Source organism: Zingiber officinale, chromosome 8A (assembly GCF_018446385.1).
Source record: "Zingiber officinale cultivar Zhangliang chromosome 8A, Zo_v1.1, whole genome shotgun sequence".
NCBI classification, from domain to species: domain Eukaryota; kingdom Viridiplantae; phylum Streptophyta; class Magnoliopsida; order Zingiberales; family Zingiberaceae; genus Zingiber; species Zingiber officinale.
In genome coordinates this window covers 61,497,801-61,569,889 of record NC_056000.1, presented here as the reverse complement: position 1 = coordinate 61,569,889, position 72,089 = coordinate 61,497,801, and the positions used below count along the sequence as shown (strand labels likewise).

Genomic DNA, 72,089 nt, shown 5'->3' with positions numbered 1-72,089 from the left:
GGTAGCCTACTATACTTAACTGCAAGTCGACCAGATATCTTATTTGCAGTTAGTATGTGTGTTAGATACCAAACCTGTGCTAAAGAATCTCATTTGACTCAAGTCAAAAGAATCTTTAGATACCTTAAAGGAACAACAAATGTAGGTATTTGATATCCTAGGACTAATAATTTTAAATTAATAGGGTACTCTGACTCAGATTATGCTGGATGCAAATTAGACTGCAAAAGAACAAGTGGTGGATGTCAATTACTGGGTCCATCACTTGTCAGCTGGTTTAGTAGAAAGCAACACTGTGTTGCCCTATCCACAACTGAGTCAGAATATATAACTATAGGAGAGTGTGTTGCACAATTATTATGGATGATGCACACCCTAAAAGATTTAACTTGAACCTTACAAATGTAAAAGTCTAAATTGATAACATTATCTCAATTAACCTAACAAAAAATCTAGTGCATCATTCCAGTGTTAGGACCAAAAGTAGCTAGAGGGGGGGGGGGGTGAATAGCTCGTCGCGTTCGCTCGGTGCTTGGCGTTGCTTGTTTCTTCAAGGATGCGCAGCGGAAATACAAAGAAACAAATACAAACACGCTAACACGATTGGTTTACTTGGTATCCACCTCACAAGAGGTGACTAGTCCAAGGATCCACACCAACGCACACACCCTCCACTAATGAAACTCTCCTTTATGGTAACTACCAAGGGCGGAGAAGCCCTACAAGACTCAATCAAAGAAGAGAGGGAAAGGATACAAGAAATACAAGCTTACAATGAGTATAAACCCTAACCCTAGCTTCTCTTCTTGGCTTTGATCCGTCTCTTGACTTGGAAAACCTCCAAGATCCTTCAAGAACTGGCGATCTGAGCTTTGTGAGTGCTGTGGAGGAGCTGGCGAGAAATCTGGAGTGAATCGGTGAAGAGATACCGCAGCCATCGCACGCCTGCAGCTATAAACGATGCCAACGGTCGGATCCCGATCGATTCGAATATTCCCAATCGATCGAGGAGGCTTTGGATCGATCCACGGATCGATCCAGAGCGCCTCTGTGCTCTGGAAAAATGCCTGGATCGATCCACGGATCGATCCAGCGCTTATCGCGCGAAGTAGCCGCGTCCCAATCGATCCACTGATCGATTGGGACCTCTGGATCGATCCACGGATCGATCCAGAGGCTCTCTGTTCGCTGGGACAGTGCTGGATCGATCCACTGATCGATCCAGAGCCTGGATCGATCCACTGATCGACCCAGCACTTGATTTTTGTCCAAACCAAGTCCCAAACCTCTCAAACCAACATCCGGTCAACCTTGACCTGTTGGTATGTCATGCCTAGCATCTAGTCACTCCCTTGACCTGCTAGGACTCCCTTACCAAGTGTCCGGTCAATCCCTTTGACCCACTTGGACTTTTCTCTGTGCCAAGTATCCGGTCAATCCCTTTGACCTACTTGGACTTTTCTTTCATGCCAAGTATCCAGTCAATCCTTTGACCTACTTGGACTTCCCAGCACCAGATGTCCGATCATCCTTGATCCATCTGGATTTTCCCTTGCCTGGCTTCACTCACCAGGACTTTCACCTAGCTTCACTCACTAGGGTTTTCCATCTGCCTAGCTTCACTCACTAGGACTTTCACCTGGCTTCACTCACCAGGATTTCCATCTGCCTAGCTTCACTCACTAGGACTTTCACCTGGCTTCACTCACCAGGATTTCCATATGCCTAGCTTCACTCACTAGGACTTCCTTCTGCCTGGCTTCACTCACCAGGACTTCCTTCTGCCTGGCTTCACTCACCAGGACTTTCATACTGCCTAGCTTCACTCACTAGGTCTTTCATTTTGCCTAACATCCCAGTTAGGACTTCCCGGTCAAGTATCCGGTCAACCCCTGACCTACTTGACTCTTCTTCAATCAATATCTTATTGTCAAACATCTAAACCCAAACCAAGACTCAGCTTGGTTACCCAGGTCAACCTTGACCTGAAGGATATTGCACCAACAATCTCCCCCTTTTTGATTTTTGACAATACCACAATAACACTTACAATCCCATATGTAAGTTAGGCTAATCTCATAGCCTCCTTCTTCATGCCACTAGGTAATGAAAGCATAAATTAAGCTCTTCATTCTCCCCCTAAGAGGGCAAACTCCCTCTAGGTAATGAAAGCCTAACTTACTCCCTTTCATGAGTCCTTTCATTCTCCCCCTATGACCTTCCCATAGGTAATGAAGGACTAAGCTTAACCATACATTCTCCCCCTATTGGCACACATCAACCCATCGTTGGACACACATCAACCTATGCTCCAATTCTGGGCACACTTCAACAAATCCATTTGTTGAAGACTCTCCCCCTGAAGAGTTGCTCATCGTTGTTCACAACATCACTCGTTGTGATCAACACGATAATGAAGGTCTCATACCCTTCATTTATCCTTAACTTCTCCCTCAATGTAGACAAATATCCAACCTTGAGCATTTTCAACCACTTGAGTTTCCACTTGAAATAATGAGGATATCCACTCCCCATTTCTCCCCATTTCAAGTTTAAATGTTCAACCTTGAGCAAGTTCACAACAGAAGGTTAACCACCTTCCAAGGTTCATGAAAAATAATTTTCATGTCTTTAAAGAGTCCCTCCCCCTAAAGACATGGTGGTAACTTCTGTCATTGCACCAACAATGACTTGGAATCCCTAAAACATTAGGAAACCCAAATTTAGAAGTTTTGAGGTTCAAATATTCAAAATTTGAAACAACCTCAACCCAAACTTCTACTTAGTCTTCCTTAACCAATACATCCTTGTTTTCACATGAAAACACCCATTTTATGGATACAAATGTATTTTTAGGGGTTTGGAATGGTTACCTACACTCAAAGAGGTTCAAAGATGCTGAAATCAAACCTTCCCAGCCAAAATCAGCAACTTGGATCGATTGGAGTTGGGTTCCAATCGATTGAACCTTTCTGAATCGATCCACTGATCGATTCAGACTCCCTGGATCGATCGGTTGATCGATCCAGCGAGCTTCTGCTCGCGGGAATTGCCGTTTGAATCGATCCATGGATCGATTCAGGAACTCCAATCGATCCATGGATCGATCGGAGCTCTGATAGTTGCTGAAATTCCATTTCAGTCAACTTCAGAAACCCCTAGAAAATTCTACAAAAATCCAAAAATTATGAAATTTCGTGTAGACATTATTTAGGGCATTTACTATCAAGGAAAAATAGTTTTCTATGAAAATACTTCATATTTTCAACGATTGACACAAACTTGAAAACTTGCAAAAACTTTAGTGTTTTCTTCAAGTTTGTGTCTAACTATTCAATGGTGATTACTATCAAAAGATAGCCTTCACCAAGGTTTTTCCAAAATCATTTTGAAAACATTTTCAAAACCAATATCCCATCATGTTCCTTGGGCATAATGCACATGACTTGTACATTAGCTTTCCCAATGATGGGAAAACACATAACTATGTGTTTTGATGAATTTAAAAACTCAAAGGAATGCACTAAATCAACATCTTGAGTTTTGTTCATCATCCTAACATCTCACTTGTATCTAATGTGCACTAAAACACATACAAGTCACCTTATAGTTTTTGTGAGATGTAGATTTTGGTTTTGCCCTAATCTAGGGATCATGCATATCTATCTAGGCATTTTAGAGATATTAGACATCCACCTAGGATGTCACTTGTTAATAAGTGTTGTTAAATGCCATTTGTCCTTAATTACAAGGAATTAAACTAATGCATGATAATGTTATGGCATACATCAAAATAAAATAACTTTCAAAAGAAAGATTCCTATAACTACATGATGTATGAATGTCATGACATGGTATTTTTGAGTTTTTCATAGTAAAACATGAATGCAAAAATAGACATGATGTCATGGCATGTGATAGGCAAACAATCATGACAAAATTTAGCATAAATAAAATATACCTAGATTAACTATCTAAGTATCCTTAAAGTCTTAGCTAAACTTACAACTTAAACCTAGATTGCCCTAAAGTGCTTCAAGAGAATACCAAAACCTAAATTGGCAATTCTAATTTCCTTGATTTAATGTATGCCAATTGAAAATAAACATGTCCTCAAATGTTGGCATATTCCATTTTTCCTCAAAAGTGATTACATAAATCAAGGCCCGGATTGCCTTAAATTTCCAAGAGAATACCAATATCCCAACTTGGTATTTCTCAAGGTTTTCCAAATTTGTGTCTTTTAAGATAAAATCAACTTTTCACCATTAGGCACATTTTACTCTTTCAAGGAGTAAATAATAATTCCATTTCATTTTCAAAGGTTAACAAAAACCTTGAAAGTGCTCCTTGAGTGTCAATTTCCTCAAAGTTGGGTTAACTACCCTTCTAATAGGAGTTGACACTCTCTAACCCATCTATGGGGTAGAGAAGATGCTCCTAGGAACCCAACACCTATTGGTGCTCCTTGGATGCTCTAGGTACTCACTAGGGATAACTTCCCTAGATACCTTCCTAGTGACCTTGTTGGGCTTCTTAGAAGCCTTGGTCACATTTTCTAGGTCAACTCTAGGGATAGCCTCCCTTGTAACCTTGTTCGTGACTTTCTTAGACTTCTTAGAAGTCTTAGTCACTTTGGTTGCAAAGATACTTCTAGGGATATCTTCCCTTGTATCCTTGACTTGACCTCTAGACTTAGGGTTCGTTCCATAACTATATGGAACCCTATGATAACTAGGCACATCCTTCTTAGCTTTTGATTTGTATCCCAAACCTTTATGGCCATTGGATGGCTTTGATTTTCCTAAACCTAAGTTATGCTCACTTTGCCCTAATAGGATATTTTCCATCATTTTTAGGGTCTTCTCCATTTTATCAAGTCTTGACCTCAAGACTTGATTTTCTCTCACTAAGTCCTTAGTATTTGTTCCATGAGCATTTTTGTTTCTAGGCTTGCATCTTAAATCCTTAGAGTTATCGCCTAGGTTTTTACCTACATTCCTAGCCTTAGGGATAGTAGTTTTGGCATGTAGGGCCACATGCTTTTCCTTAAAGCCCTCATGCTTCCTATTCTTATGGTAAATCGCATTAAAATGATAAAAATTTGACCTAGCATGCTTTTTACCATTTTGCAAGGGAATAGGCTCAATGAAAGTTACCTTCCTTTTTACCTTGGAGGCTCCCCCTTGACTAGTGCCTCCTTGAGCCTTGACCATCTTCTTCCCCTTGGGGCATTGACTTCGGTAATGCCCTTTTTGTTGACACAAGAAGCACACAATGTGCTCCTTACTCTTCTTTGTCCCGGGGGTGGTCTCCTTGAGCTTCTCCTTGCCCTTTTGTGTCATTTGGCCCTTCTTCTTGGCCAATTTAGGGAACTTGCTCTTGTAGTGCCCATGTTCCCTACATTCAAAACATATAATATGATTTTTATTATTAATTGAAATATTTATACCTTTGCTTGTAGGGGTGGCATCTTTCCCTTTGGATCCGGAAGTAGAAGCTTCCTCTTGATCCGATCTTGATTCTCCTCCATTTGATTTTTCTTGACTTGTGGAGGTAGAAGCTTCTTCAATCTCTTCATCTCTTGACCCGGATGTAGAAGCTTCTCCTTCTTCTTGATTCGGCGTCACCAAGGATTGCTCCCCCTCAATCCTAGAGGTGGAGGCTTCATCATCTTGAATATGAAACAAGGAGTATGCTCCCTCCTTGTTCCCTTCGTTGCATTCCCTTGAGGATGAAGCTTCTTGGATTTCTTCTTCTTCAGAGGTTGAGCATCTCTCAACCTTGGAGTCCTCCTCTTGATCTTGCTCCAAAGAGTCACCCTCTCCGGATTCTTCATGATCTTGTACAGTGGAGGGGATCTCTTCATGAAGCTTAGCCAATTTGCTCCATAATTCCTTTGCATCTTCAAATTCTCCAATTTTGCAAAGGATGGTGCTTGGCAATAAATTGACCAAGAGCTTGGTCACTTTGTCATTTGCCTCGCACCTTTGGACTTGCTCTTGGCTCCACTTGCTCCTCTTGAGAACTTTACCCTTTGAATTTCTTGGAGCCTTGAAGCCTTCCATTAGAGCAAACCATTGCTCTATCTCCATCATAAGAAAATTTTCGATTCTTGATTTCCAAGAATCGAAACTCGTAGAAGTGTATGGTGGAGCCACCCTTGTGTCAAATCCAAGTCCATCTTGGAATTGCATCTCGAAGTTGAGCTTGATAAAGTCTTGAACTTGAAGAATTTGCTCCAACTTCTTCACCCTCTAGCTTTTCTTGTTATACTTGACCCTTCCGGCAATGATTCCGGTGAAGAGCGGCCTCGCTCTGATACCACTTGTTAGGACCAAAAGTAGCTAGAGGGGGGGTGAATAGCTCGTCGCGTTCGCTCGGTGCTTGGCGTTGCTTGTTTCTTCAAGGATGCGCAGCGGAAATACAAAGAAACAAATACAAACACGCTAACACGATTGGTTTACTTGGTATCCATCTCACAAGAGGTGACTAGTCCAAGGATCCACACCAACGCACACACCCTCCACTAATGAAACTCTCCTTTATGGTAACTACCAAGGGCGGAGAAGCCCTACAAGACTCAATCAAAGAAGAGAGGGAAAGGATACAAGAAATACAAGCTTACAATGAGTATAAACCCTAACCCTAGCTTCTCTTCTTGGCTTTGATCCGTCTCTTAACTTGGAAAACCTCCAAGATCCTTCAAGAACTGACGATCTGAGCTTTGTGAGTGCTGTGGAGGAGCTGGCGAGAAATCTGGAGTGAATCGGTGAAGAGATACCGCAGCCATCGCACGCCTGCAGCTATAAACGATGCCAACGGTCGGATCCCGATCGATTCGAATATTCCCAATCGATCGGGGAGGCTTTGGATCGATCCACGGATCGATCCAGAGCGCCTCTGTGCTCTGGAAAAATGCCTGGATCGATCCACGGATCGATCCAGCGCTTATCGCGCGAAGTAGCCGCGTCCCAATCGATCCACTGATCGATTGGGACCTCTGGATCGATCCACGGATCGATCCAGAGGCTCTCTGTTCGCTGGGATCGATCCACTGATCGATCCAGAGCCTGGATCGATCCACTGATCGATCCAGCACTTGATTTTTGTCCAAACCAAGTCCCAAACCTCTCAAACCAACATCCGGTCAACCTTGACCTGTTGGTATGTCATGCCTAGCATCTAGTCACTCCCTTGACCTGCTAGGACTCCCTTACCAAGTGTCCGGTCAATCCCTTTGACCCACTTGGACTTTTCTCTGTGCCAAGTATCCGGTCAATCCCTTTGACCTACTTGGACTTTTCTTTCATGCCAAGTATCCAATCAATCCTTTGACCTACTTGGACTTCCCAGCACCAGATGTCCGATCATCCTTGATCCATCTGGATTTTCCCTTGCCTGGCTTCACTCACCAGGACTTTCACCTAGCTTCACTCACTAGGGTTTTCCATCTGCCTAGCTTCACTCACTAGGACTTTCACCTGGCTTCACTCACCAGGATTTCCATCTGCCTAGCTTCACTCACTAGGACTTTCACCTGGCTTCACTCACCAGGATTTCCATCTGCCTAGCTTCACTCACTAGGACTTCCTTTTGCCTGGCTTCACTCACCAGGACTTCCTTCTGTCTGGCTTCACTCACCAGGACTTTCATACTGCCTAGCTTCACTCACTAGGTCTTTCATTTTGCCTAACATCCCAGTTAGGACTTCCCGGTCAAGTATCCGGTCAACCCCTGACCTACTTGACTCTTCTTCAATCAATATCTTATTGTCAAACATCTAAACCCAAACCAAGACTCAGCTTGGTTACCCAGGTCAACCTTGACCTGAGGGATATTGCACCAACATCCAGAACTAAACACATTGAAATTAGACATCACTTTATCAGGGATCATGTTACTAAAGGTGACATTGAACTCAAATACATTGAGTCCAAGTCCAATTTAGCTGACATATTCACAAAACTACTCCCTGAAAGTGAATTTAGCAATCTGCGTAGAAAATTAGGGATGTGTTTAATAGACTAGGATTTTCAAAATTCAAAACTGCTTCAAAATTGACTGCTTCAAATTCTAGGTTAAAATTGTTTTATTTTTTTCAAAACTTTCCTACTTTTAGAATTTCAAAACAATTTTAGCCATAGACTAGAAAAATCCCCTTAGAAATCATGTTCCCCTAGGACTAGCATTTGAGCATCTCACCAACACTCTAGGTTTACCTTGCTTGTGATTGACAAACATAGAAAGGGGTGAGATGTATAGGCTAATTGCCTGGACTTAAGATGCTTATGTCAGTGCATCAATATAAGTCTGGGCGTTAAATATCAAACATACAGTAATCAAGTTAAGTTATTCAGTTTAGTCATCCACTAACTGATTACAATGAACTTAACTTGACTAACTAAGTGAAAGCTGCTATCTTCTAATAGTCAGTAAGTACCTAATTAGTTAGACAGTTATTTTAGATGTCAGGTTTAGGGGGAGGATTAAATCAACACTTAGCACCAAAATTATTTTCTCCACCTTAAACAAAATACCTTTTCTAAAATTTTGATTCTCAATTTGAATTTTTTACAAACTCAATCAGTATTGAAAAGTAGATTTTCAAACTTAGTTTTGAAATCTTTAATCTTGAAAACTTATGTCTCAATTTTTTTTAAAAAAATCTATTTTTGAAAACTAGCTTTTATAAAACTAAATTCTTCAATTAGATTTTATAAATTAAGATTTTGAATCTGTTGCAAACTTAGTTTTAATCAGTTTTGAAAAGTAAATATTTTTTAAAACTCAGCTTTGAAATCTATGATTTTTCAGGTTTGAAAAGTATCTCAAAAATTAAAACTTATGTTTGGAAATCTTCTTGATAAATCTAGTTTTGAAAACTTAGCCTTAAAATTTTGATTTTGAAAACTTACGTTTGAAAAATATTTCAAAATTGAAACGTATTTTGAAAATTTAAAACTTGATCTTAAAATTTGAAATTTATACACTTATACTTGAAAATTAACTTTTCAAATTTCTGAATAGAAAATTCTCTTTGAGTTTGCAAATTCATTTCTGAAAATTAAATTAATTTTGTAAAAATTATCTTTAAAAATTACTCAAAATATACTAACTCATTACTAAGTTATCTTGCTACAATTAGCTACTTTTTCAAAACTTAGCTATTTTCTAAAAGCTAAAGTTAATGCTTTAAACAAGTCTTCAAAAGTTTAAACTCCCCCAAGTTAACTTGACATCATTTCTTACATTTTAACTTTGTCTGTATTCTGTATTTTTGAGTGTTTGACTTATGTCCTTGTTTGATGAATGCCAAAGGGGGAGGGATAGGTGGTTAAGTTAGAGAAACAAAATGTCAAATTTAAAAACTAACTTAAACCTTAAAAATCATGCTGGTTTTTTTTACTCGCATATTTTTCACTAACTTAACCAGGTTGTCATTCTATCAAAAAGGGGGGGGGGATTGTTGGTGCGGTTAGCACTAACGATCTAACTCAGGTTTTGATGAATGACAAATTAGGTTAAGTTAGGTTTGTCATGATCTAACACTCTGACCGAGTGTGTAGGCGAAGTCCAGACAAGTCGACGGGCTGACCGGATGTCTGGCACGAAGTCCAAGCTGGTCGACGAGCTGACCGGACGCTTCGTGAGAAGTCCAGCTAGGTCGACGGGCTGACCGGATAGCTGGCGAGAAGTCCAAGCGGGTCGACGGGCTGACCAGACGCTTGGCGAGAAGTCCAGACGGGTCGAAGGGCTGACCGGACGTCTAACATGTGAGTAAAGGTAAGTCACTGGAAGAGAGTGACTATGAGGACGCGCTCCCGGGAAGGGAACATTAGGCGTTGATCCAGCTTAGATCCATTTCGGATATCTAAGTCGAGATCGTGACTAGATTCCGGTCTCGGAAAGACGGAATCTAAATCATACTTTTTATATTGAACTTATAAACTATGCTAACACTTTGTTTTGCAGGATATACATTATCTATTTGCCTCGGACTAACCTTGTCTTGCAGGAAAGATGTTCCCTGGAGAAAGGTGGTCCGACCGCTTGGAGGGGATCCGGGCGCCCGGGAGGCAATTTTCATCCTATCGCGTCGTCGCCACGTGGAGCTCGTTGGTTGGACCTGCCACGTCTCACCAGAACGCCCGGAAGGGATCCGGGGCGCCCCGAGCCTCATATAAAAGGAGGGTCAGGGGTGGAGCTTAAAATAATAACAACTGATAAGAAGATCTTCTTCTGCTTGCTCTGCTGCTCTGCACTCCTGCGGCGCTAACGAAGTTCCGACAACACACTTCTCCTTTTCGGTTTATTTCTTTGTCGGTATTTCTTTTATTTTCATTAGCATTTTCTGTACTTAGTTTGTAATAAATTTCAAATTGCTAGTGATTGTCCACCGAAAGCACTCAAAGAGTGCGGGCCTTGGAGTAGGAGTCGACACAGGCTCTGAACCAAGTAAAATTGGTCTGTGTTAGCATTGCTTAATTTTTCTGCTGCGTTTAACTCTCTTATCGAAGAATTTTCGTAATCGATATTCACCCCCCTATCAAAACATCACGATCCAACAGTCTCATCATCTTATATTTTGATGTTAACTAAATTATTCAAAAGTAAGTCTCTTTGGTTACCTTTGAATCAGTTGTGCCCTTGGGTAGTTCAATTAGCTTGTCCCATAACTCTTTTACAATATCAAACGGTCAGACCCGATTTAACTCCTCCTTGGTCAGTCCACATTAGATGGTGTTCAAAGCCTTCATGTCAGTTTGTGCTTTCTTTTTCATTTCTGAGTCTCAATTTTCAGGAAGGATGATCATGTTGTTGTTCTTTGGAGTCATGTATCCTTGTCGAATGTATAACCACTGCTCGATGTCAGTTTTTAGATAAATCTCCATTCTCTTCTTCCAGTAGGGAAAATTATCTCTGTTGAATAGTGATGGGCGCACGGTGCTGTAAACTTCACTTTGGGTCATTTGGTTCTGAAATAAAAAAACTTACGAGAATTCCAAGACTATATCTTAGGGTAAGTAGTGTGGGAGGTGAAGAAAAGAAACAAAAATTTGAATGATTTTGGACCAATTTTGATAAATTTGTTAGAAAAGGTGATTGCATTAATTCTGACTAATGGTCAACAAATAAAAAATAAAAAATCAAACAAATCTCAAAAATAATATATATATTTTATTATTAAAAAACCCCCTACTCGATTGGTGGTTGCACCAATTTAAAGAAGTCTAGCTCTAATACCACTTGTAAGACCGATGCACATGAGACGGGGAGGGGGGTGAATAATGTAATTTTAAAATTTTTTGTTTTTTTTGTTTTGAAATTAAGTACACACCGAAAAATAGAAACAAAAAATAAACAACACAACTTAAGCAGTTACTTAGTTCTGTTGGAACCCCAAGGTGTTTTGATGTGATCAAACAAGCTAAGTTAGGTCCTGCGTTTGTTTAACCCTTGTGTCTAAGTGTGCAGGAGCTTAGGAACACAGGAAGTCAAGCGGAAGACGCGGCTAGCGAGAAGGACGGCACGGGGAGAGAGCCGACGGGCTCGGTGCGTCCGAGGGACGAGGTGACCGCGGAATAGTACACCGGTGGACGAGAAGAACGTGCGCGGCGTTCTAGGGACGAGAAACCGGGAAGGAAGGCTGCTCGAGGAGAAGGCCGGAATTTGGGTTCGGGTGAGCCCTATTCCGGATGGCTGAGATCACCCAAGCTAGCGGAGCCGGAGCGAACAAGACCCGGACCGAGACGAGCTGAGCCGGAGGGAAAAAGTCAACTATGTTGACTTCAGGGCTCAGGGTGCCCTGAGCAGTCCAGGGTGCCCTGAGCAGCCCGGGGCACCCGGAACCCTTCCGGGCGCCCGGAGATGACTTTTTGACCAGGATCGAGATTTGACTCGATCCGACCGTTGGGGAATAAAATTTATCCCCCCAGGGCGCCCGGAACCCCTTCGGGGCGCCCCGACCAGTGCTATAAATATAGCACTGGTCTGCACAGCTTAAACATCTCACTTGTAATCAATTCTTTCTATGCTTTCAATTCTGTTCTTTTCATTTGTGTTGTCAACGTTGTAAATGTTGGAACCCCAAGTTTGTTTTGGTGTGATCAACAAGTTAAGTTAGGTCCTGTGTGTTTCTAACCTTGTGTCTAAGTGTGCAGGAGCTTAGGAATACAGGTAGTTGAGCGGAAGACGCAGCTAGCGAGAAGGACGACAGTCCGAGGGACGAGGTGCTGCGGAAGAGTACACCGGCGGACGAGAAGGAAGTGCGCATGGTAGTTCTGAGGTACGAAAGCCGGAGCGGAAGATTGCTCGGGGAGCAAGAGACGCAGCTAGCGCGAAGGTCGACATGGGATGCGACCGAGGGACGAAGTCTGCGGATGAGTACGCTGGTGGACGAGAAGGGACACGCGGCAATTCCGAGGGACGAGAAGCCGGAGGGAAGCATGCTCGAGAAGACCGGAAGTTGGGTTCGGGTGAGCCCTTTTCCGGATGGCAGAGATCACCCAAGTGAGCGGATCCGGAGGAGAAGAACCGGACCAAGGCGGGACTGAACCAGAGAAGAGGTCCCGGACGAAAAAGTCAACGACTATTGACTTTGGGCTCCGGGGCGCCCGGAACACTCCAGGGCGCCCGGAGCAACCCGGGGTGCCCGGAACAGTCCGGGGCGCTCGGAGCAGCCCGGGGCGCCCGGAACCCTTCCGGGCGCCCGGACCCAGTATTTTCACCAGATCGAGTTAAAACTCGATCTGAACGTTGGGGGATAAAATTTATCCCCCCCCCAGGGCGCCCGGAACCCTTCCAGGCGCCCCGACCAAGGCTATAAATATAGCCTTGGTCCAGAAGCTTTTCATCAATTCAGAACTTACCATTTCTTTCAAACACTTGTACGCTTTCTGTAGTTAGCTTCTGTTGTGCGCTTCAACTTTGTAAGAGGCTTTTCCGCCTGAAGGAGAAATTCTAGTGCGATCATCTTTCTTGGATTAACAACCTCCCCGGTTGTAACCAAGTCAAAACTTAGTGCCTCGTTTTCTGTTCTGATCTTAGTTTATTGCTTTGATTATTTTACAAGTGTCAGTTTAAGAGTTCGAGAAGGGTTGGTTTGTGTTTTGATTTTTGCAGGGCTATTCAACCCCCCTTCTAGCCGGCCTAACGGTCCTACAGTAAAGAGGCTACTCCGCCCAGAGGAGAATCAGATAGTGCGCTTACTTTCCTTGGATTAGCAATCCCCTGATTGCAAACCAAGTAAAACTCTGGTGTCTGCTTTTCTTTACTTAGTCTCTTTTATTTATTTATTACAAGTGTTCATTATATAGTTGAAATCCGAGAAAGGTTCGAGTTTTATTTTGTAGGGCAATTCACCCCTCCCCTCTTGCCGGCCTCCAAAGGGACCAACAAGTTCGAAGCCTTCGGTAACTCCTACTCCAAGACTCATGATCTTTTTGACCGTATCAATGGACAATTTACTAAAAACCTTTTCTGAAATTATCGGAAAAGAGAATTGAATACAAAAGATCGAAGGAAGTGTAGCAATCCTACACTTCTTGTATTCAATAAAAATAATAGACAATTGTACCTTTAAATTAAAATGTACTGACTCGTAGTAGAGGGAAGTCAAAGCTGGGAGTCAGTGTCGCAGTGTCGTAGCAGAGCAGCCAAATGATGAAACGATCGCGTAGAGAGGTTGTTCTGAGGCTGCTAGTCGAGGCTCCTTTTATAGCCATCTTTAGGCGCTTGGACCACCCCCGAGTGCTTGGATTGAAGCCTATCCGATCCTGCTTCATCGTTGATTTATCCATGTCCGAACACCTGGACCTAGTTCGGGCGCCTGGACCGCTGATGTGTCTGCACCTCGTTGAAGCTTTATCTCTAAATATTTATCCAAATTTGGGAGCCCGAATAGGTCAGGGTGCTTGGACTCTGACGTGTGCCAACTAATCCAAGTATGCCACCTCAGCTGGTTGCCTGCCTGGCTTCAGTCCAATCCAGGCACCTAAACTCTGTTCGACCGCTTAAACCCGGACCCAGAGACCCTTTTTCAGCCAACTTATTTCTTGCATCACAAGGTTCGTACTGTTGGTCCCCTGGCGGCCAGCAAGAGGGAGGTGAATTATCCTGCAAATCAAAATAAACCTTTCTCGATGTTTCAAACTAAATTAAGAAAACACTTGTATAAAAACAAAACGTAAATGCATAAATTGAAAAACATAGGTAAGAGAATTTACTAGGTTTGTAATCAGAGGATTGCTAATCCTAGACAAATGAAGTTTAACCAAGTCTCCTTTGGGCGGAGTAGCCTCTTTACTATGTTGACATCTCATAAAAGTAGTAGAACAAGAATAGAAGTCATTTTACAAGTCATGTTCTAAGCTACTGGGATCAGAGTTGTATTGATAGCCCTGATCGAGACACTTGGAAGGGTTCCAGGGGCTTGGACGTGGATAGAATTTTATTCTCTCGCACTAGATTGCAACAGATGACATTTCGATAATTCACGTCCCCACATATCAGAATGTATAAGATCAAATAGAATTGAAGAAAAAGAAAGACTTTTATAAAATGGTAATGTAGAAAATTTGACCAATTTATAACAAGTACAATAAAAAATATCACAACTTTTTAAAGGTTATAATACTCCTGTAGAGGCTAAAAATTACAAATGATATGTTGTAATATGACCTAAACGAGAATGCCACAAATAAAAATCAAAAGATGAATGACTCAAATGAAAAGATGATAAGTCCATACTCGAATCTACAACACTGGTATTTTGAGTTGATTCAAAATATAGAGCCCTCCTTACCCATGATCTGTCTTAATTCACCTCTAAGATGGTAGGTCCTAAACAGAACAATTTGATGAAGAAAAATGACTAGATATTCAGACACATAATTGACTAACAAAAACAAGATTCAAAGTAAGACTCAAAATATAATAAATATTAATAAAAGATAAACAATAAATAACAATTAAACAACACTCACTAATGACATAAGAGTACCACCAACAGTCACAATAAATATAAATGAAGTAGGAGAAAAAGAAACAAAAGATGATAAATTAGATGACATATGATGGGAGACACCAGAGTCCAAAACCCACAAGGATAAAGGTATACCTGAAATATTAGATGATGACAAACCTATATGAGAGGAAACTGACATAGTAGAGGACTATGAAACAAGGAACTATTGAAATTGATCAAACATATACAGATCTAAAGAGGGATAGCCACTGCATTATTAGACTGAGGTAGTTGATATGATAACTATTGTGGTTGATTACCAGGTTTCCATGAAGCATTCTAATGTAGCAACAGTGGTTATTGAGGTCGTTGTTGCTGATATTATTGTTGCAGTGGTCGTTTATGCTATTGCGATAATTTACCTTTGTTCAACAATAATTGACACTAAGACTTTCAGTGCCCTTTACCTTTAATAAGCAAACTCATCACTAGAAACCTTCGAAGTCAACTTATTTTGATTATGAGATAAAGGTTGTTGTGGTGATGCAAAAACAGATGGCGTATACCGTGTAATAGTCCTCTTAGCACCTTGAGACTTAATGCGAATCTCCTCAGCTAGCAATTCATGTACCATTGAGTCAACGGAAGGAAGAGGGTTACAATGTAAAATTATTCCCGTAATCCTTCAAAGTCATCACGAATAGTCATTAAGAATGAGATCAGATGTTGTTCTTCTCTATGAGTGACATAAGTTGGGAATGCTTGCAATTATGAGGATTTCGTGAGTGTCAACTGGTCTATAGTTCTGACTAATAGAATAAAAATCTTGGACGCCCATATTTTGCTACTAAAGTACACAGATATTTGCTTCTAATTTATATTGTTTGGCAAAGTTAGACTGCGTGTATAATCTTACTAGATGATCCCAAACCTCTTTGATAGTCTCATTTTTGGCCAATTGAGCATCAATTGAGTGTGAAACAAAATTATTGATCCATGTAATAATCTTTACATTATCGACCTCTCAAACATCCAACAATTTTACATAATCATCAACGTTGTTTCGTAGGTTTTACTCACACACTTGAAATATATCCCCAAGTAGATTTTTCCTGCAAGAAGTTTTTCATAACATATCTCTAATACAAATAATTTTTTTTCATCTAGTCGGACACTAATCGGTTGAAGTGAATCATCTATACGATCATTCATGATGATAGAACGAATAGTGCTCACGAATAACTGAACAGTAAACAAAATCAAGTTGAAGTGAAAATAAAAGAAACTCAATCAAAACTGTAAGGCTCAGAACAAAAAACCTCTCGCACCCCCTAGTGAACTCATCACGGAGTTCGATCTGTAAAAATTGTGGATCGGATTAACAGTTCTTCAATTAAACTATTAAAGCCATGAAGACAAATGCTCTAATACCATGAAAAATTGAGAAGAGAAAAAAACTAATTGTATTATTAAATAAAAAAGTATAATAAAAATACATAGTATAAAATCTTATATAGTTAAATTAAGAAATCATAAGCTCTCAATAAAAAAATAAATTGTCTTAAAACTATAAATAAATAAATATATATAATCTAATTAAATGTATCAATCCATAGAACATAATCTAAGAATTATTTGCTTATGTAGACATTATATTTTAATCACTTTTTAAATTTCCTATCTTTATTCTACAGAGATTGTATATTATAGACTTTACACCTTCAAGCTCATATGAAAGAAAAAAAATAAAATTAACCTCCCATATAACCTATAAACATAAAGTAGTGCTCTGTTGGATGTAGCTGATATCGGATGATAAATTTATATCACATATAAACATAAAGTAATATGACACTTGTTGAAGTTTCTAACCTCCCTAGATAATCCGTGCGCCTTTTATATTCCGAGCTCCACCTTAAGTTTAAGATTTAAAACTTCAACTATGGTGTATCTTGTTGCGATAATGGGCAAATGAAAGGGAATTGAGAACACTTTTTGCTAGAAATCTTACTATTTAACTAAGAATATGATTTTTTTTAACAATCAACTCTCAATTAATTTAATGAAACTTAAAATTAAATTACGTTAGTATCATTTTTTCTTTTTCCATCAAAAATAATTTCAAGACTTATTAGTAATTTCAACTTTTCATCTTTCTCAAATTACATACACATAACCTAATTTCTATTATTTCTTCTTGCCGCCTCAATACTCATCAATTCTTTATCATTTTCTCCTCCCCTCTCATTCTCAAATTTTTACTACAACTTTCTCCTTCTTATCCTTTATCTTTTTTATATCACAATATATCAATTTATTTATTTAGATTTTTTTACATATTGATACATCCACATCAGTCTATTTGTATCTTATTGATTGTTGGCCCTGGGACGGATTGACGGAGATGCTGAGGACGACCATATTCATCTTTTACCACCTTGTATCTTATTGATTCTTCAGAAGAAATCATAATTGTATCTATTTATCTTTATATCTCATCAGTTCTTTAGATGATATAACACATTCTTGCCATATAACTTAAATTTGAAATATGATTAAAACTTAATTTCTATTTTATTTTCATTAAAATTTTATAGGATAAATCATATTAACATTAATTAATATTTTCAATTACTTAATAATAAATATTTATTTTATATAATTTATACATATTTATGCGCGTGTGCATAATAATCTGTATAAATTAATACAATCAAACTTCATATTATAAAATTTGACTTTAGAATTAAACCGAAGTTACCAAATATGACGGGACCGTTTCCTTGGGTCACATGTAACCTGCATGCTCCGGAGATCAAGCTTCCTCATCCGCTGCCTCCTGGAGGACACCGACCTGGGTATCTCCACGATTCATCTTATTACACGTGTCGCTTTATTCGCTCGCAAGTCATCTCGGGGCCCACTTCGATGACGTGGCGATCATCGTGACACGCGGGAAATCGGATTGGATGGGCGAGAAGTCGTCACTTATGTCGTGACTCAACTTCCGTGCCCTTCCCCCTTCCGCCGCACCCGAGAACGAGCCTCCGCGCCTCCTCTCGTGACCGCCCGCCTGCTCGCTCGCAGACAGAAAACCTAAGCCAGCGCTGTCTCTTCTGCTATCGAATGGAGCAAATGGCTTCGATTCGGTGAAGGATCACAAGGAACCTTCGTTTCTTATGGATACTTCCGCCGCCTTCGAGAAGCCTCTCGAGGCGCGCCAGACTCCGCTCTTCATCGACCTCAACGAGGCTCCGCCGACGCCATGCGACACCCATACGGCAGAATCCCCTGCCTCTCTCCTTGATCTCGACGCCCGTGCCGTCGCCTGCCGCTTCCATGGCGTTCTCACGCCCGCAGCCGGATCCGCTGCGGACTTCCCTGGCGAAGCTGGCGTCGGAACTGTTCTGCTCCGTTGCGGTATCTGCGGCCTACTGGAGACGCGCGGTGGGACGGTTGTCTGCGACGGCTGCGAAACGGGTTTCCACGTGAGCTGCGCGAGGAACTGGCTGCGGCAACCGATGTCTGCGTTGGATGACTGGCTCTGCCATGAATGCAGCGAAAACAGGAGGCCCATCAAGAGGTGGAGCCTCGGTGCGGCTAGGTTGCTCGACATCAATGCTATGCCGCCTAGTGAGGGAGATTTTGAAGAGCTGCATAGTAATGGAATTGGTGGATGCGGGTAATTCTTCCTTGCAGTCTTCATCCATGCTCTTACAGATTTTTCCTCCAATTAGGTTATTTGTTAGTCGTAGCTTACTGTCCCCCAATCGTTTTGCACGTTGTTATGTTTTTCATGGGACTGTGGTCAGTTACCTTGTCTTGATCACGTGTAGTCTTTTTCATTCGGATTGCCGAAAAAGAAAGTAGAGCTGGCACGATGTTTCCTTCTCAAAATGTGGTCAGATATGGATTATATTTGTTCCATGTAGATGCATGCAACATTGGCATCATAATTAAATTTGCTAATTTAAAGAATGCTAACAGAGTCAGTTTTTATCCATGCCTTTCTATGGCAAAGAGAACACTGTTTCATTTTGCTATTTGTGAATTTTGTATTTGTGCATGGTGAATAACATCTGAACAAATAAAACATAACTCAGCTTATCATTGCAAGAAAAGTAAGCACCTTAACAGTAGTCAAGTTCGTTTGCATTTGTTGTAACAGAACAAATAAGGACTCATTGCCTTATTGGTTACTAGTTCATTTCTAACACATAGGTTCACTTTGATTTCACTTTTTTCATTTAGCTCCCTCACATGTACCCTTAATCCCTTGCAACATGTCAATGCATTCACTTCATATGATCAGTATCACATCTCCATCTCTTTTGGTTCTCCCTGCTTGAACAAACCATCATAGAACTCTCACTATGCTTCTGGATCACCTAAATCACATACCAATGGTAAGACAATCACCAGCAATCTTGATCTAGGTTGAATTTTGAGATGAATTTTGAGACTCACTTGGGTGTCTAGATTTGTTTATTCAATTTTGATAACATTGGTTGATCTTATAATTATTGGATTGGGAGTAGGTTGGAGGAAGAGGAAGACGTCATGTAAATAAATTATACCAGAATGAACAGGAAGCATATAATATCGTTTAAGTCTATTAATAATGTAAACATATAGATTGGATACTTTCCTAAAGGTAGCTGTTCAGGATAATATTCAAGTAGTCTGAATTAAATTTAAATTGGTTAGATGAGCACCTGCACGCCCAGTGTTTGAAAATTTTCATTTTCAGTAATTTAAGGAATAATAAATGAAGTTAAATATGTGAGTTTGTGACAGTTAGAGGGAGTTATTATTATTGATATTATTTTGTTTAACATAATTAAAAGTGATTTAAGGGAGATGAATATTACTAGTGATATAACTTTCATGGTTTAATGAAAGACTTGAAATAGCTGGACCAAAAGGTTTGTTGTTAGTGAAATAGCTGAACAGCTTAAGCTATTGGGTTAAATTAGTCAAGCTTAACAGAGTTTTATCGATGTTTGGGCATTTCTTTGCATTGTCTTTGAAGCTTTCCTGCATTTCTATTTTCTTACTCCTTTTTATGCAATGATCTATATTTTTCTATCCCAGTTTAGTTGAGTCAATCCACATGTTGGGCCTGGGCTAGTACTGTTCAATTTGCCTGCTAAGACATCAGAAACTCTTAGAATATACATGCATATATCTGTCTCTTTCTTAATAGATGAGTGGTTAGCTAATCAACTTTATAGCCATATGTTAGAACTTAGTTCTCTATTTCTTTCTCATTTTGGATTGCTTAGATAGCTATTATTACCATATCAGCAATAGTCATATGATTTACTTCAAGGTTTTGAGCTTTTAGTTGGAGCCGTATGATAGGACTTGGACACTTGCTTAATCCTATATTGATTTTGTAGTTTGGATTGCTTAGATAACTATTGTTACCACATCAGCAAGAGTCATATAATACACTTCAAGGTTTTCTTCATTTAGTTGTTTGGCTAATAGTTATAAACCGTCTTTGTTTGTTTGTATGGTTGAGTTTGACCTGGACTTTGTGGTGATTAAAATTATTACAAGCAAGAAAGTTAATTTTTATAATTGTGAAAATTAGAAATTAATGCTATATTTGTTCAAGACCCATTTTCTAAATATATTTAGCAATTTACCATTTTTGTATTTCAAGGACCATATTATGTACTGTATCTATGTTCTCTGTTTGTATTAAATTGCTGCATCCTTCATTACTTGAACTTCCATTAATAAATGACAATCACATACATTTTCTTTTGGGTATGTTCATATAGAGTATTAATGCAGTCTCTTTACATGAGCAGATTGAACAGCTCAGATGGAGCTAATATCAGTGTCACCTACCAATTATTTCAACATCATAATGTGGGCCACATAAGAAATGACTTTGATTTTGTCGAGGGCACCGAAACCACAGATGATTCCACAAGAACCATAACTGAAGGTACACAAATTTATGAAGCCATGCCATGGTTTTACACAGTTATATCAGTTTTCACGCTCCTTTTTTGGTTTATCCTGTCAGTGATGAAATTGGGGAGCATACAGCAGCTATTTTTTTTCTGCAAACAATATTGCATTCTAACCGAAAACATGTCTATTCAGTGTTTAGATTAACCATTTATCTGAAATATTTTTATCTATTTGCCTCAGAAGAAAAGAGGTTTGGTCAGGTGCATGATTTATCTCAGTACTTTGGCATGAAATCAAACTTCACTTGCATTGAAGTTGCTGAGAAAAGTGATGTTTCTGGGTTAGTCCATAGAGCTTTGCCTCGTCGAAGAAAAAGAGACCCTGCAAGAACCTGGACTGCTACTAGTTCATCCGAGAATCAAGATAGCATGAGGGCTAGCTGTGGCGGAGAGCCCTCTTCTGATACTGAGGTGATGGACTCTCAGTTCATTGATTTTAGGAGATTGTTAAGAGCTTCAAATGCTTATGCAGACGAAAATAATGACCTTGGCTCCAAAAATTTAATTGTACGTATTTTCATGCCTCAGACATTACCCGCATTGATCCCATGGGATATATTTTTCTCACTATTTAAGATCAGAAGTTTATTTAGTGGGGATTAGTACTTTTTGCATGAGTTGGATAAGTATGTCTGCGATGTATGCAACACTTCTCCATATGTTATGCAAGGGCTTACTTGTGTTACAATTGTGTTGCTACTTATGTTGGATAATGGAAATCATATGATGCATTGTCCTAATTATAGTGCATTAGTAGCGTAAGATAAAATGAATTAAACATATTGAGTGTAACAAAGAGGCAAAGAGCTCTGGTAGTAGAGGGCAAGTACTTTAGTTTCCTTATATAAGAACAAAGTAGACGTATAAAATTGTGCAAACTATAGGGGTATTAAATTAATGAGTCATACCATAGAACTTTAGGAAAGAGTAATAGAAAAAATTAAAGAAAGGAATCACGGTGATCGAAAATTAATTTGGATTCAAGATCGACAAAAGAAGTTATACATCTTCTCCGACAACTAATTGAAAAGTATTGGGAATAGAAGCAAGATTTATATATGATATTCATTGACCTAGAAAAAACTTATAATAGAGTCCTAAGGGAAATTATATGGATAATTCTAGAAAAAGAGAGGTGTTAGTGCAGTGTATAATGACAAGAGTGAAAACTTCAGATGATTCACCGAAGCATTTTATATAAAGATAGGGTTATATTAAGGATCAACTCTAAGTTTATCTTTTTATACTAATAATGAGCGAACTCACTTGATATATCCAAGACACGACACCGTGATGCATGTTGTTTGCAGATGATATTGTTTGGTAGATGAGACGCGTGAAGGAGTAAATGCTAAACTCGAATATTGGTGGGAAACACAGAAAGTGAAAGGTTTTAGGATTAGTAGAGTAAAAATAGAATATATGAAATCTAAGTTTAGCAATATTAGACGTAATGAGACAATTGTTAAGATAGAAGATGACGAATTGTTGAGAGCTTTAAGTATTTAGGATTATTTTTACAAAGGATGAAGGTATTGAGAGATGTCTTACATGCAATACAAGCAGGATGATTGAAATGAAAGAGCGTGTCAGATGTTCTTTGTGATCTTAAAATACTTTTAAAAGTTAAGGGAAGTTCTACAAAACGGTGATTAGACTTGCTAGGTTATATGAAGCTGAATGCGGGGCTATGACTCGAGCACATGAGCAAGATGAGACTTGTAGAGATGAGTATATTAAGGTGGATATAAGGACATATGAGGATGGATAGGATAAGAAATGATAACATTAGAGAGAAAGATAAGATCACACCTATTGAGGAAAAATTCCAGGAAACACGTTTAAAATGTACTTAGACGACCAATAAAAAAGACTTGGTTAACAACAATAAAACAACAACAACCAAGCTTTATCCCAATAGGTGGGGTCGGCTAGGTGAACAATAATAAAGTAAGATAAAATTTATTTAAATTTTAACGTAAAGGATTCATATAGCCGATCTCACCTATTGGATAAGATTTGATTGTTGTTATGATTGTTGAGTGTAACAAAGAGAGCTCTTTCTGGTGAGGAAATATAGCCATTCACTTTTCAATTTTCACTAAAAGTGAGTTGCTATTTTTCTATGTGACTAAAAAGGTTATGCAAGTTGACATTGACAGGTGTTCCTAATTCTTGACATATTGATATATATGAAGCTTTTCCATCCTTGTGGCAAAAGGTGACTCGCTCACCCCAAATGCCCCTCATCGCCGACCCCACAGTGAAATGAAGGGAGTAAATCATGGTGACCAAGCGACCTCTTTAGGTGGAGGAATTTTATTCCCTAAGAGATTGTCCCAGGGATTCAATCCTTGTTCCCTTATGGTAATCTACCACCCAAGTACTAACTCGGCTATATGCCCGTTGGGGCGAAGCTTTGCCATCCTAGACCTTGATGTTAATACATCCCTGTATCATCAATTTTGATTCTCCATGGTTATGTTATTGATATATAAGTGCATACCTATATTAATGCATTCATGGCTTATTCACAATTTTTGTTCAATTTCTTCATCTTAGGTTTAGGTTGTGCTATATTCAATGGATCATTTACCTAATATATACTTGTGCATAAACATCACCGAATGTGTTGCTTGCTTTCTTCATGTTGCTACTAGATTTTTTGTTTTTAAACATTCTTGTACTACTTTTCCAGGGTTGGCTCCCGGTTCAGTATGAGGACTTCTATGTCCTTTCTTTTGGAAGAATTGATTTGAGGATGACATACCATGACAGCAGTCAGATCTGGCCTGTAGGGTATAGATCAGTTTGGCATGATGAGATTACCGGATCACTTTTTGAGTGTGAAGTATCAGATGGTGGAAATTCTGGACCTGTTTTCAAAGTGCAAAGGCATCCATGTTCAGCATCGCCACTTCCAGTTGGGGAAACTGTTCTTCACTATAACAGTTCTAGAAAATCTGATGCACCAGAAACAACAGAAAGTAGCATGATCTTTGAGTCTAGCCTAGAGCTAGATGATGATATTTTAATACTTCTATCAGATCCAACATATGCAGATCAGGAAATGATATCGTGCTTCAATAGTAACTTTCATGGAATTTCACATGAATCCTCCATGCACATGGATGCACATGAACAACATGCTATACATCATGTGGATAACTGCTCGGAAGAGTTTGAAGATTCTTTAAAAATAACTTCTCCAAGGGATGAAATTGGAGATTTTTATGTGGAAGGAAGATCGTCATTATCAGTATGGAAGATGGTGTCTCAAACTTTTGTTGATTCATGCCAGGAAGCCTATAGGCAGTCAGGTTCTCTGAAGTTCTTCTGCAGACACAGATGCCAAAGAACACATTATTTTGGAGATGGAAAACAAAAAACTCTAGATTATCCTGCTGCCTTAGGTAAGTTTTGCAGTCCTTCTGGTCCCATCAATGTACCACAAGTCATTCGGAGTGACGCAGAGCTTGATTCTTCATGCAAATCACTTGCAGAGTGGCTAAATCAAGACAGATTTGGATTAGATATAGAATTTGTACAGGAAGTGATTGAAACTTTTCCTGAATCACATGCATGTGCTGGTTACCAGTTTCTAATTAACAAGTTAGATGCTTCAAAGTTGATGACTGTTGCTAGTGGGGCACTCCTAGCAGTACAAAGGAATGGTGGCAGAGGTAAAGATAAAGTTTTTCCATGTGGTTTATATAGAAGGCCGACACTATCTCAGCCACATGATTTCACCGATGAACACCAACTAACTGAGCGCCAACCACCACCAGGAAAACCTTGCAGCAGAAGGCTTCCGCCAGAGCTGGTTGGAGATGTTTATCAGGTATCTTTAGTCTAGATGCAAATAAAAATGTCTGTCATCTGAGACATATATTTCCCCCTATTTTTTTTTCTTTTAATATTTCCACTAATGCCTCCCCCCTCTATGAACAGATATTTGAATTTCTATGTCGTTTTTATGAAACTTTGGGTCTAAATGAACCTCCAATGTTTGAGGAACTTGTGGAAGAACTTATTGATCCCTGGCCCATCGATTCAATGTACGGGGAGAGGGAGAAGTTGGAAAGGGAAATTCAAGATTATGGGGAGTTGGTTGCAAAATCACACGACACTTTAACTAGTCAAAATTTGCTACCGACACGAGGGGCTGACACACAAGCATTAGATGTAAGTCCATTTATGTTTATTCCAAATGAAACAGCATCAGCAAGGGAAGCTGTTCAAGCTAAATTGGCATCACGTACTTATGGCAGATGTACTGGTGTTAGATTGACTAAGGTTCATACTTCACTGCTGAAACTTTTGATTGGAGAGATCCTTGGGAAAGTTACTTTTTACATGGATCCAAATTCTGATGCTAGAGAATCAAGATCTAGACGTGGACGGAAGAAGGATCTTGAGAACACAGTTACTGCAAAAGACCCCAAGACTGATATATTACCTGCCAATGAATTTACATGGCCGGATTTGGCCAGGAGATATATCTTGGTTGTTTTGTTCATGAATTTTGTTATGGACTCCCCAGATATCTTTGCTCGCGAAGGACTGAAGTTGATCCGCTGCTTACAGGGTGATGGCGGTGTCCTTTGTAGTTCCCTATCAGGTGTTGCTGGTATGGAAGCTGATGCAGTGGTAAGAAAGCCATTTTTTTAGATATAAATGTTCATGGAAGAACTATCTGAACTTGCTCCATTGAAAAAAAGGCGACATTAATGTTGATTTCAAAATCTGATCAAAAGGATTCATGCGTGGAAAGTTTATTGCTTTGATGTTTGGACTTGCATCTAATCCAAATTAAAAATGACTACCATATATGTTAAAAGTACATAAATGAATTTGAAAAGTTTACAATCACAAATAACTATGTGATAATTGATAAGTAAACACACAACAACAACAAAACATATCATATTTCACACTACAACCTGCAAGGAAACACATAACACAATAAAGCACATGAGCCATAACAATGTATATTGAATCAAACAATTAAATAAATAAGCATAAAATTCATAAATCCACATTGGCACTTTGTAAGAAAACACAACAATATCAAAACAATCAAGCAAGTCCTTTATTAGTGTCATATTACAAATGAACCAGTTTCTTAAATAAAGCTTTTAAAAATAAATAAATAAATAAATAAATAGACACACATGGACTGCCTAGGCTGCTTTTTAGAAGATCCGCTTAAAGGGGACTGCTTATTGGCTAGGTGAAGCACAAGGTGCCTGTCTAAACTGTTTTTAAGAACACTAAACCCTGCCATTTTTTTGTCTTTGTCTTACCTGAGTATTTTTATGTTAACTTCATATTACTAGGACGCTTCAATTTTTTTATATGAAACTCTGTTTACGCCCAAACTTTTTGAATTTATTCTTTGTATTTCCTTCAGTGCAATTATGATACTTTTTAACTTTAATAATCCAACTTTGTTTGACACTTTAAATTAGAACATATCTAGGTTTGGCATTGCCATGGTTACAAGTCACTGGCACCACAATTTGTGTATATCTTACCATACACTAGGGGGACTTCAAATGCTTGAGATATAGAGGCAATCATTATAACTGGGTAGAAGTCTGTTTGTGGCTTCTAGATATCACTTCTGCCTTCTGTTTTCTTGTATGTAATGATCAAGAATCTGTGGATTATCCTATTGTACTGCAATTATTTCTTAATATGCTTTCACTGAAAGCAGATTTAAGCCACTGCAAACTACAATAATAGTCGTTCCATTGAATCATGATTAGACATTTATACATAGCATGGAACACATGTATGCAATATTTTATTAAGTTTCTAAATATGTGAAAGAAATTTATTTTTTTTACATGAATTCTTCCTGTAATATTAAAGTGAAGGTTTTTCTTTTCCTAGACATTCTCTAATATGCTAAATGTATAAAAAACATTATATCCCCACTTTATGATAGCCAAATTTTGTTTTATTCCTTTTATAAAATATGTACTATAGCCATTCTGTAACAGGAAAATACTTTGTTGTTAATCAGAAATTTGATGGTTTGTTCATGGGCGAAAGTATGGTCATATGCCAACTTATCGACCATACCAGCTTGACCTTTTACCAATGTGCAGTATCCCTCCTAACTTGCTTAACTAACCAATAATCCAAATAACTTTGCTTGGTGATAACACCTACCAAATTGATAACATTCTGTACTGGTTAAAGAGAGGGATTGATTTATTTCAGTTTCTACTTTCTCAAATATTTTTTTTTTGTGTTTATGCTATTATTATAATTTTTTTGTTGACATTTTAAAGTTAGTTTGTACACATTCATGTTTCATTTATAACTTACCAACCTAACTGAACCTGGTATATGCGAATTGAGAATTAAATAAGTTTGAAACATGTGTTATATATTTATTATATAAAAATCATGTTTAAATTGATTTGTTATTTATTTGGTTCTTGGGATTCCTTATACTTTCGTGCCTATGCAAATGTTTGTGTGTCATTGATAGCCGCTTTAAATTAGTTTACATTTAAAATTTAGTTTGCGCAATTCCATGTTTCACTAGTAACTTACCAACATATTGCGGATTGAGAATACATGACTATGAAGTCTCTCATTTAAACTACCTTAATTTTTGTTTGGTTCTTGGGATTCCTTGTACGAGTGTCAGTATGTAAATGTCTGTATCAGTAAATACTTGTTATGTATGGAAAAAAAATTCATATAAATTACTTTAAATTGAATAACAAATGCATGCTCTGAGTTGAAAGTCATTATATACTTCACATCATCATTTGTCTATTTTTGGGCCATTAAATCTGCATAGTTACTTTTTACCAGCTGATTTTCTTTGCATTTAAATATAACATATGGACCGTTAGATATTCATGAGTAATCAATGTTATTACACTGCTAAAACATTTTTTCAGTTCAATAATTAAATTATAAATTTCTTATTTTGACTCAGTCCATTCTCAGCTGCTTGCAGAGGCTGAAATGCAGATATCTGATTCTGGAAAGCAGAAACATAAAGTCTCGATAGTTGGGCACAAGGATTCTGTTGCAGATGGAACTTCTGAACCTGTTGTACATGGAAAAAATCTTCCTGAATGGGCATTACTTCTAGAACCAGTGAAAAAGTTGCCAACTAATGTTGGTACAAGAATAAGAAAGTGCATTTATGATGCTCTAGAACATAATCCTCCAGAATGGGCGAAGAAAGTTTTGGAGCATTCTATAAGTAAGGAGGTTTATAAGGGGAATGCCTCGGGGCCAACTAAGGTAATACTTTTTTTTTCCTGTTTTGTGTGTTTATTCTATTATGTGCCTAATCAATGTATCATCTTTTCTTAACAAGTTTATAATTATGTAGTGTCAACCCTTGCCATTTGTTATTTATTGTTTACTTGGTACAGAAAGCTGTTCTTTCTGTCCTAGCTGAGGCATCAGGTGGAAAGCACCTTCATAAGCCAGAGAAGAAAAGCAAAGAGAAAAATCCTATATCATTGTCTGATGCTGTTATGAGAAGATGCCGTATGGTACTCCGTCATGCTCTTTCTGCAGATGAAGAGAAAGTTTTCTGCAATTTGCTTGGGTCTCCAATGGCAAATGTCAATGATAATGAAGATGAAGGTATTCTTGGATTTCCTGCTATGGTTTCTCGCCCTTTAGATTTTCACACCATTGACTTAAGGTTGGCTGTTGGGGCTTATGGTACTTCACACGAAGCTTTTCTAGAGGATGTTCAAGAGGTATGTCCAAGTTACCTGCTTCCTTTTGGTTCAATAGTAAAAATTATGCCAGGTAGAATCAGTTTTAATTATAGATTGGCTGAATGATGATTAGTGAAGTGGGCATCTTTTACCTGGACTTTTGCCATGTGAATGGAATTCTGTTGCATTGAGTTGTCGCTGCTTCTCCCTTTAACTTGGATCGTTGTCAGTGCATTGGAACACTTTTCCCCTCAGGTTCATGAATATCTTGCATTAGAAAATCTTGTATTCTAAGTAATAATAAGTACTGATGCTAAAAGTAAGGCATGACTGGTATAGTTATTGCAATTCATGCTAATTCAGAAGTATTCTTCTGTTACATACATGCATTTCAAAATTCATCTGCATTGTCCAACTTCCTATTCTATTTGCAATTTTTTGATATTTGATTTATGAGGAGGCTATAGAGCCCTTGAGTGATAAAAGTAAATACCACTCTATATGGCTTGTATATTTGTTAGTTCTATCTTCTCTTGTAGTAATGATTTAAAATTTTGAGCCGTGTCAGAGTTTCGGTTTATAACCGGAGCAATACAATTTTGGTATCTTATCATCTTATAGCCATGGTACTTTTTTAAATATAAAATATATTATTTAAAAAATATTTTTATTAATATTTGATTGTTATAGATGTGTACTATTGAGTTTTATTTGAGATATTGAATGTTGAGTTTAAGTTTTGATATTATCTTGTGAAATGTTTGATGCTTATGGAGTAAAAGTCGATTTAGGGTTGACTAAAGTCCACTAAGTAGATATGATCCTAATTTGAATCAATTTAAAATTAAACCAAATTTATATAAAAATAATTTATTTTATTAGTAGTAGTATATTTTATAAAGTTAGAAATTATATTATACTTAATTTTTTAAATCTTTTTTAATAATTTGCCTCCTATATCCTTAAAAAAAAAATTCTCTATGTTTACCTTGTAGATGTATGAAGAAGGGAAAAGATAATCATCCTGAAAGGAGGGTTTTTTTCCTCTACTTACTTACCTTGTGAAGAGATGAAAGTGAGGAAAAAATTAACCATCCTTGAAGATGTTAAAAAGGTATTTTTTTCTCTTTGTTTACCTTAGTGGACGGATAGAGGGGAAAAAATTTAATGAATAAAGAAGGGAAAAAATTAATGGATGAAAGAGGGAAAAAATTAAGAAGAAAGAAAAAATAAGAGGACAATTACCTATTTAAAAAATAAAAAATTCAGTCTAAAACTAGAAATTTGGAAGGAAAAAAGTAAAAAAAAAGGAAAACAATTTTTTTAAAAAAAATTTTGCGACCCCCAAGGTCCGGCATCCATTGTGACCCTAAGGCGGCTGCAAGGCCACGGCGGTACTAGTCAGTAGCGGAACAATAAATTTCGCATGTGTCGATCTGCACGGGTCGGTCCTTGAAACGTTGCTTGTAGCTAACATTATTATACAAACGATGACCATTATTGCACTTTCTACTTTTTGCATTATAACCCGTGTAAGAATTTAAGTAGGATCTATACTTTATAATAGGTGTAAAACTCAAGTTATTTAATAGTGATCACATATTGTGCATTGTTTAAAAATCCCATTTTTTTTAAAACATAATCATGCAGATAAAATTTTTGATGATTAAACCTGTGGTAAGTGACGATTGCTTTCTCTTGATAGGTGTGGCATAATTTATCAATTGCTTATAAAGACCATTCTGATCTGATGCAGTTAGTTGAGGAATTGTCAGTGAATTTTGAATCACTGTACGAGAAAGAGGTTTGTTAGTTGTTAAACTTCTTTTTTACTCTGTCACATTGAAACTATTGTGACACTCAAGTATAACTTTTTACCTAGAAATGTCTTCTTAGCATGCTGATGTGTCAATGCATCTTTTACTTATCTAATTCTAACTTCTAAGAGAACATACTGAGTTTCAAATCTAGTAATTTTAGAACTATGAAAATCTAATTGACGTTTCTAATGTTGTTTAACAGGTTAAATTTTTGGTGTCTTAAGTTTTGTGGACTATAAAAATATTTCTTGATGCCTATTGCTAGTATTTTTTTTTTCAGTGCAATATTCTTACATGTTTATGGTGTTAATATTCACCGTTAAATTATCCTATGCAACTCTATTGTTGACATAGCTCAAACACATGGTTTGAAATTTTTTTGATCTTAGTTGGCTGACAAGGCTATACCCCTACTGTTTCAGTTAATTACTAAAATCTAATACTAGTTGGCATGGGCAAATTATCTTGTTCCATTCATGTCAATTGTGCTATTTTACCATGCTGACACTTGGCGCACTTTAGCTTTGTCAAAGCTTGTTGAGTTGAATTAAGATAAATTCAACTAATGTTGACTAATCTTTGTTAGTTGAGATGCTTGTTACATTTTTATAACTTGTTTCTCTAAAAGCTTTGTTTGGTTGACTATCTAAATGCTATAACGATATTTTTAGAAGTAAACAAGTGAAAGGGGGCAAACAAGTACATCTCATTTAAATTCATCTTAGTATGCTCCTATATATGCCAATGTGTTTGGAGTATTGACACAGTAGCATACTAAAAATTTTTAATTTAATTGACTATTTGATTGTTGCATTCTTATTTTTACAAATAACACCCCTAACTGGAAGCGGAATTAAAAGAGTAACAATCATCTAAACTAATCTCTACATCTCATGCTGGAGCATGTTAGTGTTTCCATAATGTAGTACAATAAAAATTTTATTCGATTGAACTATCTAATTTCTATAGGCGTATATTATGCAATAAAAAAACTTAGTGAAAGGTGATTAAAGATGTATAATGCATCAAAAATTGTCCCAGATCTATAAGAATTTCTTTTCACTAAATTCTGCATGATATTTTTTAGCATTTTTCCAATGACATTTTATCCTGTATATATATGTGTGTGTATATATATCTATGTTCATTTTTCTACTCTTTTATATACAAAGTAGTTTAAATTTATTAAATTGATTTTTTGTATGGATGTTCACAATCTTAGATCCACTAAATTTTTTATACTTTTTTTAATTCCTAAATTTACTTTGCATCGTACAACATATGAATACCTTCATTGGATGTAAATATTCCTCCGCTTTATGTTTGTATAAGACTCAGTTAATTTGAACAAACAACCTGAAATTATGTACTTCTGGTATTCCATGTATGACTTCTCAACTTTTCCTCTATAGGACGATGGAACTTTAAAGTTATTAAAACCATGGATCAAAATTTCGTTCTGTGCCGCCTGGCACGGACAAAATTTGTCGTTCCACTTGACACACGAAACCGACACCCACTTTGTTTCGTGCGTCGCTGTGTTCATCACAGCGGCGACATGAGGAATCGCGTCCCGTGCATCGCCAGTGAGGACGTGGGCGTCGCCAGCGAGGACGTGGGCGTCGCCAGCGAGGACGCGGGCGTCGTCTGTCGGCCAAGCGAAATCGGCACGTCACGCGCGCGTGTCTCGAGCAGCAGGGAGGCGTCGCTAGACTCTTCCGGTGTCGACAGAGGCGTCGCTGGATGCCTTCGGGGTTGTCGGAGGCCTCCGCGGGGCGTCGCAATGCGATGGTGGAGCCGAAAGCATCGCGGGACTCTTCCGGCGCCGTCGGAAGCATCGTCGGACGCTTCCGGTGCCGCCGAAGGCGTCGTTGGATGCCTACGGCGGCGCCGCGGGCGTGTGGGGGCACGCGGGCGTCGCAGGGCGTACGAGCGGGGGAGCAGGGTTACTGTGCAAAACTAATATTACACTTTAATAAATCAAGCAATTCTCATTCCCAAGTGTGATATTTTAAAGTGATTTTTATAAACCCTAATTAAATTATCCTAATAAAATATAAAAAATATATTAAAATTTTAAAAATTTAATAAATTTTATTAAATAATATTCTGAAATTGTTTTTTATGTTTAAAATTTTATTTTAAAATTTTAATTTTTTTTTTAAAAAAATCTAATTTTTTTTAAAAAAATTCTAAAATTTTTTATAAAAATTCTAATAAATCAAATTTATATTCTGATTAAATATATATTATTTGAATTATTAATTAATTAAATAAATAGTTAATTTATATAATTATTATATATAAAATAGTATTTTATATTAATTTATATAATTATGATTATTTAATCTGGACATTGGAGAACTATAAAGGTTATGTATCAATTTTAATTTGAATTATTGATAGTTCAATTTTCTTTAAAGAAAAATATATTTAATTATTTTTTTAACAATATTAAGTTGTTTAATAATGAAAAACTTATATAAAATTAATATACAACTTATTTTTAAATTATACATCATAAATATATTTATCTAATAATTACTATATATAAATAAAAAAAATACCGAAACCGTATCGGCACAGCACAATACAATACCGAAACTGTATCGTTTTGGTCTGGGACTGAAACCTCGGCACGGGTCGAGATTTTAAACCTTGATTAAAACCACAACCTTTTTCTTTCATTCTTTTGCTTATATTCCTATAAGAATGATGTATGTAGATGCATATTCTGTATATTACTATTCACATTAAGGTAATTATTAGTTTTCAAATCTGAATACATGTCAAATGCACAGGCCTCAAAACTGGAAGTTTTGGACCTGCCTTTTATTTTTTTCCTTCAAAATGCATATTGTTTTGCTTTCAAGTTAACTCAGTGAAAATTTTCTTTTTTTTGGATGTTGTTTTGATTCTGAAGGATTATTATCATGCAAACTCAACATTTTTGTTTCAATTTGTGTGTGCATTTAAACTTGTAGGACCTTTTACCACCTATGTTCAAAATCAGCACTCCGTATTTATTATCTTTGCTTTTCAACATGCTTAGAAGGGGTTAAACTGTTTGAAGTGTGTTCTGTCTTTTACAGGTACTTACTCTAGTGGAGAAAATTGCTGATCCTGCTGGTACTGAGTCTCTGGACCCTGTAAAGCAGAAAGAATTGTATGATATTCTTGCAACAAGTGAAATGCTCAAAGCTCCTTGGGAAGAGGGAGTTTGTAAAGTCTGTGGCATTGATAAGGATGATGACAGTGTTTTGCTTTGTGATACTTGTGACTCAGAATACCATACATATTGTTTAAATCCTCCTCTTGCTCGGATTCCAGAAGGGAATTGGTATTGTCCATCATGTGTTAGGATTCAGTCCAAAAAACAAGATTGGAACCATCATACACTTGTTAGCAAGAACACTGAGAGAAGATATTTGGGAGAGGGTAATCGTGCTTTTCAAGAGGCCTTGAAACAACTTACATGCACAATGAAAGAGAGAGACTATTGGGAATACAGTATTGAAGAGGTTAGCTTATGTTTATCTCTTTCAAATTTGCATGCATTGGTTATACAACTTCTTTTTACACTCTGGTTCTCGGCCATGTTCATGATAACTATTTCTTAAGCTACTATAAGCATATTCTGTAATAAGAGAAACCCCCAGCCATGGTGCCGCGGTAGGACATCCAGGTTGTCACCCAGGCACCCGCGGTTCGAACCCCAGCTACGGCGTATTTGCAGGAATTTTTCCTTCAAATGAGGGGCGTAATCGAAGGATGCTGGGCTTCTGGGCTTCTGGGCTTCTGGGCTTCTGGGCTGCCGCCGCGTGCGCTTCCTGATTTACCCAGGGATAGTCAATGAGGCTAACTGAGATTATCATTTTTTGGCTGGTGGGAAACTTCCGTGGAGCTGGGCCAGTCACCCTCAGGGATAGTCAATGAAGCTAACTGGAATTATCATTTTTTTGACGGGTTAGCGGGGGCGCTGGGGGCGAGTGCAGTCGCATTTTGCCACCATGTGATAAGGGGCACCTACTTATTTGTTTCTTTGTTCTTTATGCATGATTCAGCAAGTAATTAAATTTTTAATTTGTTTTTGCATTTGTACATATTGAATGACACAAATTTAGGTTCATTTTTCATTATATTGGCCTGAAGTTATATCTTCTTTATTTCAAAGATTTGTATGCTTAATATGTTTCCAGTTGCATGCAGTTGAGATTTCTGAACATTACCTTATTTTGTGATTATTGGTTCATGTTTTTATATTTTTAACTGGCATACATTTAGCTTTCTATTTTCTTTGCTGACATTTTTTGAACATCCTAAAAGTAAATTGAATAAGATATCTGGCATTATTTGTTTTCCTTTTCTGTTCATTATATCCTCATCTAAAATTTCTCAAATGTTTCAAGTGCAGTAAATCACAGTTGTAAATGAGATTCTTTTGAAAAAAAGGTGTTATTCATGGATATAATATTGTTTTTCTTCTGGATTGTGTTTCTTTATGCTCATTTAGTTGTAGGAGTTGCAGAACTATTTTTAGGACCTTGAGCTGTCTACATTCTACAGTTTCATTTGGATTTGAAAACAACTAAATAAGGAATATTATTTGAGGCAATTATGCAATTAATACCTAATACTTGGATGCTTCATTTACCTACACTCCATGTTGACACTGCTCAACCCCTTTAATCTCCTGTAAATTGTTTTAGAATACTTGGATCTTTTACACCTGTGTTGGATTACTTGTAGCCTGAGTCCAAGTAACATGGCACATAATATCACATTGAGACCAAACAAACCTCAGTCGAGTTCAGTTTGGATGCATTTTTAAAAGCCTCTCTTCATAGTACATATAGGCTGTACATGTGTGATTACCCTCTTGCATACCATATTTAACTTTATTTGTTTTTGCCTCACTATTAGTATGTGATCTTATCTCAAATAAATCAAGGACCAATGAACATTGAGTTAATGCGACATCAACTATCTATTACTGAACTGTCTTATTTCTTCCAATCCTTACTTTTGCATACCTCCTCATTTGAAATTAGCCTTTTGCTGGCATCCTTTTTGTGCTTATCTAATTAGGTTTGGTACTTTCTTCCCCTTTGAGCTGACATTTTTGCTTAGTTTCTTTTTGAGTTGTTATGGAAGATTTTACAATTATGTATCTGAACAATAATCTTGATATTAGCTTGTGCAGTATCTGTCTGAGTATATTATTTAAAATATTATGTTAATCTTAATGGATGGCAGAGAATATTGCTGCTGAAATTTCTGTGTGATGAGGTGCTGAGCACTGGACTTATTAAGGAACACCTAGATCAGTGTAATGAAACGTCAAATGATTTGCAGCAAAAATTGCGAGCACTAGTTATGGACTGGAAAACTTTGAAATTCAAGGAAGAAATTTTGTCTTTGAACATTGCAAGAGAACGTACTAATAAACCTGGCGACAGCCCAAGGGAAGAGGAAGAAGAAATTGCATCTGCTGGGCTAGCTGAGTGTCAGCGGAATGTCAGTGACACTTCTGTAGATGCTGATACTGGTGTCATTCCTGAAACTTCAACAGTGGAGTCCCCTGTTGGACAGGATGGACAAAATGATTTCAGAAAGAATGTGGATCAGTTTTCTAAGAGTATGATTGATGCTCATTCTGATCATGGTAGGAAAGTTGAGATGCAGTCTGGTGATCAACATACTCTAGACAAGGGTGCAGATTCTGGTAATGCACTCTACACTGTTTCACTTGGTCAAGGAAACCAAATAAAACAAGATAAAGGGCTATCACTAATTTCTTCTGACCAAGAAGGTAAGGAAGGAAAGGAAGAATCTATTCGTGGTTTTGATAATGAAACTGCACGGAGAGGGTTGCTGGGTGATGACAGCAGCATCTGTGAAAGACCTGATGTGACACAAAACGTTGGAAGGCCAGTAGTAGTACTTACCCATGCAGACACATCTCATGGTTCTATTATGGTCACTCATAGAGGTACAGCACAGGATAATAATATTTTAAGGACTAAGAGGCTAATCAATACATCAACAGAGTTTCTCTCCTCCAACCAAGGTGATGTAAACCAGGGAAACACCAATGTTTCTCATGCCACATCTATTGAGAACAGTCTCAACAATCTTGAACTGGATACTTTAAAGAATCAAATTTCACATGTGGAGTTGTCAATTTCTAGAGTAGAATCTCAGCTTATGATGACATCTTTAAGAAGGGATTTTCTTGGAAGGGATTCTTTTGGTCGATTATATTGGGCTATATGCAGACCTGGTATTCGTCCTTGGCTGGTTGCTGATGGAAGCACAATGGTACCAGAAGAGAGTAGTCGAATGGAAGAGTTAAGCCAGCCCAAGGGTAATGACCTTGTGGATATGGTCTCCCCAAGTTCAGCACCAATGTCTGGGCCAGGTGGATCTGATGTATGTAGCACATCTGCATGTGGTTCGCAAAAGTTTAGCTATTATTCATTTTCTTTGTATGAAAATGACAATGATATTCAGGAAATTACTAGTTGGCTGACCAGTGCTGACCCTAAAGAAAAAGAATTGAAGGACAATATCTTGCACTGGCAAAGAATACTACACCAAGTATCTAACATCATTTCGAATGACTCTCATCCTACTTCAAAATCCTCCAATAGCAAGGATTGTATGGTATCTCGATGTTTAACTACAAAGGCTGCAATGATTCTCGAAGCCAAGTATGGTCCTTTCTTGGAGCTGGAAGCAATTGAAATTCCTAAGAGAAAAGGTAAGAAGGGAAAACCAAGTCATGATGAGAGAATGTTCAGATGCGAGTGCTTAGAACCTGTATGGCCTTCTAGACACCATTGTTTGTCTTGTCACCAAACATTTTCAACTGAAGTGGAGCTTGATGGACATAATGATGGAAGGTGTACCCCAAATAATACTGGATCTGATGAAAGCAAAGAAAGCAATGATCAATCAAAAGTTAAGGGAATAAGGTCTGAAAACGTTAGGGGAAAAGACAATCATGAGGAAATTGATGTTGGCGATTCATCAGAGAAATTTTTTGAATTCAACTCCAGTTTTGTTAGACTTTCAAGGACAACATGCCCATATGACTTTGACTTGATCAGCAAAAGGTTCATAGTAGAAAACTCTAACAAGGAGATAGTGCAAGAAATTGGTCTTATTGGGTCCAATGGAATTCCATCCTTTGTTCCTTCAGGTGCTTTCTTTTTGAATTCAGGAGAAGAGCTGAGCCAAAGTCTGAATTCTAATGTTAATGGGAGCACTGCTTTGTCTTTTTCTTCAGGAGTACAGTTCCTACTACCTAGAGGGAGGGGTCGAACAGGGTTAAATATAACTGAAGATGAAGTTAGAAGAGGGAATGGACATGCCAGCACATCTCAGAATGCTTTTGATAGTGTTAATGATGAACAATCTCAGAGAATCAAAAGATCTACTCGAGGTATTGGTAATGAGGGAGAAGCATCCTCCATGACCAGTAACACTCAGCATGCTGGAATTAGCAGTGGATGCACAGTTCCAGAATCATCATTGAAACCTGTAGTTGGGAAGACATCTGAAATTCTTAAGCGGCTCAAGGTTAACTTACTTGATATGGAAGCTGCACTTCCAGTTGAAGCACTGAGACCTTCAAAATTAATTTTGCAAAAAAGATGTGCTTGGCGCACCTTTGTTAAATCTTTGCAGTCCATATTTGAGGTGCGTTAGTTAAGAAAGCAATTCTTGTTGGAGTTTCACTTGCTTTTCATTTATTGCCTTTGAAGTACTTGCCTGTTCAAAGAAAATCCTTTGGCTCTTAGGATGTTCTCAGGTACTTAAATTTTATGCAACTTAGTTGCTTTTAGATGTAGATTTGCTTTTAGATGGTACACAGAGCAATCATATTATTTACAGTTTTTTTACTTATGCTAGTTGGAGATCTTTTGCTGAAATTATGGTTTTACTGTGCTCTATCCTATCAGAATCTTCCATGCTAAGCACTGCTCTTATGATCTTTCTGAAGACCCTTTATTATTTTATTGTTTTTCTCAATAGTTTGCAGGAACATTTCATGTGTTTATCCTTTGGGCTTTTCCTAGTTCACTTTAATATTTTCTCATAGGATTATCAAAATGGAATATTTTGAATCCTTGCTGAAACTATTTTCATTGCTTGATGTCCCAAAATGGTTCCAAATTAGTATTTCTTATTCCTTTTTCCTTAAGCTATTTACAAAATCATATTTGAGCAAATTCTTCCTTGTATACACTATGGTATGTGTGTGTGTACAGTTGATTAGTTACTAGGAGTCCGCACAATTTGAGTAATGCCTGGTAAGTAAATTGATCATTGTCCGCTGTGGTGTGTGCAAGAGGATGATTCCTTATTTGATAGGGCTTCACAGAATGCTGTTCCACAGACATCAAATGATGTATTCATGCAGATAATTATACAATTTTGTAGAATATCACATTATTCTCTTTTGCCTTGCATATGTTATATGGTTTTACATCTATTTAATCACTTCCCTGTAAACTGTTAATGTCACATCAAGGATTTGCTTAAGTGAACGCTTCAATATTCTCTTTAAGGAACAGAGTTGTTTAATCCCGAATGTTAAACAGACAAGTGGTCATGAAGAAAAAAAAAAGAAAACAAGACAACTGCCTCATTGTCCTAAGTTTACTATAACCTCTTTTTCTTTATTTGGTAATGTTAGATTCTAATCCTGTACATTTTCTTGATCGCTGATATTGTTAGGTAGTTTTTTCCCCTTGAAAGATTGTCTAGCTATATTTATTAAGGCTAGCTTTAAAGGGTTCGTAACTGTAGTTAAGGTAACCAAACTGTCACAGAAGCTTCTGGAGAGCTTAATTTAACTCCTTAAGCCACTTTTATTGGTTTATTAATGTGACTATTTGATTTTTATACCTTTTTTAAACACTAAGGATCATACAAAACTTTATTTCTCTTTTGGTCTTTCCAGATGATTCAAGCAACAACCCTACTTGAAGGTATGGTTAAAACGGAGTACCTAAAAAATGGGTGGTGGTACTGGTCCTCTCAGACAGCTGCTGCAAGGACATCAACGGTTTCGTCGCTTGCTCTTCGTATTTACACTCTTGATGATTGTCTCACCTACACCAAGAACCAGGATCCTGGTTCAAATACCATAGAGAGTGATCCAAAGCCGGCAAATAAGGCAGGAAAGAAGAGGAAAGATATGGAGACATGAAAATGAACACTCTGAAAAACATATAAAAGAACCCAAGCATCATGGATGTGGCAGATTTTACATTATACAATCTGTCATCAAACTTATCAGGCTTCATGATTCACAAAAATATGAACTGGAAGATGACATGCCTTAATAGTGCCTGGATATTAGCTCAGACCTTGTTTCAAAAGTAAAACTGTCATCATTGGCTTGATGTTTGTCTGGTTCAAAAAGGGTAACTGAGATAAATTTTTTTGCTTTAAGGATGTAAATAACCAAGTTGAAATCATTTTGAGGAGATTGACTCGGTGGTTATACAAGATACAAATTTCAGTGAACATTAGAGATATCATCCGTTCTAATTTAAGTCATAAATGGCATTAACCAATTGTTTCTTTGTCTCTCCTTCAGGCACATGCCCATGCACAATCTCATCTATTTTATGTGCAATATGTTTATTGGTAAGACATTGATGTAGGGATAAATGATTCTTGCTCTCCTTTTCAGCAATGAGGCACTTATCATCATCTGGCCACTTCTTGCCAACAACCTTCTGCACAGCTAAGTATTTGAGCCGGTGTAATTAGTTTCCTCTCGCAGATCAATAAAAATTTTCAGTTTCAGTGGTCTGTGTATTTTCAGAGACTTTGTGTCATTAGGAATTGAGAAAGCACATAGCAAACAGTGTTGTTTAAGTTCTTCCTCCGTTCGTGTTTCCACCAACTTCTGTAATATAACAAAAGATTGTTGGTATAGTGTTGCCCTGCAAATTGTAGATACTGATACAGACTGCAGCTAGAGTAGTCGCATTCATAATAGCTGTGTGCACTAAAACTTTAAATAATTGTGTAAATGTTTGGTCACAGGAAATTGATGATTCATTGTGATTGTTAGGCATGTCATGAGGTAACTGCTAGATAGAACACACAAAAACTATCAGAAGGTAGCAGTTTCAGGTATGCCTGTTTACTTGTATGCAAATTTTTTTGTTGTTTTGCAATTGTTGTTGTGCTTATGCTCATGACTTACGTTGCTAGTGAATTAAGATTCCTAACCTTGCATTGCATAGTTGTTGACTAGATCTTTTATCCTTCAACTTTTTTTATCTTATTCTGCTAACTGATAAAATTCAGCAATGCTTCCCTCATGCCTAACAGCATGCAAAATTATAGGAAACAGCAACTCTCAGAGTGTTCTTCGAGTGTTTTCTTGTTTAGTGAAATTTTGTTTTACAAAATATTTTCATGAAATTCTCTGTTGTTGGCTGTGAGCTCTCTGATTTTTCAGGCCTCTTTGCTTTGCATCGTTGATCATAAGCCCTTCTCTGCTTTTTGTCCTTGACAGTGAGTGAGCCTCCATCATTAACTGAGTCCTCTTTCAATATTTGTTCTGGATGTTTACCCTTTGTTGATAATTGTGATCTCCCCTCTTCCCTTTGCCCTCAATTATGATGCCATCTCCACTATTTGTAGTTGATTGCGAGTCAAATCTTCACCCTATTTGTCGTCCGTGAGCAGTGTCCTCCGCCTTTGCGCTCTTTTGTCGATCCTGTGTTCCTCTTGTTGTTTGTTATCATTCATTAGCACCCTTTATTCTCCATCACTGTCTGTGATGAACCCTTCTATGTAAAGAAGATATTTCGCAGGATGAGAATGTTCTTTTCAATGAAAAAAATTTCCTCAAATATTGTGCCATGCAAGCAACATTTTATGTTAAGCGAACAACCTAAATGAGCTGTAGTAAAAAATACTGAATGTCCAATTTATATAATTATAACTGAATATGCTTAACTACACTGATACTGTGTTGATTAATTTTGATACAATTTTTTATTTTGTCATGTGTTTGTGGAAAAAAAAGTCAGAATATCTGTTTTTTTTTTATTATGAGTGGCCATATTGGTTTCAAAGGAGTAGAGGGAGATCTGAATTCTAAGGTGAGAATTCTTCTGGCCATTTTGATCTTACGAATTTGTTTGGAACTGGCTCATAGCATCGCAGGCCCGTCGTAGGTAGCAACTATGGTTCAACTCAGAACGAGTGATGGGTGAATCACAAGGCTGCTACATTCACCAGTAGATGGCCGCACACGCCATGCTTTATCAATGAAGCGACGATAGGGATTGAATTCGCCACTAGGCGGAGAAGCACCTCGAAGTGGAGAATGAACACCGGAAAAAGGTGTCGACTTTGCGTTGGTTGCATGCCATCGCCTCACGGTCACGACCCTCTTCCTTTCCCCTCTGCTAAAACAAGGAGGATGAATTGGGGGCTTTGAGGATGATGAGATTGATTGTCTCACGTTGGATCCACTCACACTCTTCTGCTTCTCGCTCACTGTGAGTGTCTTTTGCATTTCTATATTTCGATCATTTTCCCCTTTCTTTTCTAAATTTAAGATCAATGTGTTGGATCTCTATCCACAATCTGCCAGAGAGACAATGATTACTTATTTGTCAAGATGGTTTGAGCTGATTATCTCAAGCTGTCGGCCTAGTAAGCCAATCGCCAACTTCGTCCAAACTCTTTTGAGACGTCACTGGTAGTTGCACGAGTTGAGTGGGAATTCGATGTTGAAGCCGAGTGCCCGAGACAGCCGATTGTTGATTCGTCAAGTGCTCAAAGTGCCGAGTCGATGAAGCCAATGCTGAAGGCTCGAGACAGATGCCATACAAACCCGGAGCCTGAGTTCGAGTAGATTGCATGAGGACAGATGCCATACAAACATGCAACGACATATGGCGCGTCACATGGCGCGCTCCTAGCTGAGCCATGCAAGACTTAGCATGCCAAAGAGACTCATGACAAATTTTGGCTGATTCGCATGGGTGCGTCCCGACCGCGGTCCGCTGCATGCAGTAGCGTTCACACAAAAATTCTTGGGTTGGTACAATCCGGGCCCTGGATTCGCACCCCCTTGCACTATATGCCAGTCGTAATGACACTCTTTTGACGTGGGACTAATAACCCACAAGTCGTATTTTCGTTCACATTTTTCCAACACAATGTTCTTTCACTTTAATTTTTCGTGCCAGATCGATTTCAAAGAAAGGCTCTTTTATGCTAGATCATGGTATTAAATACTTGTAGTACTAGTCTCTGCAGTTCAGTACGTTTTTTTATTTTTTATTTTATTTTTTCATATTGATCTTTCATTTGCAAGAAAGATTGTGATATATCTAAAGGTTTAAAGGTATATATCAATAAGACAATGTTAAAGGATAACACATACACATGCACGAAGGAATTTGTCTGGGTTTAATAGTATGTATTAGCAATGTCTTTTTCTTATTTATGGCATGAATTTCCGAAAACAGTTCTGCTGGTCATATTCCTGTCAATCAATGAAGATGATATAAACAATTTGTTCATGTTCACTTGTACTCTACTGGAGCTATGTCAATGTCATTAGCTATCGTTTTTTTTTTTCAGTTTATGATTTTTTGTAACTTGAAGATAAATTCTCACAGGTTTCTTGTGTTGGAGGCTTTGGGTTCCATTCTCACATGTACAAGATCAATGGGACTGTAAACATCAATGTCATAAGAGCAGCTGCTGAAAAAGGCATGCCATTTTTTTGGGACCTTATTCTTCAATAAGTAAACTTTTTTTATAGTTTAAATTGTTATATAGGCATTATGTATTTGCTTCATGTCAATTGTGGATATACCTTGAATCCATCTAGGTAGTCTTTGTTAATGATTTGTTTATCTGTGAATGCTAGTTAGTTCTTTCAATTACCTAATACTTGCTCATCTATTCTGTTTTTCATTCTAGTTGCTAAGTTTCATATATCTTCTTGTTGGTTCTTTCTGATTCCTAGTACTTGATATTAGAATGATTCCTCCACAGTCCATGACATCTTGTGATGTAATGATGATCAGTAAGACTTGAGTAATGATTTGCAACTGGAGAAATCGATTGAAATGATTCATGTATTTAAAGTCTCATTTCAGGATGCTATTGTGAAGGTGTAAGATTTTGATTTTCTCCTCGTAAAGATCAATGATGTATATACTGGAGCATCGATTGACCAGTTTTTTGTTCTCGTGGACAGGTGTAAAAAGATTTGTATATGTATCAGCTGCTGATTTTGGTCCCGTGAATTATATCCTGCAAGGGTATTTTGAGGGAAAGGTACTATATCTCTATTCTCTATTGTTTTATACTTCCATTTTCCTAGCGAATTATAGAAAATAACGACTTTAGTGTTGCGACTCGATGGTGCATCAATGCCTTTGTTTCATATTTTAGTTTATCTCATGCCTATCTATCATTAAGTTGGTATTATGCGCTGATATATCCAGATATTTTGCTTCTGGGACTGTGTACCAACTTTATGGCTGTGAGAAAGATTATTAATTAATTGTGCATAAAAATAAAAAAAATAAAAAACATTAAAATGAAATAGCATGATTAGTGAATAATTGTTGTTTTAAGACTCAGGCCTTGATTTATACAAAACTTGAGTGTATCATCTGATTTGATCATGATGCGGCGATAAAGGGCACCCATCGAGCATGAGTCAAGGGCGAAGACAGTAGTCGACGTGGAAGTCAAAGTCACAAAAGTCAAAGCTAGAGGACCGACGGGCTCAACAAAAGTTGGCCGAGCGATATTTGACGCCAACTACCAATCGGTCTAGAAGTGTCCGATCGGCCAGCAGGTTCATGGGGCAGATTGCTCGTTCGAGCGGGACCAGTATAGCCAGAACATTAGATGTCCGTAATTGACTAAGCGAGTGCCAGGCCGACTGGAGCTCATGTCCGGTCGGACCAGAAATAATCTGTCGAATCGATTCTCTATGGAGAAGAGCAGTGGAGATCAATCGGACGGGGATCCCCAGCCGATCGACTCCCCCACTCAACCAGACAGTGGGACCCCTCCCATATCTTTTAATATTCTTCTAGGAGATAATGTCGTTGACAATAGGGCATGGTCAATAGGCAAATCGTACAACGGAAGCTTTTACTGTTTTGTCAGGGATTTGCATTCTCTGTTAAGGTATGGTGTCAGAAACACTTTTTTGACATGTCTTTTCATAAGACGGTTAGGAAAATATGTTCGCGCCTTGGGGAACATGCACGTCGTCTACTGTAGCACTATATAAAGGGGGTCCATGCATCGACATTATTCACACTTGTGCTTTCACTGCTACTACGTTGCTCCGCCTTCTTCTACTGTTCTGGTGACTGACTTGAGTGTCGGAGGGCCAACGTCGGGACCCCTTCCCTGACCCGGTACTAATGTTTCTTGTGTTGCAGATCGGAGTGGAGTCTTCATGCGGTCAACCGAGGAGCCATATCCCCAGCCAGCCTTTTTCACGATTTACAGACAGGATTATATTGGCGCCATCTATGGGAACGGAGCTTGTATCCAAGACGTAGAGATGGAGGACGCTCGACGACTCACGACGGTAACACTAACAAAGGAAGAATTAGACATGCTAATACAAGCCCGAGCAGCCAAGATTGTGGTGCAACAATAACAAGCGATGGTCAAGCGACACGTAAATGAACTCGTGGTGTCAGCGGCGGGACAGCAGGCCGGATATAGAGACTGAACGAAAAATATATCCGTTCGAGGGCAAAACAAGAAGCTGACTGGCAGATACGGGAATGGGTCGATCCCCTTTCACCATGCATTGTTCTATACCCCTTCGGAGGAACAAGGACGAGTGGACAGAGAGCAAGGATCTTCATCGGACAATGCGCCTATCTGGGATGGATGGAAGGGAAAGGCACCAAAGGTTGATGATGCCCCTGAACAAATCAACAAGCAATTCTCGCAAGGAATATTGGACGACCCACTACCACGTCATTACACTCCCTTGACAATCGGAGAGTGCAATGAAACGACCAATCCGGAGGACCACCTGACTAGGTTTGATAACACGGTCACACTTCATTAGTATACAGATAGGGTGAAGTGTCGGGTCTTCCTCGCCACGCTCTCTGGATCGGCACAGCGATAGTTTAAGCGCTTGCCAATCAAATCAATCCGCAACTTCAGAGACTTCGGGACGACGTTTCTACATTATTTTGCTAGTAGCCGCCGCTATCAGAAGACGAACGTTAACTTGTTTACTCTGAAGTAATGGCCCAAGGAGGCACTGAGAATTTATATCAAGTGGTTCAAGCAAGTGGCCATGGACATCCCATTGGCCTCTCCAGATTTATTAGTAAGTGCCTTCTTGTAGGGGCTTTCAAAGGGCAAGTTCTTTCGCTCACTCATCTGAAGGCCGTCGAAAGACTTCGACCACCTGCTTAGGCGCGCCAACGAATACATCAATGTCGAGGAAGCCCAGACCGCACGAAGGAAGGAGGTACCCGTTGAACCTACTGTCGCCCTCGAACGACGGACAAAAGCCATCAACTCCCAAGGGGCCCCCTAGCGGGTGTAGCACAGCCGCACTAGGAGCCCCAAACCCATGTCGTGCAACACGTAGTAGCAGATTGGTCTAAAGCTGTTAAAGGAAGGACTTGGACGCCGTTGTTTTGCTCATTCCATCAATCACACACAACACCCGAGACTGCTACGACTTGAGGCCAATTTCAAACCGACCGCCTCCTCTAGGATATCGTCGTCGGTCACCATCTCCCGATCGGCATCATCACTGTTGACCAGACGGGCGGCGGGAAGAAGAAAGAACGACGGTCGAGTGGCATCAGCGTCAGCCTCAACGAAGAAGTAACACTAGTCCCACCCGAGCTTCCGCTGAGTAGATTAGACCCTCGGCTCGGGAGGAGGAAAACCGAAGCAACGTCACTTGGGGCAAAATTAGAATTATCGTCAGGGGGTTAACCGACGGTGATTCCAATCAAGCAAGGAAGTCGCACGCCTGGCGACTAGAGATACATGCTAGGGGTGCAGCAAAGAGAAGGTCGAGGGACCAGAGATCAGTTGCGGCCCTCAGGACCTAGAGGGAGTGGAGATTCCTTACGATGACGCCTTGATCATCCGAGCGGTAATAGCTAATTACACTATTCATCGAACTTTCGTAGATACAGGCAGCTCGGTGAATATCATCTTCAAGAAGACGTTCGACAAGCTGCAAATAGACTAGGGCGAGTTGCAGCCCATGATGACCCCGTTGTATGGGTTCACAGGCAATGAAGTATTGTCTATCGGCCAGGCGCGGTTGGTCATATCGCTCAGAGAAGAGCCTCTTAAGAGGACAAGGACCATGAATTTCATTGTGGTTGATGCGTTGTTTGCCTATAACATAATATTGGGTCAACCGACCTTAAATGAGTTCCGCGTTGTAGTGTCCACCGTTTGCCAGAAGATCAAGTTTTCGGTGGACAACGCGGTAGGCGAAGTCAAGGGCGACCAATTGGTCGCTCGGCGGTGCTACACTGAGATGATCAAGTCAGAAGCAATGGTCGCTCGGAAGACTCAGCGTTTGGAGGTGACCACAATCATGTAGGAATCGCTGATGTTGGTCTACAATGAAAATGAGGAGGTTCAGATCCATCCTAGCTGATCGGAAGCCACGACATTTATCGCCGCGGACCTAACAGAAGAGAAGGCAGAACTGGTGGCCTGCCTTAGGCAAAACCATGATGAGTTTGCCTGGTCAACGCACGATCTCCCGGACATTTCGCCAAGGGTGGCTCAGCACGAGCTTCACGTCCGACCGGACGCTCGGCCGGTGAAATAGAGGAAGAGGGACTTCAGCTTGGAGCAGAATCAGATCATCCGAACGGAGATAGAAAAATTGCTAGAGGCCAATCACATCCGCGAGGTATAATTTTCGAGCTGGCTGGCTAACGTCGTGTTGGTCTCCAAGCCGGGTAATAAGTGGTGAGTCCATATCGACTTCCGCGATTTAAACAAAGCCTGCCCGAAGGACTTCTATCCTCTGCCTCGAACAGATCAAATAGTAGACTCCACGGCAGACTGTGAGCTGATCTGCATGCTCGATGTGTGTACTAGGGTTACCACCAAGTGCACCTCGCTTGTGAGGATCAAGAGAAGGTCAGCTTTATTACTATCGACGGGACCTACTGTTACAATGTCATGTCGTTTGGACTGAAGAACACCGACGCCACTTATCAAAGATTGATGAACAAGATGTTCTGACGGCAGATCGGTCGCAACATGGAGGTATATGTCAATAATATCTTGATAAAATCTCTCCAAGCTGCTGACCTTTGTATAGATATTGAAGAAACTTGCCGAACTTTGAGGGCATATGGAATAAAGCTGAATCCGAACAAGTACCTGTTCGGAGTAAAGAGTGGTTGTTTCCTTGGTTATATCATCACCGAATGAGGAATTGAGGTAAATCCAAGCAAAGTGAAAGCGTTGCAGGACATACCCCCACCCTGCAACTTTAAGGAGGCCCAACGACTGACCAGACGGATCACCGCATTATCAAAATTCAACTCTAAATCGTCCAACCGGAGTCACCAGTTCTTTAAGGTACTGCACCGTGCGACGAAGTTCCAGTGGGACGCGGAGTGTGACAAGCCGCTGGAGGAGCTTAAGAAATACATTACCTCCCTACCTGTATTGGCAAAGCCCAATGCCGACGAGCCATTCTGGATTTATTTGTCATCCACAGAGTATGCGGTTGCTTGGCGTTGGTGCGGTAGAATGACTCTGGGTAACAGCCGGTGTACTTTCTTAGCCATATATTGAAAGATGCAGAATCCCGCTACACCTGTTTCGAAAAATTGACGTATGCGCTTGTACTCGCCGCTCGGAGGCTTCGTCTGTATTTTCTCTCACATCCAATCGTGGTGATGATGAACAACGCATTGGGAAGGGTCCTTCTCAACCCAGAAGCATCCAGACGATGATCAAATGGATCACCGAGTGAGTGAGTTTTACATGCAGTATCAACTGCGAACGACGATCAAGGCCTAAGTCTTAGCTGATTTTGTCACCGAGGTCCAGAACACCTAGTCGGATGCGACTTGGAAGATACATGTAGATGGTTCATCTACTCGGCAAGGTAGCAGGATCGATATCCTCTTAATATCGTCGCGAGAGGATAAGATGCAATTATTCGTACGGTTGGATTATCAAACTACAAATAACGAAATAGAATATGAGGCCCTAATAGCTGGCTTACAGGCAGCTTGACATGTAGGAGCCACGAGAGTCCTCATTCATTCGGATTCTCAGCTAGCAGTTCAGCAGCTATCAGGCACGTTCGAGATAAGTAATGCTCGGCTCAAGCTGTATGCGGAAGCTTTCGAGAAATTAAAGATAAGTTTCCAAGAAGTGATTATACAAAAGATCTTCCGGTTGGACAATCAAGTTGTTGACGAGTTGGCTAAATTAGCCAGTTCGTTATCGTCGATCGTCATGGATAAGCCGGTCGAACAGGTCTCACTAGTGGCACGTATCGACCGGAACGACTGGAATACCCTTATTGAGCGAATGGAGGATCACACCGGCAGATCAGGCGTCACATCGGCCGATCAGGAAGAAGCTTGTTTGTTAAAAAAGAGGGTTGAGTGATTTACTCTGATTGGAGACCAATTGTATAAAAGAGCTTTCTCAAGGCTGTTGCTCAAGTGCATCGGATCAGAGAATATTGAGTACATCTTGTAAGAGGTTCATCAAGACTCTTGTGGTAGCTATCCGGGCGGTAGATCACTGGCCCGCAAGATATTGCTTGCCAAATACTTCTGGCCCACATTACAAGACGTCGTCGCTCAAATGGTGGTCACCTGTTTGTCATGCCAAAAGTACCGTAACATCCTACACTGACCTACTTAAGAGTTGAATGCATCCGCCGTGTCTTGTTCGTTCGACCAGTGAGACATAGACATTGTTGGACCATTTCCTATGTTGGTTCGACATCTCTTGCCGGCTCGTCTCGAATAATGGAAGGCAGTTTGCAGGGTAGAAGCTCAAGGTGTGGTGTGCGGGCTATGACATCTTGTAGGCCTTCACATTAGTGGCCTACCTCCAAAGTAATGGCCAGGCGGAAGTCACCAATAGGAAGATCCTCAGAGGGCTACGGGCTCGACTGGCAGCTAAGTCGACGAACTCCCTAGCGTATTGTGGGCTCATCGCACCACACCCAAAGAAGCGACCGGCATAACCCTGTTCCATCTGGTGTACAAGGGTGAAGTAGTGGTGCCGGTGGAGGTTGGAGTAGAGTCCAACCGAGTGCAATTCTATGACGAAGGAAACGCCAATCGGAGGCTCATGGAGCTCAACTTGGTAGATGAAGTACGAGATAAGGCCGCTATCCGACTTTTGACATACCGACAGCGTATGAAACAAAGCTACAATCGAAGGGTGATCTTGAGATCATTCTAGGTCAGCGACTTGGTATAGAAAAGAGTTAAGTCGGTCGACAATGTCACTAAATTAGAAACCTCGTGGGAAGGACCCTATAAAGTTATTCGGAAGCTCTGCTCGGGAGCTTATTATTTACAAGATGAAAATGGGAGAGATCTTGAGCGACACTAGAGTGCGAATCATCTCCAGCCCTATAGGGCCGAGTGATAGGTGCGTAATCGAACACCCCTACAATTGTAAAAAAATCTATGTTGTAATTGCAAGGGAACAATGAATGAAAATCACAAGTGTCCCCGACTCTTACGTCGATCGGTCAAGTTAAAAGTCGAATGACGACTATAAACCTTTGATATAAAATTATTAAAGAAAAGTTGAACAGTCGAACACCGGCTATAAATCCGAGAGTCGACGAATCAATAGTCGAGCGACGACTATAAACCCCGGATCAACAGTCAAGCAACAACTATAAACCCCGAATCAACAGTCGAGCGACGACTATAAACTCCGCGCCAACAGTCGAGTAGCAACTATAAACCCTGGATCAAAAGCCAAGCGGTGGTTATAAACTTGGGAGTCGATGAATCAACAGTCGAGCGATGACTATAAACCCAGGATCAACAGTCGAGTGGCGACTATAAATTCCGGATTAACTATAACCCCCGGATCAAGGTTGAGCGACGACTATAAACCCCGGATCAACAGTCGATCGGTGACTATAAATCCCGGATCAACAGCCGAGCGGTGGCTATAAACCCGAGAGTCTACGCAAACTAAAGTCGAGTGGCGACTAGAAACCCAACAGTCGACGAAATTAACAGTCTAGCGACTGTTAAAAACCCAAGAGCCTACCCAAACTAAAGTCGAGCGATGACTATAAACGCAAGAGTTGACGAATCAACAGTCGAGTGACGGTTGTAAACTCACGAGTCTACGTCAAATATAGTCGAGCGGCGACTATAAACCCCGGATCAACAATCGAGCGACGACTATAAACCCTTGTGAAACAGAAAGTCGAAAAGTCGAGCAGCGGCTATAAATCCAAGAGTCGACGACAACAGCCGAGCAACGACTATAAACTCAGGAATAAAGTTATTGGACAGTCGAGCGGCGATTGTGAACCCCAGTTCTACCATCGATTGACAGGTAAGATTTTCGATTAGAAAGGTAAAGAGGTCGTTCGAACTATGCTGAAATGGTTAGTCGGGCGTCTTATCGACTAGTTACATGGAAGAGCGGGAGCACAATGATTCATACTTAGAATATTTCTGCGAGTGTTACAAGACTGTAAGATGGGAAACTGGACAGTCTTATGGAGCTGAGCGGGAGTGCATAGAAGGACACTTGGAACATTTAACATAGGCTGAAAAGTGCCGAACAGGCACGCGTTCATGATACTTAGAAAAATTTTACAGAACATCGAGGAGTACAAAAATTGGCTTGAAAAGTTGAAAAGAAGGTTATTCGAGATAGTCGAGCACATCGTTCGACAGCGACTCGGTGAGATTCTCCCTGTTTATAATCTTATTGGTTAGCATGAGAGAGAGATAACCATCGTCCTTTAGCTGTTGAAGAGTTCCATCAATGCCACAGTTGAAGAGGCGAAGAGCCCAATCGGTGAGCCTGTCATTGAAAGGGTCGGATCGGAGATAGTTGCCATCCGGGCTCTTCCTCTTGGTACATTTTGAAGGCTGCTCAGGACGTCTCCAACTCGGCTTTTAGTGAGGCCAGCTTGACATCCTTGGTGTCGAGCTGGAGCTTCGCAGCCGCTTACTTTGTAGAATGGCTAGCTCGTTTGGTCTCGAGAGCAGCCTCCGCTTCCTTGAGATTCTGAGCCAAGACCCGAGCCTTTTTATTTTTGATGTCTAAGTCTTCGATAGCTCGGAGCTCTCTAACATTGGTGGAATTGATCTTAGACTCAAAGCTGCTAGCCTGATTGGTGAGCCGCTCGATCTGTAGGGTATGATCATTACTCTTGCTCCTCTCTGCATGGAGCACCCGTTCAGAGCCCATTAGTTGCTTGGAGCTCCTCTCCAGGTCGGCCTTCAGTTGAGCCACCTCTGCAGTCAGCTGTTCAAAATGAGCTCGGGAGGCCTCTGATGGGCCACTCAGGGCACGCAGCTATTGCACTTCGTGATCCAGAAAGGCCAGCCTCTGCAATTCAAAAGCCACCTCTGCAGTCAGCTGTTCAAAATGAGCCCGGGAGGCCTCTAATGCGCTGCTCGGGGCAACCAGCTGTTGCACTTTGTGCTCCAGAAAGGTCAGGCTCTGTTGAAAAGCGTTGCTCGGAGCTCCTCTCCAAGTCGGCCTTCAGTTGAGCCACCTCTGTAGTCAGCTGTTTAAGATAAGCCCCGGAGGCCTCTGATGGGTTGCTCGGGGCACGCAACTATTGAACTTCGTGCTCCAGAAAGGCCAGCCTCTGACACATGGCCAGACTTTCGACCTAGAATTGCATTAAAAAATAGGTTAAAGAGTGTCGAGCGTGGAATACGTAAGTAAACATAAGGCTGAGATACATGCCCGACTTATGAGTGTAGCCATCCGCGAGCTCGTCGGGAGGGATGGTCGCCGTGTGGGCCCTAGCATCAACCCATACTTGCGCCAGTGGTCCTTGAAGTTTGATCTGGTGCTCGGGAGAGCGCGGCTCGGTGTCGTCCAGATGGCGCCACTCGTCCATAAGTAGATGAATGATGGTCGTTATGTACTTACGGCCGCTCGGCCCAGATGGCTCGGAGGTAGCCTGGACTATGGACTTCGGCAAAGGGGAGGAGTGGATAGTGAACACCTAGACAGCCGACAAGGAGGACTGGGGTGGCATATATGTGATAGGTAGCGCGCATATGGTTCCCAACGACAACATAGAGAGTGAAGGTGTCCGGTTGAACGACATAGGAGTGGGATCCGTGGCGGTCCCCTGTTCGGGAAAGGCGGGAGATGAAGTCTCATCCCCTTCAGACGATGGACGCGAGGCAGCATGGGTGGGGGTCTGTAGAGCAGAGGTAGCCGAAAGGGACGAACCTTCCCCCCGATTCCTCTTGCATGGATTAAGGGCTTGCCCGAGGTGATCGACTCTGAAGGCACCGGGATCGGCAATAGTGAAGGCCGCTCGGGAGGGAGTTCAGCTGTGGCGGTCGTGGCGTTGCTAGCCGTCGTCTAGCTTCCTCTTGCTTCGCTAATCGCAACGTCGCCGATCGGATCGTCAGATTAATCGACTAACTGCAATCTACAACTCTGTAGCTTGGCGACGCCCGTGGCGTTGATCTCCACTTTAGCGAGCTGCTTGCCGCTCGGATGTGTCCTCAACATGATCAATTGATTCAAAGACAGGAGAAGAGCATACCTAGGGTAAGGGGCAGCCGCGTGCGGATCGGGCTCGGCCTAAACACATATAAGTCCCTCTCCAATAGCAATCGGTGGATATGACATTTCTGACCTGCTAAACTGGAGGCTGCTTGGAGGTAGTCGATCGGCTTCGATATCTCTCGAGCGATGGAGACCTCATCACTTCTATCTGCCAGTCGGTCGAGAAGTCGGGTCGAACGGAAAAGCGAACAAAGAAATAATGCTCCTTCCAATGCTTATTGGAGGACGTCATTTATTAAAGAAGAATGCACCTACTTGGGCTTGGAATAGAAGTGTCCCTGGCTCGGACAACTTAGGGTAATAAAAGTAGTGGAACGCCAAGGTATTAAAGGGATGTTGTGCAGACGAAATAGTATGACCACCTCGCACAATAGCCTAAAGGAATTGGGCACTAGTTGGTGCCGAGAAATGTGGAATGATCTACAGACGTCTGAGAAAAAGGGGTGAACAGGCCAGCGGAGGCCGGCGCAAAACTGGTTCTTGAAAAAGGCTAAAAAACTGTCGGGAGGTAAATGGGGGCGATCGTATGCAGAGGGGAAGCGGTAGGTGAGTTTCATTTGATCGATCTCATCCCCGTTGAACTTCGACCGGTAGAAGTATACCAAAGACCGGGGATGGACGCAGGAGGTTGAAGAGAAATGACCATGGAAAACGGAAAAGGAAGAAGATCAACGACGTGATGAGAAGGGAAAAGAGAGCTTACTGATAAAGATTGCTGACGATGAAGAGGAAGGAGGAAATCGGCGAACTACGTGTGCAGAGGAGAAAGACGACAAAGTATGAGAACGGTTCAATCAAGGGTTACGGGAAACGAAGCCAAGATCTAGTCGTTGAATTCGAAATGACGCCTATCACATCAACCTCGGATATCCACCTGTCACATCAGGTGTGCGACGACACAAGGTGGGACATGTGGCGTTTGCCGACGGAGGTGCATTAATGAGGTTTAATTAAAAGGCATGAGCGGCGTACTCGGTAATAATGACCAGAGATTTGCACGGTCTTCTAGAAATTGAGATGACATCAACAACCAATAAAAGACGCTCGTTCGAGGAAGCGACGAGATGTGAAAAATTGCTAAGTGTTGTCACCAAACATCTCGATCCGCAAAAATCTCCGGCTAAGTCATAGCCGAGCGGCGACTCTAAACTCAGGCCAGTAATTAATAGCCGAGTGGCGGCTCTAAACCCGGGTCAAGAATTCCAGCCAAGCGGCGACTCTAAACTCATGCCAGTAATTAATAGCCAAGCGGCGACTCTAAACCCGGGTCAGCAATTCACAATCGAGCGGCGACTCTAAACCTAGGGGATAAATAGCTTCAGCGACCTCTAAAGTCGAGCGGCAACTCTAAAACCATGACAACAAGTGTAGTCAAGCGGCGGCTCTAGAAGCCCTGAATTACCAATCAGCCGTAAAGGTCACCGGAGATACTGCTTGTCGGTCGGTCGGACTTATAGTCTCCTTCGACTAAACTTGAGGGAAGGCTTGTGATGCGGCGATAAAGGGGCCCACCGAACATGAGTCAAGGGAAAAAATAGTAGTCGACGTGAGATCAAAGTCGGGAAAGTCAAGCCGGAGCACTGCGGGCTCACCAAAAGTGGGTCGAGCTATATTCGACGCCAACCGCTGATCGGTCTAGAAGTGTCCGATCAGCCGGCAAGTTCATGGGGCAGATTGCTCGTTCGAGCGGGATTAATATAGCCGAACATCGATGCTTGCAATTGACTAAGCAAGTGCCAAGCCGACCGAAGCTCATGTCCGGTCGAACTAGAAACAATTTCTGAATTGATTCGCTACAGAGAAGAGCAGCGGAGATCAACCGGACGGGGATCCCAATAGTGGGACCCCTCCCATATCTCTTAATATTCCTCCGGCATGGTCAATAGGTAGATTGTACGACAGAAGTTTTTACTGTCTTGTCAGGGATTTTCATGCCCTGTTAAGGTATGGTGTTAGAGACACTTTCCTGACATGTCTTTTCATAGGATGGTTAGGAAAACGTGTCGTGCCTTGGGGAGTGTGCACATCGCCTTCTGTATCATTATATAAGGGGAGTATATGCACCTACAGAGGTATGTGCTATTCATTATTCACGCTTGTGCTTTCACTGCTATTATGTTGCTCCGCCTTCTTCTACTGTTCCGGTAACTAACTTGAGTGTCGGAGGGCTAACGTCGGGGATCCCTTCTCTGGCTCGGCACTGACGTTTCATATGTTGCAGATCGGAGCGGAGCCTTTACGCGGTCAACCGAAGAGTCACATCTCTAGCCAGCCTTTTTCATGATTTTCGGACAGGATCAGATCAAATCATGATTTTCATGATTTGGCATTTAAGTTAATACATAGATTTTCATTTAAAGTAAGATTAATGTATCATTTGTACTTATAGATAACGATGTCAATCAGATTGATACTTCATATGTTCTTCATTAGGCATTTTTCATACTATGTACTGCATCATTTCACTGGTGTTTCTCCATTATGAAAAATAAAGCCAATGTCTTACGCTTAAACTTGTCTTCTTTCTCTTACATGATAAATGAAGTTAGATTTCTCCACAGAGAAGAGATACATGGAGGAAAATATTCGTTGCTATATTGCATGTTAATTCCTTTTGGAAACGACGCGTAATCATGGTTGCTTTGGTGCTATTTACTGCATTGTTTAGATGAGCTAATTTGTTATTTATGGTGTAGAGAACTGCTAAAGCAGAACTGTTGTCAAAGTTCACTTATGTCGATTAGAACACCTATCCCTGTTTTTCATTAGACGCTTTACAAAACTAATCCTTTACTTGCCCCATTTACAGAGAAACTTCTCATCATCATACTCATGTAAGATTCTTCAAAATTTGCTTTTTTCAGGAATAATTCTCAAACCGGGTTTCGTATATGGAACACGGAAAGTTGGGAGTATGAAGATACCTCTAGGACTAATAGGATCACCATTAGAGAAGGTAGAACCCATCGTCTCTCCATTTGGACGGCAAGAGAAACTGAAACTTGAACTCACCTATGTTTTGAGTTGATCTACAGATTCTCCAGCATGCAAAGCCACTAAGTAGCATCCCAGTTGTTGGTCCCCTCTTGACACCTCCAGTTAATGTCACCTCTCTCTCAAAAGTTGTGCAACTGAATTGCTCTATGTGAATGTCTCGTTCATTCGTAAAACCTTCACATACTCGAGTAGTCGAGTTCATTATGGGAAAGTTTTCAGAATTACCAACACAGTTGTTGAACGAATTTTGAATTACTTGTTAAGCTAATCTATGTTATACGTTATACTTTGAAAGACAAGTGGGAATTTTATTTATTTTTTTCAACAAAAAAAACCAAGCGAAGTGTGAGGATGATTCCTTCATCTTGTCATAAAGGGGGCAAAAGAATCTTTTGTTAGATTTGAGTGTTTTTTTTGCATGAATATTTTAGAACATGGATAAAAAAAAAAGACCATAATGACATGTTATGTATTTCATTCAAAAAGAAATCATTCTATCTTCATCTTCAGAATAATTAAAATGAAAATCATGGTGTTTGTCATTACACATCTATCTTAAATGGAAAAAATAATATATATCTCCAATTTTATTTGATTATGATCTTGTCGATAAAAATACAATTTATTTGCCATGACTTGCGAATATTTTTTCCTCCTAGCGATGTTTTTATATGTGATGACTATATCTCGACTTAGCCATAATTAATGGGTTTTTTTTTTTTGGGTAAAGATTGAGAGATAAAATGTGGTTAATTGCTAAATTAAGAGTAGACAGGGAAGTTTCAATAGTCCATATGAATGTGGATTCCTCCAAGTCTTCAGCAGAGAAGATGGCAAATAAGAACTCTGATGAAGACGATGACAACATTGATGCTCAAAGTAATTCAGATGACTCATAAGATTTGCTCTTTGTTATAAATCTGTAGGTAAAGAAAGAAGAAAAATTGGCTATGCCTCAGCATGGAATTTGCGACACGGTTCAGACTCCAATGGTTCTTCTTTGAAAATCCCTTCTTCTAAGCAACTGAGTATGAAACCTGTGGATCCTACTATGCTCAGTGAGTTCTCAATAATATCTTTTTTTATCCCCTTCTGTAATACTGCTGCATATAATTGTACCAAATGAGTCCTCCCTGTTTGCAGCTGTCGATATTCATACAAACCCTGCATGATTGTCTTGAACAAGCAACGATCGATAGTTATAGTCGATTCTTTCTTGGTGCACTGAAATTCAACTTGTAAGATATACTAATTCTCATTGTAAATTGTTCCGATAGGTCCACATTAGACGAGAGCTTACCAAGGAGAGGTTGGCACTAGTAAAGGCTGGGAGAGAGGATAGAGGGAAGTACCAAGCCAGAGCTGCAGTGAAACAGAGAAAGGTAAAGTTTGTCTTTTGGTTTCAATTCTTTCCAGGACATGATGCAGTTTTTCTAAAGCCGAAATTATATATGCTGTTCTTAATGGTCGATCCTATTATATATTTTATCATAGTCAGTCTTGGTTTGGGTTTAGATGTTTGACAATAAGATATTGATTGAAGAAGAGTCAAGTAGGTCAAAGTTGACCGGATACTTGACTGGGAAGTCCTAACTGGGATGTTAGGCAAAATGAAAGAAGGAGTTAGGAGATGGAGGTGAGAAGGAAAGGCCCGAAGTGATGGTACACTGGAAAGAGTAAAGTAAGAAATGGAGTAGGTATTATTGTAGAAAGTTTGTTAAAGGATGAAGTTGTGAGAGTAGTTAGAAAAGAGGATAGGCGTATGAGAAGTGGGATGGAAGTCCTAGTGAGGAAGCGGAAAGAAAGTCCCGTGAGAAGCAGTGTAGGAAGTCCTAGTGAGAGGAAGCTATGGAAAATAGTGAGTGAAGCCAGGAAAGTCCTAGTGAGTGAAGCTAGGTTGATGGAAACCGGTGAGTGAAGCGGTGAAAGTCCTAGTGAGTGAAGTTAGGCAAATGGAAAACCCTAGTGAGTGAAGCTAGGTGAAAGTCCCGTGAGTGAAGCCGACAAGGAAAATCCGGATGGATCAAGGATGATTGGACATCCGGTGTTGGGAAGTCCAAGTAGGTCAAAGGATCGATCGGATACTTGGCATGAAAGAAAAGTCCAAGTAGGTCGAAGACCGGATACTTGACACAGAGAAAAGTCCAAGTGGGTCAAAGGGATTGACCGACACTTGGTAAGGGAGTCTAGCGGTCAAGGGAGTGACTAGATGCTAGGTACGATATACCAACAGGTCAAGGTTGACCGGATGTTGGTTTGGGAGGTTTGGGACTTGGTTTTGGACAAAAATCAAGTGCTGGATCGATCAGTGGATCGATCCAGACCTGTCCCAGCGAACAGAGAGCCTTTGGATCGATCCGTGGATCGATTCAGAGGTCCCAATCGATCGGTGGATCGATTGGGACGCGGCTGCTCCGCGCGATATCCGTGGATCGATCCAGCGCTTTTCCAGAGCAGGGCGCCGGATCGATCCGTGGATCGATCCAAAGCCTCCCGATCGATTGGGAATATTCGAATCGATCGGGATCCGACCGTTGGCGTCGTTTATAGCCGCAGGCATCTCTTCTCTGCTTCATCTCGATCTTCGCCAGCTCCTCCACAAGACTCTCAAAGCTCGTGATCGCCAGTTCTTGAAGGTTCTTGGAAGCTCTCCGAGTCAAGAGGCGGATCAAAGGCAAGAAGAGAAGCTAGGGTTAGGGTTTTCTGCATTCATTGTAAGCTTTGTGCTTGTATTTTGTTTCCCTTTCCTTCTTCTTGTACCGAGAGTCTTGTAGGGCTTCTCCGCCCTCGGTAGTTACCGAAAAGGAGTGTTTCATAGTGGAGGGTGCGTGCGTGGTGTGGATCCTTGGATTAGTCACCTCCTTTGGAGGTGGATACCAAGTAAAATCCTAGTGTTAGCGTTGTGTGTTTGTTTCTGTATTTTACGCTGCACATCTTTGAAGGAACAAGCAACGCCGAGCAACGACCGAACGCGACGAGCTATTCACCCCCCCCTCTAGCTACTTTTGGTCCTAACAAGTGGTATCAGAGCAAGGCCGCTCTTCACCGGAATCATCGCCGGAAGGGTCAAGTATAACAAGAAAAGCTAGAGGGTGAAGAAGTTGGAGCAAATTCTTCAAGTTCAAGATTTTATCAAGCTCAACTTCAAGATGCAATTCCAAGATGGACTTGGATTTGACACAAGGGTGGCTCCACCATACACTTCTACGAGTTTCGATTCTTGGAAATCAAGAATCGAAAATTTTCTTATGATGGAAATAGAGCAATGGTTTGCTCTTATGGAAGGCTTCAAGACTCCAACAAACTCAAAGGGCAAAGTTCTCAAGAGGAGCAAGTGGAGCCAAGAGCAAGTCCAAAGGTGCGAGGCCAATGACAAAGTGACCAAGCTTTTGGTCAACTTATTGCCAAGCACCATCCTTTGCAAAATTGGAGAATTTGAAGATGCTAAGGAACTATGGGCCAAGCTTCATGAAGAGAACCCCTCCACAGTACAAAATCATGAAGAATCCGGAGAGGGTGACTCTTTGGAGCAAGATCAAGAGGAGGACTCCGAGGTTGAGAGATGCTCAACCTCCGAAGAAGAAGTTCAAGAAGAAGCTTCATCTTCAAGGGAATGCAACGAAGGGAACAAGGAGGGAGCATACTCCTTGTTTCATATTCAAGATGATGAAGCCTCCACCTCTAGGATTGAGGGGGAGCAATCCTTGGTGACAGGATCAGAAGAAGGAGAAGCTTCTACATCCGGGTCAAGAGATGAAGAGATCAGAAGTTCTACCTCACGAGTCAAGAAAATCAAATGGAGGAGAATCAAGATCGGATCAAGAGGAAGCTTCTACCTCAGGAAGGGAAGGAAGAGAGCCACCATCCTCAAGCAAAGGTATAAATATTTCAATTTAAAGTAAAATCATATTATATACTTTGAGTGTAGGAAATATGAGCATTACAAGAGCAAGTGCCCTAAATGGTCAAGAAGAAGGGAAGGGCAAGGGCAAGCCCAAGGAGACCATCCCGAACAAAGAAGAGCAAGGAGCACGTGGTGTGCTTCCAATGCAAAAAGGGCATTATAGGAGTCAATGCCCCAAGGGGAAGAAGATGGTCAAGGCTCAAGGAGGCACATCCAAGGGGAGCCTAAGGCAAAGAAGGTAACATTTAAGGCACATCTTTACATTATGGTAAAAAGCATGATAGTTCTAACTTTATCATTTTAATGCAATTACATAAGAATAGAAAGACAACAATAGAAATCAATACATGTGCTTAGGTGCTAAACTTGTTAGCCTAGGTAAGGACAATTCTAGAAATGCTAACCCTAGAATTACTCATCTAAGGCTAAGGAGAACCTAAGGATTGTAGACACATGCCTAGGAAAAAGAAAACTCATGAATCAAATGAAAAATCTAAAACTAAGGACTTAGAATAGGAAAATCAAGTCTTGAGGTCAAGACTTGACAATTTGGAAAAGACCCTAAAAATGGAAAATATCCTATTAGCAAAGGAGTCAACTCTAGGCTTAGGGGTACAAAAGTCATCCAATGGCCATAGAGGTTTGGGATACAAAACAAAGGCTAAGAAGGATGTGCCCTCTTACCATAGAGTTCCATATAGTTATGGAACAAACCCTAGGTCTAGTGGTCAAGCCAAGAATACTAGGGAAGTCATCCCTAAGAGTATTTTTGCAATAAATGTGACTAAGACTTCTAAGAAGTCTAAGAAAGTCACAAGGAAGGTCACAAGGGAAGCTATCCCTAGAGTTGATCTTGATGAGTCCCAAATGACCAAGGCTTTAAAGCCTAGGAGGGTCATTAGGAGGGTTGCTAGGGAAGTCATCCCTAGTGAATATTTAGTGAACCCAATGAGCTCAAATAGGTATTGGGTTCCTAGGAGCGTGATTCCTTCACGCTAGATGGTTTAGGGTGTGCCAACCTTAATTGGATAGGTAGTTAACCTACTCATGGCAAAAGGTGGCATTTTAGGAATATTCAAGGTGTAATCAAGCCTTGAAAATGAAATTAAAAATTATTCCTAAGGTGATTAGGATGTGCCAACCACATTTGAGGAATTTTCTAGGGTCAATCTAATTGGCACATAGTGATCTAAAAATCTTTAGCATATGATTTTAGATCTATTACACTTAGGAAAATATATAAATTTGTGGAAATGCAAATGGCAACTAAGGCTAGAATTAGGTATTTTCTATACCTTTATATGTTATTTGCCATATATTGTTTGCCATATGCCATGTCATGACATCATATTTATTTTATTATCATTTAAAATGTCATGATAATGTTTAGGTTAGTTATATGTCATGCCTTATTTAAGTTTCATACTTTATGACATGACATCATGACATTGGCACATATGTTCACTTATGATATTATTTTATGTCATGTCATCATCTCTTGCATGTATGATCAATTAAATTGATTTAAGGATAAAAACTCAATTTGATATGGAAATCAAATTGTTGTCTAGAAAATGCATGAGAACTTAGCTTAAGATGACCTAAACCCATATCTCACATCAAAATTGACTTGGATGTGTTTGATACACCTTAGATGTGTGTGAGATATTAGGATTATGAGTTAGGATCAAGGTGCATAGCTCTTGTACCTAGATGAGCCTAATTCTAAATTGAGGATCATAGGGAAAGCTTGTGTACAAGTCATGTACACTTAGCCCTAAGATTGTGGTCCTAAATTGAATGGTTTAAAATCATTTCAAAATTGATTTGAAAAACCTTGATGAAGCTTTTCTAGTGATAGCATTCATCATTGAGCAAGTTGATACAAAGTTGAGGTAAACTTGAACTATTTCAAAGTTTTTAAACTTTGTATCAAGATTTGAAAATGGAAGTTATTTTCATAGAAAACTATTTTTCCATGATAGTATATGTTATGAGGAATGTATCCTCAAAATTTTATAATTTTTGGAATTTTCTGTAATTTTGTAGGGGTTTCTGAATTTCGGGAGGAAGAAATTCAGAAATCAGAAATCAGACATGTGTGACCGATCAGGAGGTTCCCGATGTCCGGATCGATCACCGATCCGGATCGAGTGGACTTCGGTCATCGATTGACCGATCAAGCCTCTATGCATGTTCTAGGTAACCATTTCAACTAAAATACATTTGTCATTTTCAGGTTAAGGTTTTTGATTTCTAAAAGTTGAAACTCTCCAAGACATTATTGGTGCAATGGTCAAGGGGGAGTTTTACCTATTAGTCAAGGGGGAGTTTTTACTCTAAAGACTTGAGTGATATGAGATTATCACTAAGTTGATTGTTGACTTTAGTATCAAGGGGGAAATTAAGGGTTTCAATGAAAGGTATGTGACTTTCATTAGGAAGAAACTCTTGACCTTGATTCACTCTTTTTGATGTGTGTCAAAAAGGGGGAAAATGGGAGAATATCCAAAGAATGTTCAAGGAAGAACATTAGAGTTTGGGGAGAATGTTCAAGGAAGAACATTGGAAAACCTAAGTTAGGTTATCGGGTTAACCTAACTTGATTATGGTTTTTGTCAAACATCAAAAAAGGGGAGATTGTTGGTGCAACCTTAGGTCAAAGTTGACATGGGTGACCCGACTCAAGTTGACCTGACTCGAGGTATATTTTGATGTTTGACAAAAATAGAGAAGTTGTATTTTGATGTTTGACGAGGATAGAAAAGTTGTATTCTGATGTTTGACAGAATACAAACTTGGGAGATTGTGGGTGCAATCTTTGGTCAAGGTTGACCTGGTTGACTCGAGGTGAGTCGACCTGATTCAGGAAATCCTGGTGAGTGAAGCCAGGTGAAAATCCTAGTAAGTGAAGCTAGGTGAAAGTCCTGGTGAGTGAAGCCGGGCAAGGGAAAATCCAGATGGATCAAGGATGATCGGACATCTGGTGTTGGGAAGTCCAAGTATGGAGACTTGGCACGGAAAAGTCCAAGCAGGGAGCTTGGCACGGGAAAAGTCCAAGTATGGAGACTTGGCACGGAAAAGTCCAAGTATGGAGACTTGGCGAAAAGTCCAAGTATGGAGACTTGGCACGGAAAAGTTCAAGTATGGAGACTTGGCAAAAAGCAAGGAGCTTGGCACGGGAGAAGTCCAAGTATGGAAGCTTGGCATGCAAGTCGGAGAGGGCTCGGCAGCTCGTTCTCCGTAGAGGGCTCGGTAGCTCGTTCTGAGGACCAGGTAGGGCGTGGAAGTCGGAGAGGGCTCGGAGCTCGTTCTCCGGACTAGGTCGAGAGGCTCTCTGGAGGGCCTCGTCGGAGAGGGCTCGGCTCGTTCTCGGAGAGGGCTCGATCGGATCGAGAGGGCTCGGTAGCTCGCTCGGAGACCGATAGGGTTTAGGGGGGAGCTCTAAACTGGATCGGTCCGTGACCGATCCAATGATGATCGGTCCCGATCGATCGGTGGTATCGAGTTATCTGATCGTCCGAGACCGATCAGAAGCAACACGAGGAAAAGGAGAAGGATTGATCGGTCCGGGACCGATCGATCCCTCCCTATCGATCGGATATGGTCGATCGGTCAGGCATAGCCGCTGAGTCACAACGCTATCTCCGTCTTCTTAACTCGCCGCGGTGAGCGGTGCGTTATAAAGAGGTCGAGGGCTTCTGCAGTAAGCTACTAGCTGCTGGTTCATCTTGAGCTTTGCTGAGCTCATACTTCTTGAAGCTTCGAGTGAGCTTCCTTCGGCTGGTTCAGCTGCTGTTGGGCATCCGTGAAGTTGTTGCTTCATCAACGGACTCCCGTCGACGAGAAGGCAAAGTGTTTTTACATTAGTATTGCTTTTTGTTTCTTGCTTTCTTTCTTGTACTCCTATCTTGCTGTTGCAAGAGATTGTGGCGAGGTTTCTCCACCCAGAAGGAGTTCATAATATCTGGTTATCCGGGGTCTCATCCACCGACGGATTGATAGGCTTCGTCCACCTTACGGACACGCCGAGGAGTAGGAGTATCATCTCCGAACCTCGTTACATCGCTGTGCTTGAGGTTTGATTTCTCCATTTACGTTTCTGTTGTTATTTTTCCGCTGCTCTAACTTGATTTGTAGAAAGAAACGCAAATTTGAGGTCGGCTATTCACACCCCCCTCTCTAGCCGCTATCCGAAGGTCCTAACAAAAGGGACATGTACCACTAAGTAAAGAATCTTTGTGGTGGAATGAGAAAGTACAAGAGAAAGTAAAGGAAAAACGAATAGCTTATAAGGAATTATATATTTATAAGAACGAGGAAAACTTAAAAAAATATACAATAGCCAAGAAAGAAGCTAAGAAAGTTGTGAGTCGAGCAAAAAATGAAACTTTTGAACCATTATATCAAAAATTGAATACAAAAGAAGGGAAAAGAGACATTTATAGAATAACTAAAGTGAGAGAAAGGAAAACAAGAGATCTTAGCCAAATAAAATATATTAAAGATGAATGTAATAGGGTATTAGTAAACGATGGAGAAATAAAAGAGCGGTAGAAGAGATATTTTCATCAACTTTTTAATAAAGGTTTAGGTGATCAACTTAACTTAAGTAATTTAAGTAGGTCAAATGAACATAGAAATTTTAATTTCTATCGTAGAATTCAAACTTCAGAAGTAAAACAAACTTTAAATGAGATGCACAATGGAAAAGTCGTTGGATCAGATGATATTCCGATAGAGGTATGGAAGTGCTTAGGGAAACAAGGTATTGAATGACTTACAAAATTATTTAACATGATATTGAAGGCGAAAAAAACATCTGATCAATGCAGGATAAGTACTCTAATTCCATTATATAAGAAGAAGAAAAACATACAAAATTGTGTAAACTATAGGAGTATTAAACTAATGAGTCATACTATGAAACTTTGGGAAAAAGTAATAGAAAAAAGATTAAGAAAGGAGACAATAATGACAGAAAATCAATTTGAGTTGATGTCTGGAAGGTCGACAATAGAAGCTATACATCTTCTTAGACAATTAATTGAAAAATATTGGGAGCAAAAACAAGATCTACACATGGTATTTATTGACTTAGAAAAAGCTTATGATAGAGTCCCAAGAGAAATTATATGGAGAATTTTAGAAAAGAGATGTGTTAGCGTAATATATATTGAACTAATTAAGGATATGTATGAGGATGTAACGACCAAAGTAAAGACTTTAGGCGGAGTAACTGAAGCATTTCCAATAAAGATAGGGTTACATCAAGGATCAACTCTAAGTCCCTATCTTTTTACACTAATTATGGATGAACTCACTGCACATATTTAAGACACAGTACCATGGTGCATGTTGTTTGCAGATGATATTATTTTGGTAGATGAAGCACGTGAAGGAGTAAATGCTAAACTAGAATTTTGGAGAGAAACACTAGAAGGAAAAGGTTTTAAGCTTAGTAGATTAAAGACAGAATATATGGAATTTAAATTTAGCAATATTAGAAGTAATGAAACAATTGTTAAGATAGGAGAGGTCAAGTTTCCCGGAACCGAGAGATTTAAATATTTATGATCATTTTTGCAAAACGATGGACGGATTGAGAGAAATGTCTTACATAGAATACAAGAAAGATGGGTGAAATGGAGGGGAGCGTCGAGTGTTTTATGTGATCGTAAAGTACCTCTTAAACTTAAAGGTAAGTTCTATAAAATCGCAGTTAGATCTTCTATGTTATATGGAGCTGAATATTGGGCTATGACTCAAACACATTTGCAGAAGATGAGAGTTGCAGAGATGAGGATGTTAAGGTGGATATGTGGACATACGAGGATGGACAAAATAAGAAATGAGAGCATTAGAAAGAGAGAAAGTCGGAGTCATATCTATTGAGGAAAAACTCCGAGAAACACGTTTAAGATGGTACAGACATGTACTTAGACGACCAATAAATGCTCCAGTTAGGTGATGTGAAACTATGATAAACATGCATATCAAACGAGGAAGACCAAAAAAGACTTGGTTAGCAACAATAAAATAAGATAAAATTTATTTAAATATAGATGATGATATAATAGGAGATAGAGCTTAATGACGTAAAAAGATTTATACAGCCGACTCCACCTAGTGGGAAAATGCTTGGTTGTTGTTGTTATTGTTGTTGTTATTGTGTATATATATATATATATATATATATATATATATACACACACACACACACGAATATGATATGCTACAGTGCGTGTCGCGCAGCATATCAGCTTTTTTATTAAAAAAAAATTGAATTAAAAATAATTAAAATATTTTTTTAGGATTTGATTTCTAAGGTTCAAGCTTCCCAATTGAGTTATAATTTTTAAGCTATTTTTTTTTTAAAGATTTTACCTCTAGGGTTCATACTTTCCAATTGGATCATAGTGTTTAGTTAAAAGAAAAATTAGAAATGAAATAAATTTAAGTATTTACGAAGTATTGTAATGTGTTTAGGGAATATATCTATGTATTAGGAATTTATATAATAAAATGTTGAATTTTTTTAATTCAAAATATTAATAAAAAAAAAAAAAAAAAAAAAGCTGATATGCTGCACAACGCGCACAGTAACGTCGCTCAGCATATCAGAACTATATATATATATATATATATATATATATATATATATATATATATACAATTTCGCGTGGCACACTTATGTGGCGAGTTCCACGTCATCCGGGTGAGAAGTTAATAACGCAACAAAGGTAGAATGGCGTCAAACCTCTCCTCGCGATTCTTCTCCAAGAAACCTACCCCCTTCTCCCTCTGTGAATTGTCGAATGTGCCTCCCTCTCCAAATCGCCCACCACCCATCCCTCTCTCACAAAAGCTAGTATCTATGACTCTCTCTCTAGCCAAAGTGTCGCGCCCCACAAGCATGCCTCTCTCGCCTTGAGCTCTCCTACGGCGAGCTCTCTCTCATATCATTTAACTAAGTATGCGTCTAAAATTACAACATTTAACCATTTACAAACCAAGTTTGTGTCAAGGAGTCAATGTTGTCTTATCTTGCATCTTTTCTTAGTGCCGAGATCAAGAGTGGTAATCATACGCTCACATTATATCTCTCACACGATTTCCACTTCCCCAAGAATATGCATGGACAAGTTCAAGATCACAATCAATCATAGAATAAAATTGTTTGAGCCCAATAAGATTATAAGTAGTTTTTTTTTTCTTTTCAAAATTGACTATTTTTTATAGAGCAAATGTTAAGTATGAACTCTGTTGAATAGGTTAGTATTACGGAGCATTATATCAACGTTAGATGAAAATTTACAATGAATATTCAAGAAGGCAAGGATAGAATCAAGTGAGACATCTAAATTTCTTGCAACAAAGAGGCATATTGCATTCCAGGTTAATGTCAGATCAATCAAGCAACAGAGATGATCCAAATATAAAATATGTCAAACCAGAGAAGAAAGTATGATCCAAATGAACTTCCTGTAGCAATAAATGAGAGGACCTTTTACCAATCAACTTCTTGCTCCGTTTAGGCGAAACCCTAGTTCGACGTATAGTGATGCCCTAGATCGTCGGTGAGTGGTGAGAGATAAGAAGGAGAGGGCTCGCGGCGAGGAAGAGCTCGCCGGTCGAGAGAGGGCTTGTGGTAAGAGAGAGCTCACGGTAGGAGAGGGTAGGTTTAGCGAGAGAGATGCATTTGCGGCAAGAGGGGCGCTTCGGTGATTCAGAGAGGGAGGAGTGTCTAGGTTTCGTGGAGAAGAATCGCGAGGCCTTCGTTGCGTTATCAACTTCTCACACGGATGACGTGGAACTCGCCACATAAGCGTGCCGCACGAAATCGCTAGACTCTCACCGAAGCAGATGAGTTCTATATAATATTGTTAAGGGCATCCGCAACGCCTTTAACACTCGAACAATATAAATGTGTCACATTAGTATTAACGTTTTATATTAACGTCCATTGTAAAAGCCCTAATAAGAATACTGGGCAAGGGCAAGAATGGACTTGGCCAGTATTTATATATCTAGCCCGTATTTATGGCCCATCTCTCTCTCTCTCTCACTCTCTCTCTTAAGCGGCATCCACGACGAGAGACGCTGGTGGAGGCGCCGCTTCGTTTCTCCTCCCACCGCTCTGCAAGCTCGGAATCCAGATTAGCGCCTCGGGAAACCCTAGATGTTTGGATTCTAGGATCTACGTGAAGATTCGGGGGTTCGAAATCCGTCGGAGTCGCTGTTTACTGCGATAACCGTCACCAAGTCACGTAAGCTTTCACCTTTAGATTTGCCGTTCATGTAGATTTAGCAAATTCCGAGATGATGTGATGGTATTAACTGTGCTTGATGGCGCAAATCTGTAGTTCTATGTCATTCGCGATCTCAATTTCATGGTTAATCCTACTGTACATGGGGATAAGAAAGGCGGCTTGAGACTGCTTGAACAGGAGGGTGGATGATTTGACCATCTGTGGCAGTTGATTTCCTTAGGATGCTTGTGTTTTTGAGTGGTAAAAAATGTCGTTTTTCTATTGACACTGATTTACATTTTGGATATTTTAGGAAGGATGTCTGTAGGCTCAAGGTAGGTGGATTTTTGCTTAGTTTCACTAGATCAAACTTTTTTTTACTTAGTTTTTTGTTATCAGTATCTCATCATTCATTCATGCTATCATACTTCGAGACAAATTTTGTACCGAATCTATTGGTGACTGCTTGTGTGATTTTTTTACTTCTTCTTCTCATTTAGTAAGTCAATAGATGACTACTAAATTCTGCTCCTTTCATGGGCATTCAGCATCATTATATATCTATGCTACAGGGTGAATTGGTCGCAACTAACTATTATGATAAGTGGATTCTTGCAATTTTTTCCCTACTTACCTTTCATAATTCTCCTTTCTTTCCGTGTATTCTTTGTTGTCATTACTTTTATTTATGGAATTGTATTTTATATTCAGGACAAGATTAATCAGATGATGGTTATTGATGAGCATGATGATAATTCCTTACAAGAGGATGAGAGAGCAATTGGAATCGACATAAATGAAGGAAATGCAGCAGAGGCTCTAACTAGAATAGAGCTTGATGTTGCATATTCTTCAGAGAAGCTACTTAATTTGGAAATACTTTTGATGCTGGTAGCTGATAGAGTCAATGATTTTGAATCATGGAAGATGGAGCATGGGGACATCCTAGCTGAGTCTGTTAAGAAGTTTTTTGAATCTGATATATTGTGTGGAATTTTATGCACTGAGGTGAAAGAACTGCAAAGCTTCATGTCCTTTCTACAAACTGAAATCATGGAGACATGCCAAAATCTTTTTGATGGTGAAAACTTCGAAGCAATTGCTTCTGAAGTAGGCAAAAAATTGCTTGATGCTGAAAAATCTGTCAGGAAGTTACAAGATTCAATTGCCGATATACAAAAACAGTCATTGAAGTTTGAAAGCATTCTAGCTTTGTGTCATGTTGAAGCTAGTAAGTTGTTCATATTTCTTAGGTTGCTTTATTGTTTGCACATATTGAGATGGCGACACTAATTTCTCTAATGCATGCATTTAATTAGGGTTGGATGAAAATCAGAAGTTTGATAATGGTCATTTGTCATCCATTGGCACTGTTGATCAACAATGGAGTGTCTTAAAAATGTTGGACGAATCATTGGCACGAGAACTTGATCTTGAAAACAAGCTTTCAGACACAAGGTCAAATGAGAAGGATCTTAAGCTACAGTTGCTTTATGCAGAAGCAGAACTTGACTTCATTAAAGAATCAATTGAAATACATTTGGAGAGAGCACTTGAGGCTGAAAATACTGCTGAAGTTCTTTTGGCTATTTCAAAAGAATTTGCCGGTAGACTTCAGGTTGTTCAATTTTGTTTAAATAGTTCACTTAGACGAGAGAATGAGCTGAAGTCTCATTTCAATGTACATGCTGAAGAATCTATGAAGGCGAGCACAGGGACCATTCCAGAAATCATCTCCCTGAAGGAAAAGGTGAAAACACTTGAGGAGCAGCTTAGACAGTCTCATGCCCAGATGCAGCTGGCAGCGGCCTCAGTTGAATCAAGTCATAAGCAACAATGTTATTTGCAGTCTGAACTGGGTCAAAAGGAAAATGTAATCAACGATCTCAGAGCTGATGTTTTGAGAACTGAAAACAGAGTTGAAAGTGCTGAAGGTAAGTATGTCGAACTGCAAGGCATCAACATCAAATTGAATGAGGAGCCTGTCTTGCTGCAAAAAATCAATTCCGAGAGAACAAACCTTTCACGGTCTAGTGAATCAGATATGCAACTGGAGCATGCAAGGGCATCTGTTGAAGCACTTAAAGAGAAGCAAAGTGGATTGTATGATACTATCGATGATATGGGAATTGTGATTGAGGAGCTCAAAATAAAGGTTTCAAAAGCAGAAAGTAGGGCTGAGAATGCTGAATCTAAGTGCACTTTGTTAACTGAAACAAATTTAGAACTAAATGAAGAGCTGGGTTTCCTAAGAGGCAAATTGGAATACATGGAAACATCCATGCATCAAGCTGAGGGTGCAAAAGTTGCCACTGCTAAAGACATTGGTATCAGGACAAAACTCATTGGTGATCTGGTCATGAAACTAGAATTGGAAAGAGAACGTCTTCAGTCAGAGGTATGCCTTTAACTTTTCCGTGTTCTATTCTAGTAAATCTTTCAAAGTGTAGAGGCTAATAGACTATTCCAATGTGAACTTTTGCAGTTTTGACTAAAATTATATTTGGGTACTAGTTAAAGATAGATCTTACAAAGAGTTTCTTAGAAAAATTGACACTAATATATATATATATATATATATATATATATATATTGATAAGGTAAAGTATATTAAGAACCAGATAAATGTACAATCTTGAGCAAGGTAAATTGAAACTAATCTTGAGCCTGAACTATATGCAATAAAATTTAGTTGAGGTATATTGTTGTTTCCCTTCCTGTGCATTAATGTACCATTAATGTATCATAAATGTTTCTGTATTTGAATAGGGTTTCACACACCTTGATTAGTAATGCATGTGGCTTAAGTCAGGTTTCATATGTTTCACATACAAAAAAATAATGCTTTTCCAGAAAATAACTTATCTTCTTGTGTGTTTGTTTGGGCGTTCAAAAATTAAGTATTATGTTTGGCTGTTAATGTATGAGGTATGAAACAGGCCAAGTATGATAAAATATGTGGGCTGTCCTTGAAAACATCCCACTTTTAAATTATGAATTTGTGGAATTATATCATAAATTATGTCTGTGTTGTCCTTTTTTACTTTTTCCAAAGATGAAGTGTTGGATTACACACTAAAAAGGGTCTTTTGTTCCAATCTTTATTGGTGTTGCTTGATTTAATCTGTTGGCTAACGATTCTCTCGGTTCCACTCCTGCAATTTCATATTTCAAAATTGTCTCCTGAGAATTTGTCGTGTGGATAGTTTACATGAATTATGTCATCTCATTCTGTCAAGTTCTCCTGTAATAGTCAATACTTGTTTGTTAATTAATAAGTTGCATTAGATTTACTCAAGCTATTTAGGATCCTCTCAGTGTTCTTTTAGGATGTTATAATCAAACTTGTAAATTTAGTGAACTTCCAAAAGTTCTCTCCTTTTGTTCGTGTTTCCTTGCAGATATCTGCCTTGATAAAAAAGAACAGAGCTTTGAGTGAGAAATTGAAAAGAAATTCTTCAAGCTACAAGGGAACCCACAATGAAACTCTACCTGGCACAAAATCATCAGGAGAAAGACCTGCAGAATCTTTTAGTAGAGACATTCAGGTGGGTCATCTAGATTTCGTTTTAAGTTTTCAGTGCAGTGCCCTCATTTTCGTTTCTAAGATTATCGGTCAATC

At 39.7% G+C, this 72,089-nt stretch overlaps 2 protein-coding genes and 1 long non-coding RNA gene across 7 annotated transcripts in view; all 3 read left to right on the top strand.

The window, feature by feature from the left end:
- The first annotated feature begins 17,973 nt into the window (after positions 1-17,973).
- LOC122009237 (methyl-CpG-binding domain-containing protein 9-like) lies at positions 17,974-39,987 on the top strand. Of its 4 annotated transcripts, none has more exons than XR_006119511.1 (11): positions 17,974-18,650; positions 20,791-20,930; positions 21,140-21,465; positions 23,657-24,799; positions 24,910-25,608; positions 27,934-28,236; positions 28,371-28,706; positions 30,373-30,471; positions 33,580-34,008; positions 35,744-38,303; positions 39,459-39,589. XR_006119511.1 is itself a non-coding variant. In XM_042565318.1 (11 exons), the coding sequence occupies exons 1-11, from the start codon at positions 18,148-18,150 to the stop codon at positions 39,705-39,707; spliced, it is 6,579 nt and encodes a 2,192-aa protein (XP_042421252.1). In that variant the 5' UTR covers positions 17,974-18,147; the 3' UTR covers positions 39,708-39,987. The 4 variants fall into 4 exon arrangements, 3 of the variants coding, with proteins under 3 accessions (XP_042421252.1, XP_042421251.1, XP_042421253.1); XM_042565318.1 differs by having other exon boundaries at positions 21,140-21,369; positions 35,744-38,191; positions 39,459-39,987; XM_042565317.1 differs by having other exon boundaries at positions 35,744-38,191; positions 39,459-39,987.
- Positions 39,988-43,346: 3,359 nt separating this feature from the next.
- Positions 43,347-57,694, top strand: LOC122009268. 2 transcript variants are annotated; one of them, XR_006119513.1, is made up of 6 exons: positions 43,347-43,659; positions 43,746-43,825; positions 56,179-56,270; positions 56,350-56,412; positions 57,238-57,369; positions 57,589-57,694. It is a non-coding gene; the product is annotated as an uncharacterized LOC122009268 (long non-coding RNA). The 2 variants fall into 2 exon arrangements; XR_006119512.1 differs by having other exon boundaries at positions 43,349-43,659; positions 56,179-56,412.
- Positions 57,695-68,260: 10,566 nt separating this feature from the next.
- LOC122009246 (WPP domain-interacting tail-anchored protein 1-like) overlaps positions 68,261-72,089 on the top strand; it is a 4,471-nt gene continuing 642 nt past the window's right edge. Inside the window, exons 1-4 of the mRNA XM_042565332.1 lie at positions 68,261-68,485; positions 69,179-69,698; positions 69,787-70,865; positions 71,869-72,015. Of these exons, the coding sequence (XP_042421266.1) occupies positions 69,194-69,698; positions 69,787-70,865; positions 71,869-72,015 (1,731 nt within the window). The 5' untranslated portion in view covers positions 68,261-68,485; positions 69,179-69,193. The remainder of the gene's footprint in view (positions 68,486-69,178; positions 69,699-69,786; positions 70,866-71,868; positions 72,016-72,089) is intronic.

What these genes read in the sequence shown, in the direction of transcription:
- LOC122009237 (XM_042565317.1), top strand. Translation starts at nt 18,148, where the DNA reads ATGGATACTTCCGCCGCCTTCGAGAAGCCTCTCGAGGCGCGCCAGACT. An exon ending in GTATGGAAGCTGATGCAGTG is followed by an intron (nt 25,609 to 27,933) that starts GTAAGAAAGCCA and finishes GTCCATTCTCAG; the next exon opens with CTGCTTGCAGAGGCTGAAAT. An exon ending in ATGCCTCGGGGCCAACTAAG is followed by an intron (nt 28,237 to 28,370) that starts GTAATACTTTTT and finishes TACTTGGTACAG; the next exon opens with AAAGCTGTTCTTTCTGTCCT.